This window comes from Cyprinus carpio, unplaced genomic scaffold, assembly GCF_018340385.1.
Source record: "Cyprinus carpio isolate SPL01 unplaced genomic scaffold, ASM1834038v1 S000006744, whole genome shotgun sequence".
Classification (NCBI taxonomy): domain Eukaryota; kingdom Metazoa; phylum Chordata; class Actinopteri; order Cypriniformes; family Cyprinidae; genus Cyprinus; species Cyprinus carpio.
In genome coordinates this window covers 299,528-366,577 of record NW_024879343.1, presented here as the reverse complement: position 1 = coordinate 366,577, position 67,050 = coordinate 299,528, and the positions used below count along the sequence as shown (strand labels likewise).

The window sequence follows — 67,050 nt, the reverse complement described above, 5'->3', positions numbered from 1 at the left end:
GTGCATTTAGGAAGACGGCACTTTGTTGCTTGCACGCTGGTATAGCTTTGGTGATTAGTGGCCTTGGCTTAGTCTGGTGGTGGTTCTGCTATGCGCGGTGTTCTGGGTTGATTGTGCATTTGGTTTTGTCATTCCTTGCTTATAGGGGTATCCTGGGGGTCTTTCCAGGCGTACAGGGTGCTGCGTTTGAGAAGGTATGGGTGTTTGCTTAGGGAAGGTTCAGACGGTGCAGTTGCATAAAAACGTGATTTAATGTCAGGATGAAGTATGTCAATACGCGTGGTACTTGGCTAAGAGTTGTTATAACGGTTTGCTTGCTTGGCGCGTTTGCCACATGCATTTGTTTCGATATGATTGGATGCTTTTGCTATAGTTTTGATGTGTTCATTTGTTGTTTAGGTAGAAGCAATGGGAAGAATGCCATTGAACTCACCACAGTGACAACCAGAGACGCAAACACACCACACCCAGTTCCACCAAACCACACACCGAGCACCGCACGGAAATGAACCAAACACACGAAATGAGCAACGCAACATCTACACAATTAGTCAGATGTAGAAATAAACGGATTTTGCTTATAGCAAACGAGTTCTGTTGTCTTTGAATTAGCCTAAAACGTAAATAGAAAATGAACATTCAGAGGATTTAAAGCGAAGAGTCCCATAAGTTCCCGAATGGTATGGAATGGCCAGAAGGGTCAAAACACGGAGAAACTTTTAAACGACCGTAAACAAATGCCGAGTCGGGATAAACACACATCGTAAATTACGTATGTCTCACGTGTAAACAACACATATTTTAACGTGTTAAATACGTTTCGTTTATGACAGTGAGAAATCAGGCATGAATTAAATACGTGTTGAACCGTGATAAATACGTGTGAGAGTGACACGTGAAGTCAGTGTTAAATACGTATGAAAGTAAGCGTTTAAAAAATCGTTTGAATCGGAGTCAGTGTTCATTGGCACTGAGAACTTGGCTTCAGACTACCTCTGTGAGCTTAGCGGGGGGTACATTCATAGACAGGCTACCAACATGAAAAGAATGCTATAGATCAGCTATTCAGCCTTTATTTGTCCTTTTTGTGGTTTGTGTATTACCCTATAGAAAACAATATATGAAATTGCAGTTTATAAAAAATTTGGTATCTTAGGAAATAAAATTGCTTGTTTTTCTCCCGTATGCTGTTTTGGTAAGTAAAACTTATTAGTGGACATTATAGTTTGAACAAGATCAAACGTAAGTTAGCATCACAAAAAGCTATTTACATTTATGTGCGGTGTAAATCAGTTACCGCACATCCAATGAGGGTCTTAGGACAGGCCAGCAATCAATATTTCTTGGAAAACAATGTGAGTTTTACTTAGTGCTTACATTTACAGCTATCACCAGCAGGCGGTGGTTATTAGGCATTCAGACAAACTGCAGGTGATCAGTTAAGCGACCTCTTTGTAGACTTGATGATATTTTTTACAAGACCGTAAAGTATTTTCAAATGGGTATTATTAGAATGTATATAAAGTTATTGTGTTAAGACTTTCAGGTCCAGGGTAAAGAACGATTTGGCTCCTGACAGCAGAACTATTCTACTTACTAAAGTCCTAAGGCCACCATGACAACAATTGGATTTAAAAGCAATTTACGTGAAATGATTGATTTGTTAAAACCAACTTCAAACATTTAAGTAACTTTAAAACATAAAAATACTAAGTGGGGGCGCTTTTCTTTTTTTTTGTAGATTTTAGAAACCACAAACATATAGATAAGTGGTTCCCAAAGTGGGGGTCCGCGACCACCTGGCGCAGGGGTGACGATGATGATTTCTGAAAAAACAGTTATATCTATATATATAGTTATATATAAAAAGTTGAAGTTTTTTGTTGCAATTAATTTAACGCCCTTTCCGCACAGACGATTACACGGTGTGATCAGTCTAGGCTGGTCCCTTGGAGTGTGACGATGATCACACCGGTTCAGCTGAATGATGATGTAAAGTCAAATGTGCATTCCGCGGTTGGATGGTGCTGAGCCAGAGGACAGCGCGCTCAGAGCTGTGTCACACAACTTTCAGTGTTTTCAACACATACTGTTTATTTTAGGTTTCAGACATATAAGGTACTAAAAAAACAATACATTTAGCGTTTGTAAGATACACCACTGATGTCAAGGGAAGAGGGCCAAATTAAATCCTTTCCACGATAATTAGACACGTTTATTCATATAGATACCATTGTGTAAGTAGCTTTAAAACTTTACTCTTTATTCTCCCAGTTAACCAGCCACTTACTTTTATGTATGCGGGAAAGTGATGAATTCACGGTGTTGTAAAATCCAATAGATCCGCTTCTCTGAACTGCGTCTGGTTTTTACGGCACCAAACTGAGATGGACGGCGCCCATCATGCATTACAGCTCAACTTACCGGCGATCGTTTAAAGGTGTTTAACACATTTCCACTTGCATATATTGTGACAATCGGAATGTCAGCTATGTCCTGCATGCATATGCTAAACAAAATTTGTAATATTTTGAATAAAAAGAAAACCATGACCATAAAAGTGCTATCATTCATTCACTTCAGCTCTGTTGTTGCGGTGATATGTCACATGACAAGCAATGACACGTCACCATGGAAAACCATAAAGATGACACATCTAAAAGAAAAAAAAAACGGTCTGTACAGTCGCCTGGGGAAAAAACTCACGCATCGGCGGGGCAGTGTCACGCCGCAGAATGTTGTTTTAACTTTGCTACGTGTGGAAAGGAGTTAAAGAAAGTTCATATAATTGTTAAGTATGGTAGTTTGCAGAGGAAAAGTCTGATACAAATAAACAACATTTATATTATGTTTATATTTATTGTAGTGGTATCAAATTTGACACAAACACACCGTAGCCTTCAAGATATTGTGACATTATGACATTAAATGTTTGTGTCCAATGAAGGGGCCTCATTTTAGTGTTGTAAAACATGAACTCATGTTGACTATTAAGTGACAGTTATAGTGGTGACGCTGCAGAGACAATGAGGAAGAATTATTCAGCGATGACACAGAAAATTGCTTTACAGAGTAATTAGTGTTTCTGACATGCTGACCGTCGGCTTAGCATGAGCGTGTGTTGTTGTGAGCTGCTCAGACTACTATCGACTGGTCCTGATGGCACAGGCATAAGAACAGAGTTCAACCCCACACCTAGCTGCACAGTACTTTCCGCGCGAGAACAGGTGATATCGAGCGGCTCCCTGGCCGATGGTGTAACAACTGGAGTTTTGCCACATAGAACAATAAAATATACCTTTGATGTTGCTTGAGTGACTGGGCATAAAATTGATGTTTGCTGTACATTCAACACGACACGGCAGGGGGTTGTTGAAGTTGGGTGGGGGAGGTGGTGCGGGTGGCGGGGGCAGCACATTTATCATGCAGGGTCGGGGCTAAAAGTTGGGAACCCTTGATATAGATTATCCTGCAAGTTAATCTTGATTGTTAATGTACATTACCCAACCAATTGCAATTAAGACTTGGTTGATGCCGTGAAGCAGAACTCATGAAACTTCTCTCGTCACTTTGATTCTTGTAAAGCTACACGGTCTACCAACACCCGAAACCACAACACGAAACGCACAACCAACTCTGCGTTTCACTTGGCAGCGGACCCGTATGAGATGGGATTACATTATGATTGCACAAAAGTTTCGTGAAGTTGATACAAGACATTTCAGATAATGCACTTGTTTTGAATCTTCATTTGGGCCGCGCGTCCACCGAGCACTATCTGCGCACCCTCACCCCCACAAGCATTTACTCTGTACCTACTGTATACCGTGACCCTACTACGTGCATAGTTTCCCTAGGCTAACCGTGCTGGTGTTGAGATATCTTCTGATAGGCTACTCATCGAATTCAATTTAAGCTGTTTCGTTTAACTTCCCCGCGACGTCCGTCGCGGTGGTAAAACGTGTGGTCCCCCCTCATACGCCAGGTGGGCCGCCAAAGGCCCCCGTTGGCAATACTGACCGGAACATTAGTCACCTTTGTTTTGTAAACTGGAAGATCAATAATGAACGAAAATAACAATATAACCTTATAATACTACCATTATAACTCTCTTCCCCCACTCTGGAAAAATTTATTTAAAATTTACCCATTTTAGAACAGTTATTTCCAGAAGCGTTTTGTTTGTGAATAGTCGTAGGCTGCAGCCTAACGCATCCCAAAAGTGTGCCCTGCCAATTGGTTTTATTAAACAGTCATTATGAAAAACCCCATTAACACTACACAATTTCCTTATGTTGTATTCAGGGTACTGTCCCTTTCAATCTAAGTTTTTGAATGAAAAACATCTGCCTTGGTCATTGGTTCCTCTGGTAGAACGGATGCACGTTCATGACACTCTCTTCTTTGCAATTACTCTGGACTCAACAGCATCCCCCCCACGAAGAAAAGGAATTCAGGTGTGAGAAATCAAGGATTAATCTGGCCTAAAAACTGCTACATGCCCGCCTAGCCACTATTATGTCCAAGACTAAAGGGATACTACACCACAAACGAAATTGTGTCCTTCCTCACCTTTACCACCCATGTCATTCCAACCCCTGAAAGCATCAGTTTGTCTTCGGCATACTCCTTTAAGATATTTCGGATATGAATGAAACTCGGATTGAGGCTAGTGACTGACTGTAAATAACAGTGGCCGACGTGACGAAGGAGTCAACAAAAACGGTATGAAAGTTCGTCGGCAGAATTACTCCATCTGCCAATCAGCCGAGGGTGCAAATCGGGGTTATATAGAATGTGGACCCGGAAACACGTTTTGTGTAAGCTGAAGGAGGAACAAAAAATGAACAACTTTAATATCAAGCGAATTCCTTTTGTCACAGGCCCCTCTGTCTCTCTTATCCGCAGCCAGTCTGTCTGACGGGCTGCTCTTCTGTGTATCATCCGCGCGCCACAAGGGATGCCCGTTTTCTTTGGTTAAATCCACAGGGTCAAATACAGTGAGAGAAGAAACAGTGCAATCCCTTGTGACAACATTTGGTTATTTACTTGGCAGTCTGTGTAAGAATGGGATAGAAGTCACAGGCTCCGGGCAGGTTTCCATCCAAAATATCTTCCCCAGGTGTTCAAAGAAGAAGAACACCAAAGAGCATATTAATTACGGTTTGGATCCGCGAGACGAAGCTACGCTGAGGAGGCGAGGTAGGGACGTGCTGTAATGGACAAAATATTTCAATAGTTTTTGGGGTGGCAGTATCCCCTTTAAGATAAATGATCACATTTTTATCGTTCCTTGTAGACTATAATTAAGAACAGGTGTTTAAGTAATAATATTAAGAAAAGATCCCTAAATAGATAATTCAATGTGTAATACTGCGGTTTAGCATACAGGATTTTGGCGTGTGGCGAAGAGATTGGGGAATCTCGTAAAATGTAAGAATAATAATAATACTTACATGAGACAACAAAATCCAACTTAAGAAGTTCAACATTAAATTAGAACGCAACTCCCTTTCGATCCACGAACACCAATTACAAAAAAGACCACATCCCAAATCGCCCTAACTCTGGTATAGACCTGCACAGGCCTCCAAACCTAGGCCCTCTAGGAGCCCTTGGCTGAACGACTTCCCCAGTATCCCCGACCCGAGTCCTGAATGGAGACGCCTTGTCTTTTTTCTCTCTGTTTGCTTCCTATAATGTCTGCAGCCATTAAAATAGGTCCAGTTTTCGTTTAATTGCACCAAGTTGTATTTCTTAATGTTTCCTAATTATTAATTGGAAAAAAATGTTGGGAACATTGTTGTTTGTTAAAATTCCCGTTTTTTTTTTTTTTTTTTTTTTTTCACGTGAGTCACGACCAAGCGGCTAGCAGCAGACAGTTGATGTTGATCATCAATTTGATTCCTTTAGCAATCTCAAAAATCATCACGATTCGCTTAATGTATAATGCCCTTAGCAAATTTGTTATTCTTTATGTTAGCTGTTCCGAGTTTATAATTTTTATTCATCATGTGTATATCTGTTTCGAATTTCATGTTCTTATTGTTGTTTAGTATCTTTTACATCATGCACTTTTCGGGTTTCTATAGAAAACACACCCACACTAAAGCCTACGACTACACAAACTAAAAGACTATATTGCGAGTCTGTGTTCATAACTCCGTAACCTGAGTGTAACTGTGGTGACAAGACTAAACAGGTTAATCCCCACAATTTCCACACATCTTTTCCCCAAGTCTCTTACGCAATAAACCCCTGTGGGAGGGTTTCTAACTCAACCAGCAGTTTTCAACCATAGATGAGATCTGTGCTATTAAAGCCCTCAGCTTTTTCAGTTCCTCCCTCTTACTTTATCTTCCTCAAGCACTGACAGAACACAGACCTTGACCGGAGCCTAGGACCAGATGATCATCACATCTCTGTGATCATCCCTTCATACAAATCATCTGCATGACTGAACCTGGTACAGTACACTCTTAAAATATAAAGGTGCTTCAGAAGGTTCTTCAAGCGATGCCATAGAAGAACCATTTTTGGTTCCACAAAGAACCATTCAGTCAAAGGTTCTTTAAAGAACCAATCTCTTTCTTACATTTTTGTAATCTGAAGATGTTAAAGCTACTTTATGTAAACCATTTAGACAAAAAGGTTTTCTATGGCATCGTGAAGCACCTTTATTTTTAAAGAGAGTAGGTCAATGTGTTAACATATTCATTACTATTTTTAAATCAGAACTAATGTCATTGAGAAGCTCAAATGTACAGTAGACCTACAGTACAACTAGACTTTCTATACACAAAAACCAGACTCATGTTGTTTTAGAGCTGTTAAATGATTGCAGGTATGTGCAGTCTCTTGCTCTTGTGACTCTATAGGGCTCAGGGCAGGGGTGTCAAACTCATCCGTTCCTGGAGGGCCACTGTCCTGAAGATTTTCGATTAGCTGGATCAATGTGTGTTGGAGCTGGTTGGATTGAAACTCCTGCAGGACCGTGGCCCTGCAGGAAATGTGCTGTGAACTTGTGCTATAGGGAATGCTTTAAACTTATTGTTGACCGGATTAGTAGTTTTCTAAGTGAAACCTGCTTATATATTAAGAAAGTGTAAAGTGTTAAAGGCTTAAGCAATTTAAAAGGGAATCAATGCAGTGTCCTTTCCAAGACTTTCTTAGCTATTTTATTAAAGCCTTCTTTGATGGACACAGATAAATGTACTGAAACTGTGAATGTATGTCTGTGAACCGCACACAAGGTATGTCACTGAAAATAAATAAATAAACTGCAAAACTATACATTCCCATTGCTGTACAGTAAAGGGCACCTAAAAGAATGCAAGTATTTTCATGCAAGTATCAGGAAAAGCCCACAAATTTGATCTAAATCTCTAAAATTATCAAAATTTTATTTTAACTGTAGAACCATTTTTGTAGTAAAACCCCTAGAAACCACAAATTGATGATGTCCTTGCAGATAGTAGACCACAGTAACTATTATATTAACATTGTTTGAATTGAACCTAACAGTGCACCTTCCATGCACTCCACACCGCCTCAATAATCTGCACTATGACTGTGTTAGGGCTGCTGTATACCTCATGTGCTGCTCATTCCAGACATGTTGATCATTTTATCTGGTACTCCTGAATCCAAACATTCCATTTGCACTAATGTAGCCTACCACTACTACATATGTGTCAGTTAAATATATTAACTACTTTTCTAATAGTAAGTAAGAGTTAAGCCTGCATTTCAGGCTGGCCTGACTTTTTTACACCTCTAGGGCCAGGCTTCGGGCATATTTTCACATCATAGTTCAGGACGCAGTCTGGGCCTCAGGCCTGTTTTAGGCTTTTCCTTATTTGTATATTTTAGACATCCATCAATTAGTGATGAAAAAAATTGCAGCGCTGGTGGAAACAACACAAGACCGTGCTACTGTGACTGTCAAGAGCGGCTCGAATGCACGCAATAGGCTAAAGCTTGCCGCAAAGCCCCAGCAAAAGTAATTGCCATGAATGTGTCAGGGGGAAATAGTAAGGAGATTTTAATTATTAACCAATAAACTAGTGTTTTCTGAGTCGTGACTTTAAAAAACAAAAACCTATATTTAACAACAATAAATGCTCCAAACGTTTTTTTTTCTAAATTAACTTAATAAAAAAACAAAACGAAATACAATCACTTTGCCATTACATACAAAACTGAACTATTTTAATGGTTAAAACAGTATTATAAGCTGTTTTGGGAGAAGGGAAAAAAAACGGGATAATACTATACAGTTTTTGATAAATACTATATTGTTTCTTTGAGGAATTAATCATTCACGTAGTTTCATTTGTAAATGAAAACACAACAGCTCATTTATCATTTATCTGACAATTATGGCAATAAAGTTTTGACTATATGATTGTATTTATGCCCATGTGTGTGATGATAAATGAGCTGTTGTGTTTTCATTTACAAATGAAACTACATGAATGATTAATTCTTCAACGAAACACTATAGTAGCCTATTTATAATTATGGTCTATTAATTAGCATAAATAAAATGAAATATATGTTAAATTTAAACTGCATTCCAGCAAAAATTCCAGTCAGCATAATCAAAGCTTGATTTGCATGTCGAGCATTTAAAGTATGCTATTATTTACAAAAGTATTCAGAACATTAAGTGAAGAGATCGAAATGAAGAGAAAAGATTAATATAAACAAATATAAATATATAACCAATAATAAGAGGATAATAATATAATAATAATAATAATAATAATAATAATAATAATAATAATATACAAATATTACAGGAAAAAGACGATCAGTTAATGCACTTACAAGACTGTAGGATGGATAAAAATGTTTTCTTGTAGGCCTATTTTATATTATGCTCTTTTTGTAACATTTATTCATGATAAACTTAATTTGAATCAGTGCTGACAATGGCATGTAATACAGTCCAGTAGCCAAGGCCTATGGTAAATATAATATTTTAATAATGAAATATTTTGTATAATAAATAATATTATAATTTCTTAATTCAAAATAAAGTATTAATTCATAAATCTCTCATAATCCCGGGTTGCTATGGTCACGCAGGTTTGTTTACTAATGTGCAAAAAAGGGGCAATCTTATCCTGAATCTTGATAAAAGTATTTTTAAATAAAACTGCAATCTAGATATTTTCTTTGGACTACACAAGAAAAGGAAAAAAAACTACAAAAGAAGAAAAGAAAAGAAAAGAAAAGAAAAGTAAATAGGAGGATCTTAAATGGTGGAAGTGGTAGAATACTTCTGCTGTCAGGAAAGCCAAATCAAGTTCTTATATCTGACCTGAAAGTCTTAAATATACATTATATACATATATACATTCTAAAATACCACATTGAAATACTTCCCTTCACTGTAACTGATTTACCCACATAAATGTAAAAGCTTTGATGCTAACTTAAGTTTGATCACTGTTAAAACTATAATGTCCACTAATAAGTTTGTTTACTAAAAAAAAAAGCGTACATGGAGAAAAACAAGGCAATTTTATTTCTAATATAATATCAAATTTTTCATAAAACTGCAATTTAAATATATTATTTCTATAGGCTATACAATAGGCTATAAAAGAAAAAAAGGACAAAATAAAAAGGCTGAATAAGCTGATCTATAGCATGTTAACTGGTTGTATCCTAGTCTATGAATGGTACACCCCCCTAAGCTCACAGAAGTAGTTTGACCCAAGTCCTCAGCAGCTAATGACACTGACCCGTTCAAACTGATTTTTAACGCATACTTCACGTGTATTTAACATGTACTTCACGTGTACTTCACGTGTATTTAACACGTTAAATACATGTATTTAATGCGCTGATTTTCACGTGTAAACTACACATATTCAACGCGTTAAATACGTGTTGTTTACGCGTGAAATACGCGTATTTAACATGTTGTTTACGCGTTAAAATTCACTTTCATTGAATAAAATTCATTTTTTGTTAGCCCCCATACTGAAGTAACTGTTAATGTAGCCTAATTTTATGATGTATATAAATATTATAACATTTATAATGTATACTGAAAATCCAAAAAAAACCCAAAAAAATAAATTTAAAAATTTATTAATTTTCTTTCTTAGTCACATATAATCTTTCCCAGAGAATCGTATCGATTGTAAATGAATATGCTATTCCCATTTGCTTGCTAGCATTAACAAATTAAAACATTAACTGAAAGAATAGCAAAACTGTTTAGAGAACTATTATGGTGCGTTCACACCAGATGGGAATGAAGCGTTAAGCGCGAGTGATTTACATGTTAAGTCAATGATTGGCGGCGGTTGCGATGGGTTGGGATCATTTTTATATGCAGGTCTAGTAAAATTTAACCAATCTTTTGATCATTTTTGTCATGATTCCATAACATTAATGTTAAACGATTCTGGGCTAACTTAGCAAAGTAACGCCATGTTGGTTATTGCTTACTTCTAGCTAGAAAGCTTAGCAGCTTCTACAAGGCTCGAAATTGCCAACATTTTTGTCACATATGCTCCTGAAATTTAATCTGTGTGACCTAAAAATATATTTGGGAGTAATGTTATATGTGCGGAGCATATGAGCATATCTGTCCACTAATGACACGTCCGATTTGCGAACTAATGACTTATGACTCATTTGAACCGATTCACTTTAATGAATGCTTAAAACTGATCTGGGTCAAGTTTCCCGATAACGATGTATCTTAGCTCTGAAGAGCGCTCTCTACGTGCAAGGTTACAAACGCTCGCCGCAATTCCACGCGCTTTTCCCAAAAAGTTTACTTTACATGAACGCGTGCTACTTAAGAGTCGCTGTCCATTCGTGAAATTCGTGCTGAAATATAACCTATGGAATCATATTCTGAACGTTCAACCTCATAGTCGTCATCTGTTGTGGATTAGCAATCATAGAAGTCTATAATAAAGTACATACCTACAGGCGGAGCCACTGAACAAAAGGCTGAACAAAAACACAAGAAAAGATACCTTTAAAAAATAATAGAGGGAAATAAAGATGTTATTTTTTAATAGATGTAATGACACCATAGAAATAAGGAAAAACAAAACATCTGGGAGGACAAGAAATGCCCAATAAATGGCTAGTTTTTGTGCACGTCAGCAGCAAGTCATTGACAGATTTGTGGAATTCATCCCTATTTTGCCCAGTCTTTGAAGCATATTTCCCACATTACTCCTTTTATGATTTTTTTTTTTGTTCAATAATTTAATTTAGATGTGTATTTCTATGTTTCTTCCCTTTTTAATTATTTAATTTATAAATTAATTTAAACAAAAAACAAGTACAATAAAGTACAATCAAAACATTATATTATACTCACATTGCAAATAAAAGTGTAATCTGCCAGTTGTCCTGCAGGTGACCTCATAAATCATAATTCGGCGTGTCATGGTAAGTGCACCCAGGGGTGTTGCACAAGATCCCGGGCCCTATGCATAGGCAGTCCTGATGGGCCCATCCCTAACAGCAAGCAGTTTCGGCCCAGATCCGGCCCACATCTGGCCCGCATGGATTTCACACGGGCCAGATGTGGGCCAGATCTGGGCCAACACTATGTTGCTGTCAGGGATACTATTTTAGTTTAAAATAAAATATAATCCAGACTTTTCAAGGGCCCTCTCTTCCTTTTGGGCCCTGGTAATCAGTACTGGTTTTACCCCCAGTCCAACACCCCTGAGTGCACCGTATAGTTTCCTGCTTTTTTGTCCTTTGCCAATCACAACTATGATTATATAAAATCTACTTTTGGGTAAGTACATTTTGTATTATTTGATTAACGTGCTTGAGTTTTACTTGTTTGACACGAAGGAACCGAGAGAAATGATGCCCACACTGTCAACTGAAATTCACTGAGTATGGCTAAAATTAGCTAACGTTAGTAGGCTAAAAGTTACTTTGAATTTATACATGGTATACCATAGTATAAAGTATGTTTAAAGTGATACAGTCTAAGTTATTACTGTAAGTTATTAATGTAGCCTTGTTCCTTGTATATTGATGTAATTTTTATTGATACGCTTCATCTATTCAGGGGACATCACAGCTCACCTGTCTTTATCAGAAATGTCCTGTTCACTTTCACACAGTTACACACCTAGTTAAGGGTCTTTCTCAAGGGCACCACAGTGGTATTGAAGAGGGATGGGACAAATGCTGTTTTCCCCCAACTGATCTAACACCCATTTAAAGCACAACAGCTTTTATACAATAAAATAAAATTTAATGCATGTTGATTACCTTTTTCTAATGTTTCATTCATGATTCATTCATCTTGTTCCAAGTTTTTTTTAATATTAGCTGTAGATCATAAAGATATTTTGAAAATAAGTGCATGTCATTTACCTGAAATTTTCCATTTTATTTATTTAAAAAAGAATAAATATTCTCTTCTCTCAGATGCTGTGAAGAGGTGGAGACTCTGAAATTGATGCAGCAATGGCAGAAGACCTGAAGTATGCTCCAGGAAGAGCTGGGGGAGGTGGTGGTTACAAGAAATGAACCAAACAACTGTAATGTGTATAGGGGATAGTTCACCCAAAAATGAAAATAATCATAATTTTTCTCATCCTCATGTTTCAAACCTGCATACCTTTCTATGATTTGTTGAACACAAAGATATTTGGAAGAATGTTTGTAACCAAGCAGATCTCGCCTCCCATTAAATCATAATCACTTTTCCTACAATGGTAGTTAATGGGTTGTGAGATCTGCTTGGTTACAAACATTCTTCCAAAAATCTTTGTGTTTATTAGACAACTGTGTAAGTCAATGACAAGATTAATAAAGACATGATAAAAAGAAACCATCTTTTAACATTCTAGTAGAAAACACATGAACGCATTCTCAGAAATGTAATATTTGAATTCATGTTGGTTCTATACAGTTTAAAATCGTTTATACCACTTTGTACCATTTTATAAATAGCAATGACTTCAAACACATTTTATGATGAGGGTCTTCTATGTTTTATGATTTTCTTGTCACATGACGACAATGGCTCCTGCAAGGTGGTTATGCCACATGTTCAAATATTAATAATATTCTTAATAATTAATATTATTTTTAAATAAATATGATTAAAGTATTTAAAAATAAATGTAATTAAATAATATTGATTTATATTATTATATTAAAAACATTAAAAATAAAAAAATGTGAAAATAGACATTTTTGACAAGAATAATAGAGTTCAATATTGAGTATTTCAGCACTTTTTATTCAGTGGATACAAAGATTACATTGAAAAACTAATTTTTTAAATAGAATTTTATCATCTTGAATATTCTTGTTCGTCATTGACCCAGTAAAGCAAACGTGAAAACAGTATCGTGAGAACATTGAAAGGTATACAGGTTTGAAATATGAGGGTGAGTAAATGACATAATTTTCATTTTTGGGTGAACTATCCCTTTATATAATAATTCAGTATTTTGTAATTGGTATTTTAGTTTGGTTAACAGATGCTAAACTGTTCAAATACAATAAAAAATGCTAAATCAGAACATGCTTCTTTTTTGCTTATGTCCACAAATAATGTGTTCTTGTTTGTGATGTACACATTATTAAAACGTTTTATGGACGTCCAGGTCTGACTGGACCGATTTTGAACCTTTGTCAAGATGTGTTAAACCTCAAGACATAATTGATTGCCTTTCACGATGTTACACAATGGGTGTGTGATTATTTTATATGCAGCAACACATTTACACATCCAGAAAACGACGCATTTAGACGTCCAGGGACGTGCAGAAAAGATGTGGAATTCACGACCAGATGACGTCAAAGACGTCCGTTCAACTTTAATTTTGGAACTATTTTTCAACCATGACGGGACGTGTCGGAGGGATGTCTTTTCAACGGTCATTAAACGTCCAAATGTTTGCTGGGCAAAGTCATCGTCGCTGTATGTGGATACCTGGAGCTGTAGAATACTACTTCTACTGAAACAGGAATAAAAAGGATCTTGCTTGGAAGAAATAGATTAATTCAATAAAGACCAAATATTACCTGTTAGATTTACCCAAAACAAATTATATTTTAGGTTTAACCACTAAAGAGACATCAGAGCCAGCGGCAAATGTCAGAAGGACTAGCCGAGGTGAGACTGCTCTAGGCAGATACATGAGCACTGAGCTCCCGCTGATCTCGTGAAGCTGACTGTGTTCGAAATCAGCGAAACTGTCTTTATAAATAAACTGCATATTTGAGTTTTAAACAACTACATTCTCGATTTATTTGCGCAAGTCGCGTCTGGTGTGAACGCACAGTTAGGCTACTTAACGTTAATGAAATGTCTTATATAGCCATTAGCATAATGTTGTTCACTATAGAAATCATTTTAAGTTTAATCAACATTTCTTTTTAAGTTTAATCAATAAAAAATTTCCCAATCACACTAAATTTCTTTTTTTAATGGGAATTCACAATATATTTGATACAAAATAAAGCAGTAGGCTATTATTTGAATGTTAATGAAAAGTTTTTAAAATGGGAAAGATGAGAAATAACTGTGTGCAATCAATGTTTTTCTGCCAACACAGAAAATTCTGACCGTGACTTTGCAGCATTCACAAGTGCTGTTGCCACGCTCCTTTGTAGAAGGTAGGCTAATTATGCTTATGCTTTTTTTACGTTACGTTTTTGATCAATTTTATTGTATTGTATCGTAATAAACTGCATCAACTACATTTTATAATTGTATTTCTTGTTTTATTCACAATTTAACATGTAACAGAAACAATAAAATGAAAAATAAAAAAGGCATTTTTCTGAATATTAACATTATTAAATTAATATGGGGGCATTCTACAAAATTGGTGCAAACTGCTGTCCCACAACCATAAAACACATTTAAAATCATTTAATATTCAAATCAGGTTTACAAAGATCATATAACTGCCAACGAAAATGTGCAGTCACAACCAAAAGTCAAAAATAAATAAGTATATTGAACTATCAAAGATGTTATTATAGTGTTTGGTTCAATCTTCAAAGTAATGAATCATTAAAATCTCATAAATTACACCTGGAATGTTGTTAGAATTGTAATTGTTATTGATTTACTTGTCAAAACTTTTTGAAAATAAAACAGCAATATATATATATATATATATATATATATATATATATATATATATATATATATATATATACTAAAACACACACACACACACACACACACACACACACACAGGTGCTTCTCAATAAATTAGAATGTCGTGAAAAAGGTTATTTATTTCAGTAAATTAACTCAAATTGTGAAACTTATGTATTAAATAAATTCAGTGCACACACACTGACGTAGTTTAAGTCTTTGGTTCTTTTAATTGTGGTGTTTTTGGCTCACGCTTAACAAAAACCCACAAATTCTCAACAAATTAGAATACTTCATAAGACCAATAAAAAAAAGAAAAAAAAAAGAAAAAAAAACCTTTTTAGTGAACTGTTGGCCTTCTGGAAAGTATGTTCATTTACTGTACATGTAGTCAGTACTTGGTAGGGGCTACTTTTGGCTTTAATTACTGCCTCAATTCGGCGTGGCATGGAGGTGATCAGTTTGTGGCAGTGCTGAGGTGGTATGGAAACCCAGGTTTCTTTGACAGTGGCCTTCAGCTCATCTGCATTGTTTGGTCTCTTGTTTCTCATTTTCCTCTTGACAATACCCCATAGATTCTCTATGGGGTACAGGTCTGATGAGTTTGCTGGCCAGTCAAGCACACCAACAGCATGGTCATTTAAACAACTTTTGGTGCTTTTGGCAGTGTGCGCAGGTGCCAAATCCTGCTGGAAAAAGAAATCAGCCTCTTAATATGCATAAATATGTGTGTGTGTGTGTGTGTATTTATGTACATTTAAATACACATACATACAGTATATATTTTGAAACTATTTACGTGTATTTACATGTCTATATTTATATTCATGTAATTTATATTATAAATAAATATATTTAATATATAAAAATAACATTTTTGTGAAATATATTCATGCATGTGTTTATATATACACATAATAAATATACACAACACATACATATATTATGGAAATAAAAAAAAATTTTGGATGCAATTAATCACAATTAATCCTTTGGCAGCACTTGACTTGCATAGCATGGTACAAAACAACCTAGCGTAGCGGTCAAAAAACTGTGTTCACCTTCCCTCCCAGCAACACCTGTTACCTGAAGGAAGGTTCCCTCCTATATATTGTGAACAATCAAGCAAGGGTGACCCCTACTGGACATACCTGTACATAGGATCAAAATCGCTCTTACATACCGGCCCCTAATTGGGATTAATCAACATATCAATTCCCAAACACATAACAAATTGTAAGCGAACAGAGCACACCAGCCCTTTCTTGTCAGGGAATGTTTCCAAAACTCTTCAGAGTGGCCAGGATCCTCGAGGTGCCGTTGGATCCATAATGGCCACAATGTCTCCAGATTTGAGACTATTTTTAATCTTGTTCCATTTCTGCCTCTCCTGGCAGCAACGGTAGGTATTCCCTCACCCATCTCTTCCAATAGAGGTCTGAAATGTACTGAACCTGTTTCCACCTTCTTTTTATGTATAAGTCATGAACATCGAACAATCCAGGAGATAAGGATGGTTTTCCCTTTAGCAACAAAATATAAACTCCACTTAATGCCCTTCTGACATAACACTCGTTGAATCTTAGCCTGATTCAATGATAAAAGTGCCTCCCGAAGTTCCCTCTCTGCTCCTATAAAATTTGTGCCATTATCTGAAAGAAGATGCTCCACTTGCCCTCTTCTACTGATAAAATCGGAGCAGAGCATTAATGCAGGCATCTGTGTCAAGAGAATTGGCAAGTTCAAGATGAACAGCTCTACTGGCCAAGCAGGTGAAGATGACACCATAGCGTTTCACTGTACCTCTTGCCTTCTTCACCTCTATTGGTCCAAAATAGTCAACGCCTGTGTTGGTAAATGGCGGATGGTCTGGCATTATCCTCTCCTTAGGCAGATCAGCCATCTTCTGTCCCATCATCCTCCCATTATATTTTTTACAGAAGCAGCATTCTGCTACCACCTTCCTCACAGCTGAGGTTGCACCTGTGATCCAATACCTTCTTCTTAAAGCAGACAACATGTGATTACGCCCCACTATGGCCAAGCTGTTGATGTAAATCTTTCAGTATGAGGGTAGCCACATGCTGATCTTTAGAGAGGGAGTAGCGGATGATTTTGTGTCTTCTGGCAATGAACCCCCGTGTCAGCCCGCCCTACAACTCTCAGAAGGTCCATTATCCAACCATGGATCCAACTTATAAATGGGCACTCTGTTTGCTCACTGTATCCTTTCCAGAAGACAAAGCAGCAGATTTCCTCAGGGAATCTTTGCTGTTGGCAATACCAAATTATAGCCGTCTCGGCTTCCATAAGATACTCTGCCGACAAGGTTTGTCCTCCTGTTGTACCTTTAGCTATTTGATTCCCTTGCTCCAGGACATTCTGTTTGATGGCTTCAGCAGTATCTGATTCTCTCCTCTTGCAAATCCTTCTCAACAACATCCTCTTCAACTTAAGCAACCAGGCAACTGATACTCTAAGTCTCCTCCAATCTGAAAAGTAAGCCATCAACCTATTTGTACCCTTCAGTAAGCCTTGAGTATTTACCACACTGACAAAGGCTTCCTTCTTGACCTCAAGGTCCTCAACCACTACTGCAATGTCCACCATATTAACAGGCCAATCCTCTTCTGGTTTGTACAGAAACTTGGGTCCTTCTATCCATCCTATCCTATCCATTGTTCTTGATAAAATCTCCAGCCCTCCTTCCTCTGGATGCATCGTCAGCTGGATTCTTCTTTGTGCCAACATATCGCCACTGTGATGTCTCTGTGGCTTCCCTGATGATGGAGACTCTGTTGGCAACAAAAGTATGAAACAGCTTGTCCTCATTCATGACATACTTGAGTACAGATGTGCTGTCTGTCCAGAAGACTGATTCTTGCAACTGGAGCCTCAGCTCTTTCTTTAGCATCAGATCAACACGGACAGCAAGAACAGCTGCAGTTAGCTCCAAGCGGGAAACAGTGATAGCTTTTAAAGGTGTTACTCGGGCCTTGCCCATGAGGAAGGAGACATGGATGTCACTGTTGCTATTCTGGATTCTAATGTAAGTGACTGTGCCATATCCCTGTTCGCTTGCATCTGAAAAATGATGAAGCTGCGCATGTATGTAGAAACCCCTACTCATGGGCTTAACGCATCTCTCAACCTTGAATTCAGAGAGTGCATTAAGTTCCTTCAACCAGTGTGTCCAGCCACGCAATATGTCATAGGGCACAGTCTCATCCCATCCAAAGTTCCTCCGGCATAGCTCCTGTAGCATGATCTTAGCAGGTAACACTACTGGTGCCAAAATCCCAAGTGGATCGTATACTGAACTGGACACTGACAACATTCCACGTCTTGTGCAAGACTTCTTCTGAATCTCCAGTTTGAACTTAAATGAGTCAGTTTCCGCACACCACAACAAACCAAGAGCTCTCTCAACAGGCAAGCTGTCCTTGTCCAGATCCAGCTCTTTCCACTACTTGGCTTGACACTACTCGGGAAGGGTTTGCAGGACAGTGCGCTTGTTGCTAATCCATTTTGTCAGAGTAAAATCTCCTTGCTGACAGAGATTCGAAAGCTCTTGAACTAAAGAAACTGCTTCCTCTTCAGATGCCACACTCTTAAGGCAATCATCTACATAAAAAATCTCTTTGAGAGTTTGAACAACCTCCTCATGGAATTCACATTGATAATCAATGTGCTGTTTTTCGCAATGCAAAGGCAGCGCAACTTGGAGAGGAGACAGACCCAAAAAGATGGACAGTCATGCGAAACACTGACACTTCTTTTGTAAAATCTCCGTTCTGCCCCCACAAGAAATCCCGGTCCTCTTCTGCCACCCTAACCTGATGAAACATTGCCTGTATGTCTCCCATGACAGCTACCGACTCCTGCCTAAACCTTAGGAGAACACCAAGCAATGTACTTATAAAATTGGGACCTTGCAGAAGGACTTGATTTAATGATGTTCCTTTGAATCCTGCACCACAGTCAAAAACCACCCCCAGGTTCCTCTTCCTGGGATGACGTACACCATGGTAAGGAATATGCCACACCATGTCACTGTCTCCTTACAGCTGCTGAGTGGGCAATTGCTCTGCATATCCTTTGTTAATCATTTCTTTGACAAATGCTACATACTCCTCATAAAACTGCCCATCTCTCTGAAATCTCCTCTTCAATCCAAGTATCCGCTGTTTTGCCAAAGAGAAGTTGTTAGGACGATACACAATTATACCTTTTAAATGGCAACTTCAAGGTATAATGATTGTCCTCAAGCTTGTTATGATTGAAGTCATGGTTGTATTGTTTAAGCAATATATATATATATATATATATATATATATATATATATATATATATATCTGTGTATCTCTCTGTGTGTGCATGATGTATGATTTCCCCTGTAGACTGCTCAAAAGATCCTGCTTCCAAGAATTGTTGGGGGTAACACACCAGATCTAGGAAACAACTTTATACTCTGGGTAATGTCTGCAAAAAAACTGGTTATAGTGCTGTAACACTGTCTTGATATGCTGATTGTAACTGTTCAGAGGATCATTTTGCAGGTTTTTGACGCCCTTGCAAAACAAGTGCGTATTTATGATTCAATGAGGATCTACAATTCTATAAAAAGGAATGACATGGAGATTCTAAGGTAATAAATTTCTCATGTTTACCAAGTGTTTTATAAAAAACATTAATTATTCTAAAAACATTATATTAATAATAATATAATGTATAATAATATAATGTATATAATAATATAATAGAAAAAGTGAAAGATGCATGACGTGTGAGCTCTATTTTAATATAAAATCTGTAAAGAGAGGCTTTCCAAAAACATGGGTTACTGGATGGCTGGACTCTTTGCAATCCAGAACAGTGGATGCAGCAAGACTGTGTGAACTATGGGGTATTTGTGTGCACTGTAAGGTTTATTTCTCACTTCACTATAAAAATGTTTTCAATGGAAAAGTGTTGTCTTGGGATGTGAACAACAATGTCTTTTTTATTTTTTTATAAAGACAGCAGAAATGGAAGCAAAAAACATAAAAATGTCATCTGAAGTGCTTCAAACATTTCAGCTAGTACACCTACATGTTTAAGATTTGAAAGATGTGACAATTGAAGTAAGAGAAATAGGAATTAAGAGTTTCAAATCACATTTAACAAAAAGAGAATATTACAATTCATATGTACTGCGGACAGGACTTTCCGCCTGCAATTGGTGAAACAGAGGAAAGTGAAATAGAGACCAACATCTGCATGGCCCAGGACATAAAAGCCTGCATTTATCAAAACACAGAAGATAAGTCATATGGTATGTGCAAGTTTTGGTGTAAATTAATTTTGCTGCTGTTAAAATTACAATTGTAACTGTTCAGAGGATCATTTTGCAGGTTTTTGACGCCCTTGCAAAACAAGTGCGTATTTATGATTCAATGAGGATCTACAATTCTATAAAAAGGAATGACATGGAGATTCTAAGGTAATAAATTTCTCATGTTTACCAAGTGTTTTATAAAAAACATTAATTATTCTAAAAACATTACATTAATAATAATATAATGTATAATAATATAATGTATATAATAATATAATAGAAAAAGTGAAAGATGCATGACGTGTGAGCTCTATTTTAATATAAAATCTGTAAAGAGAGGCTTTCCAAAAACATGGGTTACTGGATGGCTGGACTCTTTGCAATCCAGAACAGTGGATGCAGCAAGACTGTGTGAACTATGGGGTATTTGTGTGCACTGTAAGGTTTATTTCTCACTTCACTATAAAAAAATGTTTTCAATGGAAAAGTGTTGTCTTGGGATGTGAACAACAATGTCTTTTTTATTTTTTTATAAAGACAGCAGAAATGGAAGCAAAAAACATAAAAATGTCATCTGAAGTGCTTCAAACATTTCAGCTAGTACACCTACATGTTTAAGATTTGAAAGATGTGACAATTGAAGTAAGAGAAATAGGAATTAAGAGTTTCAAATCACATTTAACAAAAAGAGAATATTACAATTCATATGTACTGCTGGACAGGACTTTCCGCCTGCAATTGGTGAAACAGAGGAAAGTGAAATAGAGACCAACATCTGCATGGCCCAGGACATAAAAGCCTGCATTTATCAAAACACAGAAGATAAGTCATATGGTATGTGCAAGTTTTGGTGTAAATTAATTTTGCTGCTGTTAAAATTACAATAATGTTTGTTTTTAGAACACACATCAAACGTACGAAGTGGGTTCAGTGTGACCTGTGCAACAAATGATTACAGTCAGATTGCTCTGGCATAGACCCTAAAACAATTACTAAAGACACACCCTTCAGCTGTGGATGTGATGAAGAACAGCCATATTCTTTTCAAAGGTTAGCAACAGAACTATTGTCAGACACAAGATGGGAACACAGAGGTAGGTGAACGTGACACAGGTGAAGCACAGGTTTCAGACACAGGTGAAGCAACAGGAATAGTCTTGACAGGAAGAAGGTTGGAACTTAGCTCTGGTTGTGATGGAAGTAGATGACAGAATCGGAAGGCGGCACAGAGGAACTGACGAGGAAGGAACAACGGGTATCCAGGGGAACAACAATGGTAGCGAGGGTTCAGGTAAGTACATGTGGGTCAATGCTAGATCAGACGAGGAGTGAGGGAAAGTGATAGTCCTTATATAAGAGCCTGGTGATGATGGACAGGTGCTCAGAATTCTGGTGATTGTGAACGAGTAGGCTTGGAATGTGGAGAGGGTGTAGGCTGTGACTTCGTGACAGTACCCCCTCCTCCACGGGCAACTCCCGACGGCCGGACGGGATGTTGACGACGGGGTCTGCCACAACCCCGAGGAGCTGGACGATCTGGGTGTTCCTGATGTAATTGGGTATGTACAGTAGGGTCCAGGATGTCGTTGCGGTTCACCCAGCATCGTTCCTCAGGGCCGTAGTCTTCCCAGTCCACGAGGTATTCCAGCTGTGGACCCCGTCATCTGGAGTCAAGGATGGCCCGTGCCCGGTAGATGTTTTGAGTTTCATCGATGGCAGGAGGAGGAGGTACCGCATCATCACCAGACTCTGTGGAGGGAGGAGATAAAGGGTCAGTGTGAGAGGTTTCAGTAACGAGACATGGAATGAAGGTGAGATACAGTAGTGAGCAGGGAGGTTGAGTCTGTAGGTTACTTCGTTCAGCTGCCTCTCGATGGTAAATGGACCAATATACCGGGGTCTCAGCTTACGGCAAGGCAGCCGGAGACGGATGTCCCGAGTGGATAGCCAAACCTTCTGGCCAGGTTGGTATTGCGGAGTGGGACCTCTTCGGGCGTCGGCTTGTTCCTTGTGTCTCCGGACTTCCTGTTGGAGATGCACGTGAGCCGAGTCCCAGACCCTCTCTCTTTGCTGGAACCAGTGGTTGACAGCTGGAACCTCGGAGGGCTCACCTGACCAGGGGAAGAGGGGTGGCTGATAGCCCAGAACACATTGAAACGGGGTGAGCCCAGTGGTGGTTTGACGGAGTGAATTTTGTGCGTATTCAGCCCAGGGTAGGTATTGGCTCCAGCTGTCCTGATTCTGGTGGCAATACAGTCTCAGGAATCTCCCGACTTCCTGGATCTTACGCTCAGTCTGGCCGTTGGTTTGAGGATGGTATCCAGAGGAGAGACTGATGGACACCCCTAGGAGATGGAAGAAGGCGTTCCAGACGCGTGAGATGAATTGGGGACCTCTATCCGAGACAATGTCCTCTGGGAGTCCGAAGTGGCGGAAAACTTGATGGAAGAGTGCTTCCGCCATCTGTAGAGCAGTAGGTAGACCCTTGAGGGGAATGAGTTTGCAAGATTTAGAGAATCGATCAACCACGACCAGGACGTTTGTGTAACCTTGGGATGGAGGAAGATCGGTCATAAAGTCTACTCCAGGGTCACTCGGGGATGGGCAGAGGCACGAGTTTCCCTTCTGGTAGCTTCCTAGGGGTGTCAGCAACGGCACAGACTGAGCATCCTTGCACATATCGAGAGATGTCCCGAGACATGGAGGGCCACCAGTAGCGTTGTTTCAGTAGCGAGAGGGTCCTTCTCCTGCCTGGGTGTCCAGAGCCCGGGGATGTATGAGTTAAGTCCAAGAGGGGCTGGCGATGGGTTGGGGGAATGTAGAGACGCCCCTCTGGACCTCCCGGCGGAGCTGGGTTTTGTAGAATCTCATTAGTAATCTGTTGGTTGATGGTCCACTGAATCGGGTTAACAAGCACGGCTGGAGGGAGAATGGGTTCAGGAACGGATGGTTCAGGATCGGCTTGGTAAAGGCGAGAAAGGGCATCCACTCTACAGTTCTTGTCATCTGATCTATAGGTGACCTGGAAATTAAATCGGGTGAAGAAGAGAGCCCATCGGGCCTGGCGATGATTCAAGCGTTTAGCTTCTCTGAGGTACTCAAGATTGCGATGATCTGTAATGACTTGGAACGGTTGCTTGGCTCCCTCCAGCCAGTGTCTCCATTCCTCGAGAGCTGATTTTATGGCTAGGAGCTCCCGGTTACCCATGTCATGATTCTGCTCTGCCGGGGATAACTTTTTTGAACAGAAGGCACATGGATGGAGCCGTGGGGGGTCACCCTGCCGCTGAGAGAGGACCGCTCCGATCCCGGTTGCTGAGGCGTCAACCTCCACTATGAAGGGCAGATCTGGATTGGGGTGAACCAGGACCGGAGCCGATAGGAAGGCCTGTTGCAGTAGGGAGAAGGATTCTCAGGCAGGTGTGTGTCCATGAGAGAGACTTGGGCCGGTTCTTTAGCATAGAAGTGAGAGGAGCACTAAGCATACTGTACTGGTTAATGAAGCGTCGGTAGAAATTGGCAAATCCCAAGAAGCATTGAAGTTCTTTCACGGTGTTGGGTAAATGGCCACTGCTGGATGGTTTCCACCTTCCTCTGGTCCATCTTGATACCATGTTGGTTGGTGATGTAGCCTAAGAATTGGACAGTGGAGGTATGGAACACACTTCTATAATTTTAGAAACAGTTGATGTTCTCGTTGTTTTTGAAGGATTTGGAGTACATGCTTCTCATGTTCTTTCATGTCACTGGAGTATATCAGGATATCATCTATATAGATGACAAAGCGATTCAGGTACTCACGGAAGATCTCATTCATATAGTTCTGGAAGACGGATGGGGAGTTGGACAGGCCATACGGCTTAACCCGGTATTCGTAGTGTCCTGACGGGGTTATGAAGGCATTCTTCCATTCATCGCCTCTTCTAATACGGATGAGATTGTAGGCGCTTCGGAGATCGAGCTTAGAGAAGATACGGGCACCTCGTAGCTGTTCCAGAACTGCTGGGACCAGAGGAAGGGGATAACTGAATTTCACTGTTTGGGAGTTCAGGTGATGGTAGTCTATGCACAGCCTCAAGCCTCCATCCTTTTTGGCCACGAAGAAAAAACTCGAAGCGGCAGGGGACGTATATGGGTGAATGAATCCCTGACACAGGGCCTCCTGAGCGTACTCCTCCATGGCCTTCTGTTCCGGGATGGACAGTGGGTAGATCCGACCCTTTGGGAGGGTCGCTCCAGGCAGGAGGTCGATGGCACAGTCCCATGGCCGATGAGGTGGTAAACGTGTAGCCAACCACTTGCTGAATACATCCTGGAACGCCCGGTACGCTGGTGGGATTTCCACTATCACATTAGTCGCTGGGCTCTCCACAGAGATGGACAGGACAGGAAGATGATCAGGAGTTGCGGGAGATTTTGGTTGGGGCTTTCTTGGGCGATTAATACACTTCTCAAAACATTCATCACTCCATTTGAGAATCTCACCGGTTGCCCATTTGATGTGCGGCTGGTGGGCGTTTAACCAGGGGCGTCCCAGGATGATGTCCGCGGTTGAGTCCTCCAGCACCATGAACGTGATTTCCTCCATATGCAGGCTGCCAACATGGAGGAATAGTGTGGGGGAGTAATGGCGGACACGACCTCTACCCAGCGGCTTTCCTTGGATGGTGAGTATTCTCAGGTCGACTGGGCATTTCTTCTGATGAACATTTAATTCTTGGAGGATTTGGGTGCTAATGAAGTTCCCAGCCAACCCAGAGTCGATGAGGGCTTGCGCTGAAACACAGGAATGAGAATTACCGACATGGACCAGAGTCTTAATGAGTTGAAAGGTTTGAGGTGGAAATTGGAGTGTACTCACCGCTGGGTGTGGAGGTAGGACCGGGCAGTTGGAAATCACATGTCCGTCTCCCCCACAATAAAAACACAGGCGATTATTCAGCCATCGAAGACGCTCCGCGTTGGTCAGATGGTTTGAATCAACCTGCATTGGTTCAGGTGCTGGGGCAGCAACAGATGTTGAAGCAGGCAGAGGATTGACAGCGGGAGTATTCATGTGGGAGAAGTATAAACGTTGTGACACTCTGATAGTCTTCTGAATAAGATTCTCAAGTCCCATGGTGTCGTCATAGACGACTATTAGCTGCTGAACCTCCCTTCGCAGACCATGACGAAAAGCAGTTATCAAAGCAGTTTCGTTCCAACCACTCGTTGAAGCCAGAGTGCGAAATCGGAGAGCATATATGCTGACGGACTCCTCTCCTTGATGACTATGATATAACTGATCATGGACAGACAGTTCAGCGGTATGATGAACAAAAACATCTTTCATGTGAGCAAAGAAGGTGGATAGTGAAGTCGTTACCGGAGTATTTGTTTCCCAAAGGGGTTGAGCCCATTGTAGCGCTCGTCCAGAGAGAAGCGAGATGACGAATGCAACGCGACCGCGTTCATTCTGGAACAGGTGAGTGTTGGCCTCGATGTAGAGCGAGCACTGAAGCAAAAGCCCGCTGCAATCCTCCGCCGCGCCGCTGTATGTTGCTGGTCGGGCCACGGGACTGGCAGAGGCAGCTGACGAAGTAGTCGTTGTTGCAGGTGGCTGCTGGAGTGCTTGCTGTACGGCCGTGATGATCTCAGGAGAAACATGGGTTAGGCTCTTTGTGGTTTGTGGTAGTGAGGACCGTACAGCGTGAACCAGTGCAGCAAATGGATCCGCGGTGCGGTCCCCGCCTGTGTCCGGAGAGCTCTGCATATGGTCTGATCTTCTGTCAGACACAAGACGGGAACACAGAGGTAGGTGAACGTGTAGCAGTATTTATTGTGACAGAGGTTTCAGACACAGGTGAAGCAACAGGAATAGTCTTGACACAGTTGTGAATAATGAAGAAATTGTGGAATAACAGTTTAATGTGCAACAAGCTATACACACACACACACACACATATATATATATATATACAGAGCAGTAGTAATTTTGTTTTGTGTTTTTATCATTTCTTTTATTTTTATATTTTATTTGAAAATAGTTTTTCTTGTTTTTATTTGTAAAAACTCTTTATCTTTGTAAAATACTGATACAGTCTGTGCTCCGTGATTTTACAATTTTAAGTTGTCTTTCCTTATTGAATTATTAAAAAGCATTGCAGTTTGTCCTGTTGTCACTGAAATTACTGGTAACACTTTATAATAACTGCACGCTATTAATCATTAGTTAAGCATTAGGAAACAGTTAATTCATAATTTATAAAGCATTAATAGACATTAATAAGCAGTTTATAAATACAGATATAAATGCTTTATACTTGATTTAAAAGCATATCTATTATGTATTTAATAAGTGTTTTTTCATACTTTATTAATGATCAATTTATCATTTCTAAATGAAGTATAGCATTATTTACACACCAGTTATTAAGGAGTTGTCAGTGGTTCATAAGATAACTTAGAAATTGTAAGTAAATGATTAATAAACTATTTAAATGTGCATTCATACATCTTATTTTTCAGACATATAGTAATAGTTACTTAGAGTGTTAATAAATGGTTTATTAACATGTATTTCTACTGTAATTCAGGGTTAATTCAGGTAGTTATAAAAACATATGTAGTTGTTAGTTAACTATTATTGTGAGCTCATCTAAAGTGAGGACTATTTATGCCTTGTAAAGCTTTTACAAATGAGATTTAAAGGCTGTTAATATTTCTATGTTCTGTACCACTGTGTTGTATTTGTTTCATTTTCCTGTTTAGAAGATAACTGAGCCTTTAAATATCATTTATAAATGCTTTACAAGGCATAACTAGTCCTCACTTTAGATGAGCTCACATACATAGTTAACTGACCACTACTAAATGCTTTATAAATACCTGAATTTACTACATTTACTTACAATTTCTTGTGATCTTATGAATCACTGGCAACTCCTAAGTAACTGGTTTGTAAATAATGCTATACTTCATTGAGAAATGATAACTTGATCATGAATAAAGTATGACAATAAAATTATTAAACACATTATAGATATGCTTTTAAATCAAGAATAAAACATTTATATCTCTATTTATAAACTGCTTATTAATGTCTATTAATGCTTTATAAATTATGAATTATATTTATACTAAAGCTTAATTAATCATTAATACCTAAAAAATATCATAAACTTGTGGGGAATTACTTTATGATAAATATTAACGTTATTGGAATAATTCACTTTTTAATTTTTTTTTTTTATGTTTTACATTATTGCATAATAAATGTTATTACAAAACATAAATCACAACTACTGTCACTATCCATACACATCAGAATGAGTTCCTTGGAATGAAAGCCAGCAGCGGCTGGCTGGTCGACCGTCCAACGAAGCGTCAGTAAGCAACCAGCCGTGATCATGTTCATTTGACTGCTTTAATTGTGGAAAAAAACCTAAACCTGCCAGCCAGGTAAAAATTGATCCCCAACTCAATATTTGTGAAAAAATGCACTGTCTGCCTCATTCGGGCAGTAAATGGAGACTAATGCTAACCTGTCATTATGTACTTTACAGCGTATAAATACAAATCTACCCTCATCTTCATTCCTGGTATGTTCAATAGTTAAATGTAACCTATCGACTAAGATAAGCACCTCCTTTGTTTTATTACGAGCACAAGTGAAGGCTGCCAGTTTGCAATGCTTGATTTGAAAATGTCCCACATTGCATTGTTTTAAGTCTGGGACACCAAGTCGATTTCATAGAACTAGCGGCGATGAATGTTGAATGAATGAACCACAATGCAGATGAATGCTGCACTGGAACACACCGCACAGACTACAGCCGATGGCAAACTAACACGTGCATTCTGCGCATGCGTGAGAGGAACAAGCTATTCATATCAGCAGCTATTAAAAGTATATATTCATCATTCAAAAGGAGAAACCAAAACAAAGATATACGAGATAAATGCAGATATACGAAATGTAAACAAAGCAGCGCTTGCTTACCATTTTGAATATCAGTAACATTGATAACTTTAATCATTTTAAGCGGCTCATGTTGTCATGAAAACATTTGCTTATTAGAATGATTGGTAAAGATCACGTAACATTTAAACAGCCTTCTGTCTGTACCGCCTTCATTCACATGCTTGTTTTCATCACTTTTGCTTTAATTCTCGGCACTGACTCCTTTGCTAAACTGAACATCCAATCAGAGCTCTCACTCTCGCCAACAGCCCCGACGCCAATTCAACATGTTGAATCGAGCAAACTGCCGGCAATGTGAGCCCGACGAGAGCCGATGAGTGGAACACACCAAACAAACTAGCCCAACCGTCGCTCGCTGTCGGCCCGACGATGGCAAATGGCCGATCGTCGGCTTGGTGTGTCCCGGGCTTTAATTTAGGCTATATGTTGTTTTGTACTTTTTTCAGTTTAGCACTGTTTTAATTGTATGTGGCAATGCTGCAGTCGTTTTGGCAATATAAATGTAAAAATATAGTGCAGTAATGAGAAACTGTCCCTAGACATCATGTACGCCTAATCATTCTTAGTTTTATTATTGGGCAATTCCAGCGTTAAGGATGTGACATTCGCAATCAAAGCCTGAAATATAAATTCTCACAGAATGTATTTGTTCCCAATATATTGATCTATCTCTTTATGTTTTTCTAAATCCCAAACAGAGTCCAGACATCAGAAAAGTATCCGTCTATAAACTTGTTTTATTACAGACTTGGAATTTTTTTTTTTAAAAAAGACCTGAGTTTTTGGGAGACAATATATTTTGTAGACTTTGTGATTTACAATGGACAAACCAGAATGGCGAAGGGTTGACCATTCACAAAACATAAAATATAAATTTTATTTCAATTTTCATGTTTGTGTTTCAGAGGAAAAAGCAATGTTAAGGATGTGATCTCTCAGTTACGGATCGCTCTGAAAGCAGAACTGTATAAATAAAACGTGTATAAATGCTTTAAAAACTTTAACAGTGACGTCTAGTAGCCTTTTGGATGTGCATTTAGAGAGAAATGCAACCTTCATTCAAATTATATAATCAGGGAGTATTTGCTTTCATTTTGAATTGGTTCCTTTAAAAGAAAACATTTTTCTCATGTATGTGAGGTGCCCCAGTTTTTCGTTATTTCATTATCACAAAATGAAATGTGGGTGCTTCCCTGTCATGCATGTACATTAATAATTTTCCGCACAAACACTTAAATATGAATAGTAATAGAGCACATTTATTTTAGGTTAACGCTACAGTATGGCATCCGCAATAAAATAAATCTTCACAAGTCTACATCAGAGACAGGTGCAGTTATAACCTGTAAATTGAAGGCTATTAGACATTTTAAAATGATCTGCCGCTCCTATTCGTTGATCATTAGTGTTCTTGTCACAGTCATAAACGTTTTAATTACTCTCATATTGTTTTTTTTTAATAAATCACTTATGGAATAAATAATGAAGATACAAAGCAAGTTAAGTTCAATTGTCCAAATAATTATAAAATGCTATAGACTGCGAAGACGATTTCAGTTTCAAATTTGCATATGCATAGCAAAGTGATTTTTTTTTTTTTTACATGCTATAATACAAAATAAAAACAAACAAGATTTGTAATGAAGAAAAAAATGCCTCAGCACATATCTTGAGCATTGCACTGTGCAGCATGTGCGCCGAACAACCAAATCTTGCACTCTCAGAGCAGATAACGAGACAAATTATGTGAAATACATGAAAATTTTAAATACGATAATAGTGACAATTAACATTATATGACATTTAAATTAGTTTGGCTGATTTGTTCTTCAGTCTGCCTGTGCATTTCTGACCCACACTGGGCTGAATCTCTGCAATGTTCATAGTTGAAAATGCAATTTCTAAAATGTTATTAGAATAAATTCATTTCTAAAATGTTATGATACAGAAAGCCTGAAACAGATCACAGCAGTATACAGACCTACACAGTAGGCTATCAGTCATCAGCATGATTATAATATGAGAACTTGAGTTTAAACAGAGGACGTTTTATTAATCTGTTCCTTCTTTTCAATTTCAATGATTGAAACATGCCAAGTTTAATTTATCTATTTCATGTTTTAGTTAGGCCTAAATAATGTGAGCGAAATTATACAGTGCCTCACGTTGTACTAAAATAAAGGAAAGATTTCATAAAATATGCAACAATTTCTTCATTAGTGAACAGATATCTTTTCCCCACGTAGTTCTTTGTCAAAATAAAGGACATTTAATTAAAAAAAAAGTATTATAATAAACAAAAATGCATACTGTTTTATTAAAAGATTTTTAATGTATAAATTCAAAATGGATTTGTGACAAATATTATGTAAGACTATTGGCATTTAGAATCCATGTATGTAGCCTAGCCTGAAATAGGCTACCGCTTTTAATGCTCCGATGCAAACTAAACCACCATTTCTTTAAGGTAATATAACACATGATTTATATTATATACAGTAAATAATGCCGCAAACCTGTTAAATGTTAGAAACTATATATGGTGTATTACTTAGCTTAGTGTAATTATAAGCACAGGTTCATAGACTTAACATTTTCCTGCTTGAATTTGTTCTAAATGAGAAATGCACATAACATCATAAGTACTAAATTTGCATCGGTGAATATGAAATATTTTATCTAGGCCTACAGTGTTTTTCTTTCATTTTCCGCCGACTGAGCATCAAATGTAACATCAGCAAGGCAAATCTGATGGCTATTTATGAAAATGCACTTTGAATCATTCGCTTGATAACTTGTGGTTAAAGCGCCACTCAGCGTCAAGAGCTGCAAATGCATTTTGCAGACACGGCAGCGGCGCCCACGGACTGATGAAATTGGGATCCCTACCAACACGCCACAGGTGCTGCCCCTTCCAGTTCCCTGTTTAGGCCTCCTGATCCTTTCTATAAGGCAGACGATAGGACCGGGCTCTACACTGAGAAGGTCGACTACAGTTGTTCCTCGGAGCCCAACGGTAGGACTTGGATAACACTGGGAAGCGTGCCCTTCCATTTGGAAGAGGACACACTGCGGAGTCACCTCCTCCCAGAGGGGGTTAAGTGACATTTTCTCACGTGGAGTAACCCTGAGGGGCCCTACTGCACATGGAAGTCTCTGAGATGGCTCATGGCTGTATCATTTAGAGACGGCAGAATGTGGTCTGCCAGGGCAAACACGGCCTTAGTAGATGTACCATGGAAATACACATGTGGGATCCCAACCGGGTCACTCGTATGGGCACTAGCCTCCCACCAGATTTAAGGAATTCATTGGCGGAAAGGCCTGAGTGCTGGAGGACTCAACAGGGTCTGCCCGGTTAGGGGACTCTCTGGAGAACTAGGCGTCTAGGACACCACAAGCTGACTCTGAACAGGGCCTCTCAGTGCCACTACCCATTTGAGGTGAGAAAAAGGAGAAAACTTTTGCGTTGGCATGAGTTTGCTCTTTTACCAACTGACCTGAAGACCCAATGGGCTGAGGTGGCTGAACACCAGGTCCCTGTGTGCACACAACTGATCGCGAGACTGTGCGAGTATTGAGAATGTGCACCCCCGTTCTCTCAATGGAACAAGGGCTGCCTCTACGACCTTTGTGAAGATGCGAGGCGACAGGGACTACACGAAGGGCAGGACCATGTACTGATATGCCTGACCATTGAACGCCAAATGCAGGAATGGCCTGTGCCGCTGGAGGATCGAGACATGAAAGTACATATCCTTCAGGTCGATGGCTGCAAACCAATCTTGAGGACGGATGTGCAGATTTATGTTTAAACGCTTCAGTCTGCTTCTGTGCCACTGAAAACTGCTGGGCGAAGCTCTCGACAGCATAGCCAAAAAGGCCGTTCTAGGACACAGGAGCATTCAGGAACTGGCATGGAGGGCAGAAGCTGCCTCCCCACAAGCTCTGTAAGCACTGCCCGTTAAGCCTGACAAATACTTACAGACTCGTGAGGGGAGACATGGGTCACCCCGCAGAGTGGCAGCAGCCATCGGACACAGTTGCATGGCCACTGACCGCTCCACTGAGGGAATGCCCGTGTACCCCCAAATGGCTCCACCATTGAGGGAGGTGAGAGGGGAGGATCTACAAGATTTGTTTTGGCCAGTAAAAGGTGCCTTCCACAATCTTGTTAGTTCCTCATGCACCTCTGGGAAGAATGGCACCAGAGGGGGCTCTGAGGACCAGTGCGACCTCCACCTAGGAACCACTCATCCAGCCTCGAAGGATCGGGATGTGGTGGAGGATTCCAGTCGAGCCCGACATTCTTGGCGGCCCGGGAAAGCATAGCCGTCATCTCTGGGTCTGGCTCGGACAACGCTACCACACCTCCGATGTAGCGTTTGACATCTGGTCTTGAGGGGGCAAACTGATGGAAACGGCCAGCCCTCTCCACTCTGTAGAGGGGCCAGACTGTCCCTCCGGCTGCTCCACTGGCTACGGAGTGCTTGAGGGGTGACGAACTCCCTCTGGGAAAGCCGTCACTGTGATCCTCAAATCACCCCTGACTCCACCGGACACAGCGCCGCCCCGATTGCCAAAACAAATACTGGATCGGATAGGGACCCCGCTAGTTTGACGTAATGGAGCCTTTCATGCAGCTCCTGTGGAAGATTTTTTATTGGTCAAAATGTGAATTGTTCCAGTATAATCAATGTGAATCTACACTGTAAAAAATTGCTGTAGTTTCAACAGCAAAATTTTACAGAATATTACTGTTTAAAAATATTACAAGATGCAGCTGTAATTCGCAATGCATTATGGGTCAAATAAGGTCCATAAGGTCCCATAATTTCCATGTCAACTGTAATTAATTTACAAGAAGCAGGTGTTGTCACTGTAGCTCCTGCTTTTTACACTAACTTACTGTAGTGTGACATTATGGGATTGCGCGCACATCATTCAAATCTGAAATCCAGCCGACTGGAGCAGCATGAGAACGATTGAAGATTTGAGGCTTTATTCATAATTCCTGGTAAGTTCACTTAATTTTACTTAAGAAATATATCCTTTTATATTTATTTAAGTTAATGTATAAGTGATATCATGTCACAGTAGCCTTCTATCATGACATTTAGACAAGTGGCCTTGGTAACTTAAGTGCAGTAAACTGGAAATTACTATCATAGCATAGTTAGGCCAAATTTTCGATTTTTGGAAGTTTCATTTTCTTATTGAGAGCATTTAAAGTAGTGTTTACCTAACTTTTATCATAAAGCCCAATGCGAACATTTGTCACAGTAACTACTATCTGTCGAAATAACTGACGAACAGCAAAATATGTGAATTTCATTTGTATATGTGTTCAACTGTCCCATATTGACGTGAGGCCTTACTATAATTAGTAACTACATGAACATGAGTAATTGTGTATATTCTGTAGTTATAATCGACATCAAAGCTCATCGGAGCCATTTTTAAGTGAAAAACATCTTTATATGCACGATTGGACAAGTTACCCTGATTAAAATTTGAGAGAAAAAAAAAAAAAAACTAAGGAAGCATCGAAACGCGAGACTGATTCTGATTATATTAACGTTACATTCAACATCAAAACAAGCTTAACGGCACACATAAACTCATGGAAGATACATGAGGTAAAAGTTCAACTGTTGAGTTTATTTATAATATATGATATAAGTAGCATAACAAGTGAGCTGTTTTGCTGAGTAACACGATTGCAAATACATAGTTCAATAAACAATTAGTTAATAAGTTACTTACTTTTTAGACACAATAATGACTGTTGTTCTATTTCACCAACGAAAATAGTTCCAAACAAAGATCAAAGCAAAGCTATTTTGTTCATCCTCAAATCAAAACTCAGCTGTGTTTTTGCTGAATGATTCAGCTTTTTGAACGGATTGGTACAATGAATGACTCAATTGACTCACTCATTAAGTTATTTGCTGCCACCTAATGGCAGTTTAGTTTCACGTTTAAAAAGTATCATTAGATTTTTCCAACATTTATTAATTGTATTTTCAAAAATTGATGTAAAACATTAATGTCATAACACAGTTGTAATTTTGCACTGTAAATTATTTAATTTGATTGGTGGTACAGTTCTACAATGTAATATTATAATTCAATTTTTTGATAAAATGTAAGGTTTGTTTATTTTAAAATATATGCCTTTTTGGGTGCTCATTTAGGTCTCATTTATGTAAATGCTTTAAAGAAATCACAAGATTATTTTCTTTATTTCTTGTAGGTGCGATGAATAGCAGCTGATGTGGAGAAATGTATGATACTTCAAGACTATGAAGCTGATTATATTAGGTAATGTATTAATTCTTTAAATCATTTGATTAACTTGTAATTTAGACTACATTTTATATTGAAATACTGCATTGTAGGTTACATTATTGCTTATATTTATTCATTTCAGGTCCACCCAGTGGCTTTTGACTACTTGAGGGTCAGATGGTTGTGAATTCATGCCTCAACTTTGTGGCCGGATTTGCAGTCTTATTACAACTTCAGTCTTTTGTCCCGGGAGCAGGCATCTTTTGCACACTTGAATTTTTTCAAAGGTAACATGTTTTACTTGAGTAATTTAATTTGCGAAAAAGGTTACTTATTTAGTTTAAAGGGTTACTCCACCCCATAATGAAAATTTAGTCATTAATCACTTACCCCCATGTCGTTCCAAACCCGCTAAAAGCTTTGTTTGTCTTCAGAACACAATTTAAGATATTTTGGATGAGAACTGGGAGGTTTGTGACTGTCCCACTGACTGCCAAACAATTAACAATGTCGATGCTGTTTTCATTCAAATCAAAGCGTAAATAAACATAGAAAGCGTATCAGTGTGACCCAGCTGACACAGAACAACATATGCAGTTTGTGTCCAGCGGATGCTCTCCAAAATGGCGCTACGCTGATGCAGAGGAGACGAATTGTTGAATAAAGTTGTTATTTTTGTTTTCTTTGCATTCAAAAAATATTGTCGTCGCTTCATAACGTTACGGTTGAACCACTGATGGACTATTCTGATGATGTCTTTCATACTTTTCTGGGCTCGGACACTGTTATTTATTTGGCAGTCAATGGGACAGTCTCAAACCTCCCAGTTGCATCCAAAATATCTTAAATTGTGTTCCGAAGATGAACGAAGCTTTTATGGGTTTGGAATGACATGGGGGTAAGTAATTAATGGCAAGATTTTCATTTTGGGGTGGAGTAACCCTTTAAGTTGATTGTATTGTATAAGTGGCATTTTGACATTTATTTTATTGAGTTAGTTTCATTCAATACTTAACTTTACCCTGAAGCTTCTGCTTGTTTTTATGTGCAGAAGTTCTTGGTTCTTGGAATCACAACACTCACTGGATACAAGACGGAAACATAGAGGCAAAACAAGTGGAAAGGTCTCAGAGGGACAACCCTCGTGTGTGTGCTCATCTCAGAAAGTTGATGGACTTTCAGTATGTATTTATTAACATAAGCTCAAACAACAGAATTTGTGATTTAATGTTGATTCCAGCATTTTATTTAAATCCTTTTCTTTAAAACATTTTTTACCAAAATTATACAAATTCTGTTGATTGACCTTCATTTTTATAGAAAGTTAATGTTCTACTCGAATATGGCTTATTTTTTTAACAGGTATTTGTAGTTACTGTATTTTGTGATGCTATGTTATTTTTATAATAAGATTTTAACTGTTGAAAGACTGAAAATTGTATTTTACCAGTAAAAGCCTTGCAATGTCTTTCTACCAGTTTTAATAAATACTTATTTGCAACATCATTGACTTGGTTTTTATTAATTTGTAAATGTATTAAGATAGAGCTCATGATAATGCATTTATATCAGTATCTTAAAGTTTACTGTTAAAATTATTCTTTACAGCAATTTCATTGTTAAATTATTACATCATCATATTGGATTTAGGGATATTTACAGGATTTTATTGGCAACTTTAGTTGCCAGTTAAATACTGTAATTCAATAAAATTACAAAATATTGCTGTAAAATAAACTACAAGTTTAATTCAATGTTACTGTAAAAAATACTACAAATTACTGTATTTCACATACAGCAATTAACTGTAATTTGCTTTGCAGTAATATACTGTAATCCATTTTACAGCAATTAACATAATTTTTACAGGATTTTATTGGCAACTTTTTTGCCAGTAAAATCCTGTAAATTCTACAGTACATTTTTCACAGTGTAGCCATTTATGTATCAAATTATTCTGCTATAATTATTATAATCATGTATCTGTGTGTGTAGAAGCCTACATGAGAATGGAATGTGTAGACAGTGCAGGGGTACAGTATATGGTGGAGCTGCACACTCTATTTGCACATTAGACAAAATATATGATGAGGCCTCCTTGGTGCAGACATTACAAAAGTACAGTACAGGTGCATCTCCATGTCATGGAAAAGTTCATTTATTTCAGTAATTCAACTCAAATTGTGAAACTTGTGTATTAATTAAATCCAATGCACACAGACTGAAGTAGTTTAAGTCTTTTGTTCTTTTAATTGTGATGATTTTGGCTCATATTTAACAAAAACCCACCAATTCACTATCACAATCAACTAATCAACTCAAAACACCTGCAAAGGTTTCCTGAGCCTTTAAAATGGTCCCTCAGTTTGGTTCACTAGGCTACACAAACATGGGGAAGACTGCTGATTTGACAGTTGTCCAGAAGACAATCATTGACACCCTTCACAAGGAGGGTAAGCCACAAACATTCATTGCCAAAGAAGCTGGCTGTTCACAGAATGCTGTATCCAAGCATGTAAACAGAAAGTTGAGTGGAAGGCAAAAGTGTGGAAGAAAAAGATAAACAACCAACTGAGAGAACCACAGCCTTATGAGGATTGTCAAGCCAAATCGATTCAAGAATTTGAGTGAACTTCACAAGGAATGGACTGAGGCTAAGGCATCAAGAGCCACCACACACAGACATGTCAAGGAATTTGGCTACAGTTGTCGTATTACCCTTCTTAAGCCACTCCTGAACCACAGACAATGTCTGCCACAGAGGCGTCTTACCTGGGCTAAGGAGAAGAAGAACTGGACTGTTGCCCAGTGGTCCAAAGTCCTCTTTTCAGATGAGAGCAAGTTTTGTATTTCATTTGGAAACCAAGGTCCTAGAGTCTGGTGGAGGAATGGAGAAGCTCATAGCCCAAGTTGCTTGAAGTCCAATGTTAAGTTTCCACAGTCTGTGATGATTTGTGGTGCAATGTCATCTGCTGGTGTTGGTCCATTGTGTTTTTTGAAAAACCCGTTTACCAAGAAATTTTGGAGCACTTCATTCTTCCTTCTGCTGACTAGCTTTTTGAAGATGCTGATTTCATTTTCCAGCAGGATTTGGCACCTGCCCACACCGCCAAAAGCACCAAAAGTGGGTTAAATGACCATAGTGTTGGTGTGCTTGACTGGCCAGCAAACTCATCAAACGTGAACCCCATAGAGAATCTATGGGGTACTGTCAAGAGGAAAATGAGAAACAAGAGACCAAAAAATGCAGATGAGCTGAAGGCCACTGTCAAAGAAACCTGGGCTTCCATACCACCTCAGCAGTGCCACAAACTGATCACCTCCATGCCACGCCGAATTGAGGCAATAATTAAAGCAAAAGGAGCCCTTACCATGTATTGAGTACATGTACAGCAAATGAACATATTTCCCAGAAGGCCAACAAATCACTAAAAAGGTGTTTTTTTTTTTTTTTTAAATTGGTCTTATGAAGTATTCTAATTTGTTGAGATAGTGAATTGGTGGGTTTTTGTAAAATATGAGCCAAAATGATCACAATTAAAAGAACCAAAGACTTAAACTACTTCAGTCTGTGTGCACTGAATTTATTTAATACACGAGTTTCACAATTTGAGTTGAATTACTGAAACAAATGAACTTTTCCATGACATTCTAATTTATTGAGATGCACCTGTATATAGTAAGGCTGCATGTCCTGTTTTTACATAAGACAAAATATATGATGGGATACTTTCACAGAACATAAAAGGCTTCCTGTCTGGTTCTTGGTAGCAGACTGGAGACAGCCAAAAAAGGTAAATAATAAACATATGTATAGAATGTATTGAACACGCCTTCAGGAAAAACTGTATAAAAGACTTTGCAGATCATCTATTTGCAGAAAAGTCTTTTTTTTTCTGGCATCAAACCCCCAAGACTTCAAGAGTGATTCTTTGTAGGAACAGCAAGAGCCACCACAATTGGCGCCCAACATGGGGCTGAAAAGGAGCAGGGGTGGAAGACCACTTTGGGCTGGCTGGCTTAACGAACAACACAGTGGCCACTGAACCTTAAGGTAAACAGATTTTGCTTATATAATTAGTAAGTGTTGTTTGCCCGGTCTGCCCTCAGTGGTAAGGAAACTCAAAATTTGCTCCTCCAAATTTTAAGAACAAAAAGAAAGAAGGGTTTTTGAGTCCAGAATTACTAATTGTATGCAATGGTCTGTGTTTATTGATTAGGGGGCCTTGATGGAAATCAAATAGACGTTAAGCAGATAACATATAAGAAAGCGTGCAAAGTCCTAGAGATAGGCAAAAAAAATCCTGAAGGGTACTGCTTTTTATTGTGTTGAGGAAGTGTTTCAGTGAAAAAGCTAGTAGAACTGACAGGTCACTCAGGACCAGTGTAGTGTAGTCTGTTTTAATGTATGTTTTTATGTATGTATCTGTGTCTGTGTGAATGAAAAAAATTATGACAAACTGGCCAAAGGAAGGGACATTTGATGTAGCAGTGTGTGAGGAAATAGAAACTCTGATTAAAAAAAAAAAATCATAAAACTAAAGGCAATAGTAAAAAGAGAGAAAAGAGAGAAGCAAAAAGGGAAAAAGAGAAAGAAGTGTTAGCCTTGTTCAAAAGGGAAGGAAAAGACTCATTGAAAAGTATAAAACAGGCAAGAAAAGAGGCAGAAAAAGAAAAAAGAATAGTTGTTTTCTGAACCAACCCCATATCTGCCCCCAGAGGGACAGTTCCCAATACTTAAAGGTACAGTAGAAGTGTCTGGAGAAATGCAAATGGAAGGACAAGTAGAATTGGAAGAAAAACAAAAAGAACCAGATGCAAGACCAAAGAGGTGAGAGAATAAAAAGCTTGAGGGATATTTACCTTTAGATTGTTATAATCAGGCACACATAGCTTTAGAAATGATGAACGCAAACTATGAAAGAAAAACAGGAAATGAGGAAACGTTAGAGCAGATGAGGAAAGAAGATAAGGAGATTGAAACACAGTCAGAGACTATGGAACAGAAATAGGAAGGAAAATTAAAATTACTTTTTGCAATTTGCAAAGACAATAGGATTCTCAGGGCAAATACAGCTAATTCCAGTAACAGCTCCAGTGTGTCTACAAACCAAAAATAAAAGTGTAACCATACCAATTCTTGTATCAAATCAGACTCCTGTTAATTTGTTAGGAAGAGATGCATTATGTAAATTAGGGCTACAAATTTGGTGTTCTCCAGAAGGAGTATATATAGACACAATAGGAATAGAAACTCAAATGATGGTTGTAGAGCCAAAGGCAAATGTTTATTGGATAGGACAGATAGAACAAGATGTGAGACTGACAATTAATAAATGGGGAAAGTTTCCAGAAGCACAGTTACCTAAATCAGAATTTCATTGCACAATGATATATGATTCTGTGCCACATGTTTCTATATGTATGAAAAAATTGGGAAGCAAAATATTTAGGACCAATGATAAAAAAGGCAGAACAAAGCAAATGGGAATCAACAGAACATCCGTTGATTTTTCATTCAGCTGACAAAAATTTCATCAAAATTTTGTGTTACCAGTTTGATGGGGATTCCTCAGGAAGTAGTTATCACTCAAAAGAAACTGACAAAGATGTCTACAATAGCTGAATTGATAAACAATACTGAGACTAAACAACTTAACTAAGTACATAATAAGACACAAACATAATAATGATAAAAAAATCAAACACATATAGAATACAAAAAAATCAGCAAACCCAGTAAGAGTACAACTTAAGCCAAATGCACATCTACCCAGAAAACTGCAATACCCTTTGTGTCCTGAGGCTGAAATAGGCATAAAAAAACACTGTTGAAGGTTTAGTGAAGACAGGAGTATTAATAGAAACAACTAGTTATTGTAACACTCCAATTATGCCTGTAATCAAAGCAGACAAAAACAGATGCTGTCTTGTGCATGACTTACAAGCAATCAATGACATAGTAGAGGATTCTCCAGCTGAGGTACCAAATCCACACACACTACTGACAAATGTCCCTCCTGATGCTAAATACTTTATAGTAATTGATCTCTGTTCGGCCTACTTTAGTGTTCCACTAGCAGAGGAGAGTAGATATTTATTTGCATTTACATATGCTGATAAAAAGTATACCTACACCAGAATGCCTCAAAGGTTTAAACATTCACATGAACTTAATAAAATACTTAAAGCTGATTTAGAGGATCTTATGATAGACAGTACTCTGTTACAATATGTAGATGATTTAATTATTTTTTTCTACATCACTAGAACAATGTCATAGAGATTCAATTAAGGTCTTAACGAAATTAGCACAAGGAGGTCATGAAGTATCTAAAACCAAAATGCAGTATTGCCAGCCTCAAGTGGAATACTTAGGAAGATTGATTGCATTTGGCACACAAGCTATAGCTCCAGCACAATTGGAAGGCATAAGTAAAACACCACAGCCTCAAACAGTAGGATAGATGATGACTTTTCTAGGGATGACCGGCTTTATTGCTGATTTGATAAAAGACTATGCAGCAAAAACAGCTCCATTGAGAGAAATCATGAAACATGCAATAACTACAACAGGCCCTTGCCTTGGGAAACCCTGAATACTCTAAACAATTTAATCTGTATGTCGCAAACAGAGCTGATGGTTATGCATCAGCTGTATTGATGCAAGAGACTATAGCTTACTACAGTACAAAGTTGGACAATGTAGCACAAGGTCATCCACCATGTTACCAACAAGGTCTTGCAGCAGTATACTACGCATATGAGAAAGCATCAACATAACCATGGGGTATCCAGTAACTATTAATACTCATCACAAAATTGTAGAGTTAATAGAACATGGAAAATTTGTTCTGACTCAAGCCCGAATTCTAGTTTATTCATCGCTACTCACGTATCCAGATGTTACAATTAAGCGAAGCCATACAGTTAATCCAGCTGAACTACTTCCTTTGGCTTTTGAAGGAAAGCCCCATGATTGTGTGAGTGTGACTGATTCAGTGGCATTTACTAGATTACGGCCAGATCTCCAGTCTAAACCAATCCCTGAAGCAGAAGTCTCTTACTTCGTAGATGATTCTAGCTTTAGAGATCATGTCATGTCAAGTCAAGTCATCTTTATTTATATAGCGCTTTAAACAAAAAAGATTGCGTCAAAGCAACTGAACAACATTAATTAGGAAAACAGTGTCAATAATGCAAAATTACAGTTAAAGGCAGTTCATCATTGAATTCAGTGATGTCATCATGCAGCTCAGTTCAGTTTAAATAGTATCTGTGCAATAACTTGCAATCAAGTCAACGATATCGCTGTAAATGAAGTGTCCCCAACTAAGCAAGCCAGAGGAGACAGCGGCAAGGAACCAAAACTCCATCAGTGACAGAATGGAGAAAAAAACCTTGGGAGAAACCAGGCTCAGTCGGGGGGCCAGTTCTCCTCTGACCAGACGAAACCAGCAGTTCAATTCCAGGCTGCAGCAAAGTCAGATTGTGCAGAAGAATCATCTGTTTCCTGTGGTCTTGTCCGGTGGTCGTCTGAGACAAGGTCTTTTACAGGGGATCTGTATCTGGGGCTCTAGTCCTGGTCTCCGCTGTCATTCAGGGCTGTAGAGGTCCTTTCTAGGTGCTGATCCACCATCTGGGCTGGATACATACTGGATCCGGGTGACTGCAGTGACCCTCTGACTTGGATACAGACTGGATCTGGTGGCTACGGTGACCTCGGAATAAGAGAGAAACAGACTAATATGAGCGTAGATGCCATTCTTCTAACGATGTAGCAAGTACATCGGGTGTTATGGGAAGTGTTCCCGGTTCCGGTTTACCTAATTAATGCAGCCTAAAAATCCTTTAACGGATTTGGGTATTAGAAGTGTATTAGTATGTTATGTGTAAGCCAGGTTAAAGAGATGGGTCTTTAATCTAGATTTAAACTGCAAGAGTGTGTCTGCCTCCCGAACAATGTTAGGTAGGTTATTCCAGAGTTTGGGCGCTAAATAGGAGAAGGATCTGCCGCCCGCAGTTGACTTTAATATTCTAGGTATTATCAAATTGCCAGAGTTTTGAGAACGGAGCGGACGTGGAAGAGTATAATGTAACAAGAGCTCGTTCAAATACTGAGGTGCTAAACCATTCAGGGCTTTATAAGTAATAAGCAAGATTTTAAAATCTATACGATGTTTGATAGGGAGCCAGTGCAGTGTTGACAGGACCGGGCTAATATGATCATACTTCCTGGTTCTAGTAAGAACTCTAGCTGCTGCATTTTGGACTAACTGGAGTTTGTTTACTAAGCGTGCAGAACAACCACCCAATAGAGCATTACAATAGTATAACCTTGAGGTAATAAACGCATGGATTAACATTTCTGCATTTGACATTGAGAGCATAGGCCGTAATTTAGATATATTTTTGAGATGGAAAAATGCAGTTTTACAAATGCTAGAAATGTAGCTTTCTAAGTAAAGGTTGCTATCAAATAGCACACCTAGGTTCCTAACTGATGACGAAGAATTGACAGAGCAGCCATCAAGGCTTAGACAGCGTTCTATGTCATTACATGCAGAGCTTTTAGGCCCTATAATTAACACCTCTGTTTTTTCAGAATTTAGCAGTAAGAAATTACTTGTCATCCAGTTTTTTATATCGACTATGCATTCCGTTAGTTTTTCAAATTGGTATGTTTCGCCGGGCCTCGAAGAAATATAGAGCTGAGTATCATCAGCATAACAGTGAAAGCTAACACCGTGTTTCCTGATGATATCTCCCAAGGGTAACATGTAAAGCGTGAAGAGTAACGGCCCTAGTACTGAGCCTTGCGGTACTCCATAATGAAAGTGAAAGTGACGTGACATACAACCAAGTATGGTAACCCATACTCGGAATTCGTGCTCTGCTTTTAACCCATCCAAAGTGCACACACACAGCAGTGAACACACACACACACCGTGGACACACACCCGGAGCAGTGGGCAGCCATTTATGCTGCGGCGCCCGTGGAGCAGTTGGGGGTTCGGTGCCTTGCTCAAGGGCACCTCAGTCGTGGTATTGAGGGTGGAGAGAGTGCTGTACATTCACTCCCCCACCTACAATTCCTGCTGGCCCAAGACTCGAACTCACAACCCTTGGATTGCAAGTCCAACTCTCTAACCATTAGGCCACGACTTCCCCAAAAAATTCACTTGTGATCGATATGATACCTCTTCATTCACTGCTACGAATTGATGGCGGTCATATAAGTACGATTTAAACCATGCTAATGCACTTCCATTAATGCCAACAAAGTGTTCTAGTCTATGCAAAAGAATAGTGTGGTCAATAGTGTCGAACGCAGCACTAAGATCCAATAGCACTAATAGAGAGATACAACCACGATCAGATGATAAGAGCAGGTCATTTGTAACTCTAAGGAGAGCAGTCTCAGTACTACGATACGGTCTAAATCCTGACTGGAAATCCTCACAGATGCCATTTTTCTCTAAGAAGGAATATAATTGTGAGGATACTACCTTTTCTAGTATCTTGGAAAGAAAAGGGAGATTCGAGATCGGTCTATAACTAACTAGTTCTTTGGGGTCAAGTTGTGGTTTTTTGATGAGAGGCTTAATAACAGCCAGTTTGAAGGTTTTGGGGACATACCTTAATAACAATGAGGAATTAACAATAGTCAGAAGAGGATCTATGACTTCTGGAAGCACCTCTTTTAGGAGCTTAGATGGAATAGGGTCTAACATACATGTTGTTGGTTTAGATGATTTAATATGTTTATACAATTCTTCCTCTCCTATAGTAGAGAATGAGTGGAACTGTTCCTCAGAGGATCTATAGTGCACTGTCTGATGTGATACTGTAGCTGATGGCTGCATGGTTACAATTTTATCTCTAATAGTATCGACTTTAGAAGTAAAGTAGTTCATAAAGTCATTACTGCTGTGATGTTGAGAAATGTCAACACTTGTTGATGCTTTATTTTTCGTTACTTTAGCCACTGTATTGAATAAATACCTGGGGTTATGTTTGTTTTCTTCTAAAAGAGACGAAAAGTAATCAGATTTAGCAGTTTTTAATGCTTTTCTGTAAGATAGGTTACTTTCCCTCCAAGCAATACGAAATACTTCTAGTTTTGTTTTCCTCCAGCTGCGCTCCATTTTCCGGGCTGCTCTCTTTAGGGTGCGAGTGTGCTCATTACACCACGGTGTCAGACTGTTTTCCTTAACCTTCCTTAAGCGTAAAGGAGCAACTGTATTTAAAATGCAAGAAAAGAGAGAGTCCATAGTTTCTGTTACATCGTGAAGTTGTTCTGAGGTATTGGAGATGTTAAGGAATTGGGATACATCAGGAAGATTACTTACAAAGCAGTCTTTTGTGGTAGAAGTGATGGTTCTACCATACTTGTAACAAGAAGTGGAATTTACAGTTTTAGCTATATGAAGTTTGCACAAAACTAAATAATGATCTGAGATATCATCACTTGGCTGCATAATTTCAACACCATCAACATCAATTCCATGTGACAGTATTAAATCTAGAGTATGATTTCGACAATGAGTAGGTCCTGAGACGTGTTGTCTAACCCCAATAGAGTTCAGAATGTCTATAAATGCTGATCCCAATGCATCTTTTTCATTATCAACATGGATATTAAAATCACCAACAATTAAAACTTTATCTGCAGCCAGCACTAACTCGGATGTAAAATCAGCAAACTCTTTAATAAAGTCTGTATGGTGATCTGGTGGTCTGTATACAGTAGCCAGTACAAACATCACAGGGGATTTATCATTAACATTTGTTTCTCTGGATAATGTTATATTAAGCACCAATACTTCAAACGAGTTATACTTGAAGCCTGCCCTCTGAGAAATCCTGAAAACATTGTTATAAATTGAAGCAACACCTCCCCCTGTACCTTTTGGACGTGGCTCATGTTTATAACAGTAATCTTGGGGTGTAGACTCATTATGTACTCAAATAATGTAATCATCAGGTTTTAGCCAGGTTTCTGTCAAACAGAGTGCATCTAGATTATGATCAGTGATCATATTATTTACAAAAAGTGCTTTCGTAGAAAGGGACCTGATATTCAATAAGCCAAGCTTTATCATTTGTTTATTCATATTGCATCTGTTTTTTATTTGTTGAACCTCAATTAAATTGTTGCTCTTAAATTGGTTTGGACGTTTTTTGTATTTTCTAGCCCGGGGAACAGAGACAGTCTCTATAGTGTGATATCTAGGTGAAAGAGTCTCTATGTGCTGAGAATTAACTGACTTCTGTGACTGGAGGCGGCTAGCAGACGGTCGGTTTAGCCAGTCTGTCTGCTTCCTGACCTGGGCCCCAGTTAGTCAAGTACAAACTCTAAGACTATGTGCCATATTTCTAGAAAGAAGAGCGGCACCACCCCAGGAGGGATGAAGACCATCTCTTTTCAACAGGTCAGGTCTGCCCCAAAAGCTTGTCCAATTGTCTATGAAACCTATGTTATTCTGCGGGCACCACTTAGACATCCAGCCATTGAGTGATAACAATCTGCTATGCATCTCATCACCACGGTAAGCAGGGAGGGGACCAGAGCATATTACAGTGTCTGGCATCATGCTTGCAAGTTCACACACCTCTTTAATGTTATTTTTAGTGATCTCCGACTGGCGAAGTCGAACATCATTAGCACCGGTGTGAATAACAATGTAGGAAATCATACTTGATATTCAGTAGTAAAGAAGAACAAGGAAAAATTTGTGCCTGTGATATCACAACATTGTGTACAGCCTTGCTCTGCTCAATTATCAGAATTAAAAGCTCTCACAGCTGCATGTCAGTTAACAAACAGCCAATATTTACACTGATTCAGCATATGCACATGGTGTATATCATTTGTTTGGAGCAGTATGGAAGCAGAGAGGTTTCAAAAAAGTGATGGGACTCCCATCCAACATGCTGAACAAATAGGTCAATTGATTTCTGCTATGATGCTACCAAAACGATAAGCAATAATCAAGTGTCAGGCTCATAAAAAAGGAAATGATTTTGTCATTAAGGGAAACCATGCAGCAGATTTGGAAGCTAAGAAAGCCTCAGGGTGTCAGGTAGCAGTACTAGCACCTGTAGTACTTAAAGAACCTCAACTGGATGATATTATTCGAATTCAACTAAAAGTAGGCCCTTATGAACATTCTATGTCGCACCAAAGGGGAGCCAAAAAAGACACGCAAGATATTTGGCGTACACATAAAGGACAAATTGTTGCCCCAACTTCATTTTTGAATATTCTCATATCAGATGGTTTTGACCATTGTGCAAGGGGGGAAGTGATAAGGAAAATTAAACAGCAAGGTAATTGGTCTCCTTATTTACATGCAATGGTGGATGATTTTTTGTCCTCATGTGACGTTTGTGCCAAAAACAACGTGAGAAAAGGAATAACAACACCAATATGCCATATACCAGTGCCAGAAGGTCCATTTAAGCATCTCGTAATGGACTATGTGGATATGATAAAGAGAGTACAAGGCAAAAGGTACATGCTGGTGATCATAGATAGATTTAGCAGATGGGTAGAGGCAGTACTATCAGCAGATGAGGGAGCAGGAAAAGTAATTAAATTTCTAACAAGAGAAGTAATTCCTAGATTTGGAATACCATCAGAAATAAGTTCAGATAATGGATCGGCAACAAGTACTGCAAAAATTGAGAATAAAGCAGAGACTAGGGTGTGTCTACCATCCACAATCCCAAAGGATGGTAGAGAAATTGAATTGAACCCTCAAGGCCAAACTAAACAAAATATGTGAATGTACTAAGCTTAACTGGATTGATACTTTTCCTCTTGCACTAATGAGTTATCACATGCAGACTAACAGAAACACGCATTTAACATCGCATGAAATGCTTACGGGTCTACCCATGTCTGTACCATATTGTAGAGGTCCCTACAAAGGACCTCCTCTAGAGCAATTGCAAATGGAACTTCGATCTTATATGAAGAAATTAACTGCAATACATAAAGCTATCTAGGATTTCTGGTGGCGCGCACTGCAAGATGGCTGCACAACACTAGGCTCCCGAATATTAACCTCCTATTTTTAGTTATTCATTTCATACAGAGGAGAATATTGTTTCTTTTGACAACTAGACACTTATAATACAAGAATGGCTACCAGCAAAAAATCGGTTTCTCCCCAAAAGCCTGCTACGAGCAGCAACAAACATTTCTCTGTTTGTTTAAATCATAGGGGTTAATAAGGTGAATAGTGTTCTAGACATTGCCTCGCGATCGCCACAGATGTTTGCTAAAAGGGTTATTTGGGAGAGGGAGGGGGCGCTTAGGCGCCTAAAGCACCCAGGACCGATAATGATTTTGTTACTGCATATGGATATGAAAATCTTGGTTATATGTACAACAACCTGTTTTTTACTTAATGCGTTATTCTGTGTGAATCCAGCAATTGTAGATTATGGTTAATATAAATATATTGTCTCTCAATGTTAGTGGGTTGAATTCTCCTATTAAACGTACACGGGTTTTAGATCTTTTGCACAGAAAGAAAATCGATGTAGCGTTTCTTCAAGAAACACATCTTACTAAAATAGACACCCAAAGAATGCAAAACAGGCGTTATATTCCCATAATATCATCAAATTGTAATTCTAAAAAGCAAGGGGTGACAATTCTTTTTAAATGTAATTCTAATTTTATTATTGAACACAAAGGCTCCGATGACGATGGCCGAGTCGCTTATTGCTGTGCCTTAATTGAAGGAAATAGGTATGCATTTGTTTATATATGCCCCAAACTCATATGACGTTTCCTTTTTTCCACAAGTTTTGAAAAAACTTTTATCTCTTCATGGTTATTCAATCGTCATTGGATCTGACTTGAATGCTGTGTTTGACACAGTTTTGGATCACTCCAATCCTTTAGTTTCAGTAACACAGTCTCAGTCTTCTGCAGCACTGAGATTGTTTATCAAAGACCTAGACCTATGTGATGCTTGGCATTTACATAATCCTACAGCTAAGGAATACACCTATTTTTCCCCAAGTCACAAATCATTCTCAAAAATTGATTATATTTTACTTTCGTCTACGCTACTTTCAGATCTAATACACATTGAATTCCTACCACAAAGTGTTTCTGACCATAATGCTGTATTAGCACAGCTCCAGATCAAGACATCCTGTAAACCGTCCCGATGGAGATTTAACACTCTGCTTCTACAAAATGAGGACTTCCTATCTCAACTGAGAGCAGAACTGACTGAATTTATTAGATTAAATCAAAACTCAGTCTCCAATTATGATATGCTATGGGCATCTATCAAAGGCTTTTTAAGGAACAAAGCCATTTCCTTTTCTGCTAGACTTAAAAATAAATATTTTGAACAAATATCAATATTAGAAAAACGATGTGGGGACTTAGAAAGGGAATTAGGCTACAATTTTTCCAGTATTAAACTATGTGAGTTAAATGTTGAAAGGGCTGCACTCAATGATTTGCTACGCAGAAGAGCAGACTATCTAATGCATATTACAAAACATAAATACTATATAGATGGAAGCAGACCAAGCCGACTCCTTGCACTTACTCTGAAAAAACATGAGCAACGTTTTAATATACGGGCGATTAAAAATGCAAAAAATGTTCTCAATTCACATCTCAAAGATATTAACAAAATATTCACGTCATTCTTTGAAAAATTATATACTTCAGAAACGCAACCCAGTACCGGTCAGTTAAAAGAATTTTTTGACCAATTGAATTTAAATAAACTTTCAAAAGAGGAAATGGACAACCTTGACTCTGATATAACTTTAGAAGACCTACATAATGCAGTAATCTGTTCAAATAAAGGAAAGTCTCCCGGCCTTCCAACAGAGTTATACCTGGTGCTATAGGATTTATTAGGTCATATTTGGTTATGCACTATAAATGAGGCCATATCCAAAGGCCATTTTCACCGAGACCTCAATACAGCTTTAATCTCTGTTCTACCTAAACCCGGCAAAGATCACTCAGACTGTTCTAACTATAGGCCCATCTCCTTGATTAATGAGGATGTCAAAATCTATGCTAAAGTTATTGCCAGACGCCTACAAGTAGTAATACATAAACTAATTGATCCAGATCAATCAGGTTTCATTCCTGGTCGCCTAGCTTCTGACAATGTCCGCCGTGTGTTACATGTCATCGCAGAATCAGCGAAATTGAAATCGCCTAGTGGCCTTCTATTTATTGATGCTGAAAAAGCCTTTGATCGGCTTGAATGGGGCTATCTGTGGTATACTTTAAAGAAGTTCAATTTTGGTGATCGGTTGATTAGAATGATACAAACTCTATACACTAATCCCATGGCCAGGGTATCTACTGGTGGACTCATCTCAGACAGGTTTAATATTCATAGAGGTACAAGGCAGGGTTGTCCACTTTCCCCCCTTTTGTTCAACTTATCAATAGAACCCCTGGCACAGTATGTTAGACAGTGCAGTCTCATTACACCAATTCGGTTAGGCGCATCAAGCCACTCTGTTTCCTTATATGCAGATGACACTTTATTATTTCTATCTGACTTGCAGCGCTCGCTTCCTAACGCCCTCAAAATTATAGATGAATTTGGCATACTATCGGGATTTAAAATTAATCTTTCAAAAACTATTTTGATGCCTCTGAATTCCGGTGGTCTAATTTTTTCTATTCCAAACAATATCTTATTATCAACACAAGTTAAATATTTAGGGATCGAACTCAGACCTACTTTACCCCTAATCTCAAAAATAAACTATATGTCAATCTATGGGAAAATTGAGTCTGATATTCAACGATGGATGTATCTGCCCTCATCACCTTCAGCCCGAATGTCAGTAATAAAAAATAAAAATATGCCTCGCATCAATTTTATTAGTTCCATGCTTCCTCTCCCCCCACCTACAAATTATTGGAAAAAACTAGATTCTTTACTAATAAAATATATTTGGAACGGAAAACGTCCCCGCGTTAAGTGGTCTACACTTCAAAGAATTAAAATGAAAGGCGGATGGGGTTGCCCAAATTTTAAATTGTATCATTGGTCTTTTACTCTGCTCTCGGTTAAGAAATGGTTTGATCCTTGTTCACGGTCCTCGTGGAAAGTAATAGAGCAAGAACTTATTTCACCAATTCGATTGCAAGATTTTTTATTTTCTGGTCTTACATATAGGAAGTGCTCATTACATTATGGACCTATACTTTCCTATACTCTCCAAATATTTAAAAAGATTGAATCCCTTTTTCCTTCTAAAACTATATGGCATACCCATACTCCCGTATGGCACAATCGGAATCTGCTTTCTGGCGGACAACCATTTGTACAGCCATCTTGGGCTACAAAAGGTATTCTAACACTAAAAGATATAAATGGAGAGAAATCAATTTTAAATTTTCAAGACTTAATTGAAAGATTTAACATTTCCCGTAACACTTTATTTGTATTTTTTCAACTCCGTTCTGCTTTAAAATATCATAAGGTTCCTTGGGGTAATATCTTCAAATTCACCCAGTAGTGCAATGGATTCAAAATGCGCCAAACATAGGAATTGTCTCTTATTTTTACTCTTGCTTTTCAAACCTTAATTCTGATAATTTCCCTAAAGCTAGAGCGTGGTTATCAGATTTGACTCCCTATATTAGAAGCATTGATTGGGACACAGTGTGGGTTAATACATTCCATGCGTCCTCAACGCTGGAAACCCCCTCATGATCTTTCTGCTCAACACTTGATTCATTCCTTATTGGAAATACTATACCTGGAACTGTCTTCTGCACGGACTAACCACGCAAAGCCTGCTACTCTATCTATGTGGAAGAACTGGATTTCCATAATATCAAAGATTTTGGTTATTTAGTCTAAAATTTCATTCTGTTGTTAATATGATTACCAATTCTGTTTGTATATTATTTTATTTTTATTTTATTTTATTTATTTATTTATTTTTTTGTATATTTATTTGATCATATATTATCTTACTTTTGTATTTATTTGGGTCTTGGGGTGCGATGGGATAGGTGTGGGTTGGGGTTCTGGGAGGGCAGTGGTTTAACTTGGTTTTCCTTTCTTTGTTGTGATGTGTTTTTGTGTGTTCTATTAAAATAAAAACAGTGAATTACAAAAAAAATAAAGCTATCTATTTACAGGAAACAGAGACAAACTGTCCAATTGCTCCAGGTGACCAAGTATATCTGAGGATATTCCAGAGAAAGTGGAATGAGCCCAGGAGAGAGGGACCCTACAAAGTCGTTAGAGTTAATCCAACAGCGGTCCAAGTGGAGGGAAGTACAACCTGGTATTATCTAAACCACTGTACAAGAGTTCCCAAAGTAAGGACAGAAAGAGAAGGAAACAGACAAGCAGATAACTCAGGAGAAGGTGACGAGGAAAGACCAGTGACACAAGATGAAGTGCAAACTGATGAAAGCTCAAAAAAAAAGATCCACAAGGAGCTCACATTCTCTTGTCAGACAAACAGGAGAGGAGAAAGAATAAGTCTGACAACATATCTGATGATCATCACACGCCTAATGAATCTAATAATGCAAGTCCAAGTGCAACCAACGGATAACAGCCCGACTTTCCTTCAATTAACTTTTTAGCCCTTAAACAAAACTGATAATAATACCAACTCAACAGTACAAAAGATGCCTAAATATCATAGAAACATTGACTATGAAAGTGAAAGTCGTGACATTTGCCAAGTATGGTAACCCATACTCAGAATTGGTGCTCTGCATTTAACCCATCAAGTCCACACACACAGCAGTGAGAAGTGAACACACCGTGAACACACCGTGAACACACACCTGGAGCAGTGGGCAGCTATATATCCAGCGCCCGGAGAGCAGCGAGAATATGAGTGCATCCATAAACCAAAAGGAACACATGATTTGGGCAAATTCAAAGGGAAATGCGCTGTTATTTGGTATATAGACAAAAAACTTTTGGAAATCAGAAACTCCTTCCAGAGCTCCGGATCTTTTAGCACATGGAAAAAACTAAGGAATTAAAGTGGCGCCTGAAAAATGTCAAAAACAAACTATTGCTTTACCTTCTATAGAAATTTATGAAGACCAATCATTAATAATAGCCGATTATTTTTGGATTTGTGGAAATGAACAGTTATTGCCTTCTTTATCTATTGGGTGGAAAGGAATATGCGTAAGAGTACGATTACTCCAAGAAATTACCATGGAAAAATGGAGAACAGAACAAAATACAAATTTAGAAAACAAGAGAATTAGAAAAATTTATATACCAGACCCTAACACGTATATAGATTCAATTGGACAACCTAGAGGAATTCCACACGAGTTTAAGGCAAGAGATGAAATTAAATATGGTATTGAATCAATATTTATTTGGATTTCACATAACAAAAATACAGAACGGATTAATTATATTTATTATAATCAACAAAGCTTCATTAATTATACTGATGATGCATTAACATTGCTAGCAGACCAAGTGCATGCAACCAGTAGAATGACATGGCAAAATACACAGGCTGTCAATTTGCTTTTGGCAGACAAAGGAGGAGTTTGTGTTATGTTCTGAGATCAGTGTTGTACTTATATACCAAATAATACTGCACTTGGAGGAGCATTTAGTGAAGTCATGATTAAAATAAAATAAAAATAAAAAATTAATAGCTGAAGTTTAAGCAAATGCTGGAATAGACAATCAAATTGTGGGATTGGTTTGATCTAAAGTTGGGAGTATGGGGAGCATGGTTAGCAAAATTAGGAATGCTTTTAGGAGTTGCAGTATTAATAGGAGGATTAATGTTTTGCGGTGTGCTTCCTGTACTGAGGTCACTAGTTATCCAAGCCACAGCTAGGCAGAAGGAAATTCTAAGATGTCAAGATAATGAGAAATTGATTTTGAAGAGTACCCAAAATGTACATTACCAGGACTGGGCTCATACACCCAACTGGGATTCACAAACATGGACAAATGATGGACACTCTAGTACCTCAACTGAGGATGAAGAAGAGGTATAAAGATGAACTATACATGCTAGCCTAACCTCTGCCCAAGGGTGGCCCTTTACGATGCGCAAAATGTCCGGGCTGAAGATCAACTATGCTATTTTTTGTGATGTTACATGTTTTATATTTTGAAATTGTATTTCCGTTGTATACTACATGACTGTGACAACCACAGGCAAGTGTGGAGGGAGAGGTTTGGTTCTGATACTCCCCCAGAATGCCGTTTCATAATCTAGTCATTAGTGATAGAACTGTGTGACTTAATTCAGTCACTAGGTAGTGATAACTGATGAGACTTAATTATGAAGCTGCACTCTGGGTAAATAAAAATAAAGGTGAGACTTAGTAAGTCTCAAAAGGGGGAATATGTGGAAGATTTTTTATTGGTCAAAATGTGAATTGTTCCAGCATAATCAATGTGAATCTAGCCATTTATGTATCAAATTATTATGCTATTATAATCATGTATCTGCCTGTGTGTGTAGAGGCCTGCATGAGAATGGAATGTGCAGACAGTGCAGGGGTACAGTATATCCCTTACAAAAAATTACTGCAGTTTTTTTTTTAAAAAGTAATACTGCGGTTTTTGTTATATGTAAAAAAAAAAAAAAAAAAGCCTTTTTTTTTGGACACGAAAAACTGCATTAATGCCGTTTACTACAATACATCTGAAGTACTATTGAAATACAACTGCAGTTGAGCTGTAGTATTACTAACAAACAGCTGCAATAGAACCTCATTATTACTGTAATACAGCTGTACTACAATTATACTGCAATAAAACTGCAGTAGTACTGCAATATATAATACAACTGAAGTACAATTCAATACAAGCGAAGTGCAATACTAATAAAATGCTGTACAGTAACACTGAAATGCAACCAGAATATTCAGAATAACAACTTTTATTTGCATACAACTGCAATATAATGAAAAACAGTGAATGTCTCAAACAGCAATGCAACAATAAATTATTTAACTTTTCTTTAAACTTAAAATAACAGGCTGAGAGTTAAACTAAATGTGCTTTGTGTTTATTTACAAATCACACAATAATTCACATTTTTTCCCTCATTATTCAGGCAGGTTTAATTTTTTGAAAAACTTATCCTCACCGTTTCGCTTGGTTCTTATGACTGCCTTTATCTCAGATGTGGATACACTATTTTGAATGTACAAAAACTATCAGAAATTCTCAAGTTTTAGTTACACTTTTCACTACAGGCATAAATCTTAGATTAGATTTTAAAATAAATCTTGAATTGTGATGACCAAGTGTTTCTGAAAGTATTCATACTTCTCAGAGTTTATTTCTTATGGCTCACTGGTCAGCATTAACAATGTCTTTGAACACTTCACGTAAAAGTTAACAGGCTGGTTCACCCCCAAAAAATTAAAATTCTGTCATCAATTACTCACCCTCATGTCATTCCAAACCCACAAGTCTTTCGTTCATTTTCAGAATACAAATGAAGATCTTTATAATGAAATATCAGAGCTTTCTGTCCATCCACTGATAGTCCATGCCACTACACCTTGGACAATAACATGCATTTCTTGAAAAAAGAGACCAAATCATGTTTAAATACTGTACAGAGTGCTCCACAATTATTTGCCCTCTTTATCATTTTGGTTTTTGTTCAAAATTCTAACCTTAAATAATAATAAAAAATATATAATAATTGAAAAATATATATAATTCACAAATATATATATTAGAATACAGTATATTGAATATATGCGTTCCACAGTTATTGTGCCCCCTTCATTTAAAAGGTTAGTTCACCCCCAAAAATTTTAATTAGGCTGTTTTACTCACCCCAGAGGCATCCTAGGTTTATATGACTTTCTTCTTTCAGACAAATCCAGTCAGTTTTATAAAAAAAAATAAAAAAAAATTGTCCTGGCTATTCCAAGCTCTATCATAGCAGTTAGCGGGTGTTCCAGTGGTTCAGTCCAAAAAAAGTGAAATAAAAACTGGACATCCATAAAAAAAAATAAAAAAAAAGTGTCTCACATGGCTTTGGGGGGTGAACAAAGGCCTCCTGTAGTGAATCGATGCATTTTTGTAAGAACAATATCCATATTCAAAATGTAATAATCACTTTAATGTAGCTTGTGCCAACAGTTGTACACAGAAACAGCTCCAGGAGGATGACGTATGATGTCGGCTTTGTGCATGCGCTGGTGAGTTTCGTGAAAACAAACGTTTGTTTACAGGATCAAAAGAAGCAAAATTTCCTTACCTTAGCAAAGGAGAACCAGTCTCCTCTTGGCTTATATCATTTTTCTTTAGAAATCCTTATTTTGTACTTCTAATTAGTGACCGTTGTTTTGTTTTGATCTCTCCGCTGCGTTTCCACGTGCGTTACTTTGTTCTTTACTATACATTGTGTGTTCTGCCACCCCAGTGCGCCTTGCAAATGTTGACAGACAGATAACTCCTCTTCCAATCACCACGCTGAAGCAAATAAACGGTTTACTTCGTTTAATGGATGACTGGGAGTAGGGTAAAACTGAAAAGAGAACAGGAGACATAAATGTATGAATTTAAATATACAAAGAAGGAATTCAGCATGCATTGCCAGTGTACAATAGGCACATATGAAATTACAGTGCTTACATTAAAGTGAAATAAACCGATGTCTCAACTACATACTGATCACTTAAATTAAATCAAAGGATTAACAATAATAACTTGCAATATGACAAAATGTGTGTACATGGTAGTTCACGCACGGTAAATGTACAATACACATACCAGAATGACGATTTGAATTAAATCTTGCACTAAATACAAAATACAATCAAATATTGTTAAACGATATCTTAACATAAATCTACATACCAACGATGACTCCCGAAAGACAAGAAATGTAGCAGATGGCTTGGGATGCAGCCACAGTAAAGAACAGCTATCTACCATGCAACAGACTGTGGCTGGTCTCACACTGATGACATCATCAAGTTGCAGCTGCTCTTAAAGGAGCCAGCACATATTTATTCTAACATCACATATGACAACACACTCCCCGTCTGGTATCACAAGATACCAAACCTAACATTAATAACAAAGGAAGAAATAAATCAGTCTCTGAATTAATCTGAGGGAACGAGCATCACTATTTCTGCTATAGGTCTGATGAACAATCTTGATCTCCACCTTTCAAACTCTTTCATCTTTGCTTGGGAAGACTCTAGTGATGCGCCCTAAAGGCCACTGGTTACGTTTGTACTGACTGTCTCTCATGAGAACTATACTGCCCTCTGTGACATCCTGCCTCTTTGATTGCCACTTCTTTCTAGGTTGCAATGTGGAGAGATATTGCTTCTGCCACCTGTCCCAGAAAGTAGCCACTTTCTACAAATCACACATGCAAAGATAAGGGAACAAATGCATCTTTTGGCTCCCACGATCCAAAAGCCAGCCATACGAATAGCGCCTTCGGTGAAATGTCTCCCATGATGTTGAGATTGCTCGTGATAATGTCTTATTATCAAGGTTGCAATGTGATGCCATTGTGGAATAATGATGGGATCGCTCTCACTGAATCCAAAGTTCCCTTGAGACGCGCGTCCCTCATCTCTCATAAGTCCATTCTCATCAATGAGGGGATTCAGTGCAAAGAGAGGACTGTTCTTCATGATATTCCTGTTATCTTCGATGCATCGGAACTCCTCAGCGAAACCTTCTTGTTGCACAGCACGAATTATGATATTTTTGGCTTGACTCAATTCACTCACACTATATGGTTTAGAACAGTAATGCCATCCTTTACAATTTGCTGCATCTTTGGTCAGTTCTCTTTTGTAAGTCTTTACGATGTGTATTAGACGTAAGATAGCCCGGAGAAGTATCTTCCAATTGGAGAAACGCTTGAAACGTTCTGAGCCCAGCTGACTGTGCTTCATAGTGGTAATGAATGCAGCTACCTCGGGACGGACTTCGACGTCTGCAGAAGGATCGACAAGGTCAAACAGGCCTGAGGTGAAGTATGTCTGGTTCGGACCGGACAAAAATGGTGGACCAGTAAGCCATGTTGTATCTTTCAAACAGGTTGCAGGTACGGATCTGGTGGCATGGTCTGCTGGATTCAGATCGCTTGGTACATAATGCCATTGCTGCGGGTGCATGGTTCTTCTTATTCTTAGAACTCGATTGTTCACAAAGACGTGGAACCTGCTGTCTGAAAAGAAGTTCACACTGTCAAACTCGATATCCACCTCAGACATTATAAGTTCAGCCATCTGCACGGCCAAAACTGCACTACAAAGCTCGAGGCGTGGGATGGTCAACTCTGGACGGGGCGGTAACTTGGCTTTCCCCAAGACAAAGCTCATCTTGCAGCTCCCATCAATACTCACACTTCTGAGATAAGCTACAGCGACTATAGCTACAACAGAGGCATCTGCAAAAATGCAAACTCTCTTTGAGAAACTTCTGAAAAGAAATCTTCAGAATAATGGCTAGATATCTGCAGATGTTGAAGCTCTTGAAGGGAGTCCTTCCATTGTTGCCAAGGTCCCAATCTCTCTAGAGGCAAAGGCGCATCCCAGTCGTGTGACTCAGTTGTGAGTTCTCTTATCAGAGCTTTGCCTCAGATGATGACTGGGGCTGCGAGCCCAAAGGGGTCATATAAACCATTCACGGTAGAATGAACTCCACGTCGTGTTAATTGTTTTGTGTCGCTTGACAGCTGAAACGTAAACGTATCAGTTACGAGATTCCAGCTAACTCCAAGGGTACGCTGTATAGATACTTCAACCTTGCCATGTTCCATGTCTCTTAGATTACTGGCCCTCTCATCTAAAGGAAACGCATCCATGACCTCCTTGCTGTTAGAAACAATTTTGTGCAGCTTCAAATTGGAACGTGCCAAGGCTGCTTGGGTCCTCTTGAGAAGGTCAATAGCAGCTGCCCCAGACGGTAGAGATTTTAAACCGTCATCAACGTAGAAATTCCTTTCTACAAACTTTACAACATCTGCTCTGAAGTCTGCCTCAGCCTCTTTCGCTGCTTGTCTGAGGCCATGAATTGCTACGGCAGGAGAAGTACTGTTTCCGAAGATATGAACCTTCATCCTGTACTCGATGATGTTCTTCTCTGGGTCATTATCTTCATACCAGAAGAATCTGAGAAGGTTCCTGTCCGCTGGCTTGACTAAGAAACAATGAAACATCTGTTGTATATCCGTGGTGACAGGTACTGCTTCCTTTCTAAAGTGCAAGAGCACACCCAGGAGCCCATTGTTGATATCTGGACCTTTCAAAAGTACGTCGTTTAGTGAGACACCATCATACTGACAGCTTGAATCAAAGACCACTCTGATCTCTCCCGGCTTCTTTGGGTGATAAACTCCAAAAAGAGGCAGATACCAACACTCGTCTTGATGGTTAAGTGGCGGGGCTATCTCTGCGTGACCTTTCGCCAGTATCTTCTCCATGAATACGAAGAAATGTTCCTTCATGATAGGTTTCTTGGAAAAAGACCGCTGTAGAGATCTGAAGGGATCTACAGCTTGTGTCTTATTGTTTGGGAGACATCGCCTCTGAGGTTTGAATGGCAGAGGGGCAACCCAGCTATTCTTTTCATCTTTGTAGAATCCCTCCTTCATTATGCGGAGAAAGGTCAAATCTTCAACAGACAGAGCTATCTTCTCATCATCCTTCATCCTCTTGAAAACATCCGATTCCTCATGATATCCATTTTCTTCCCATACGGATCTCTTCACAACACCTGTAACTTGAAGACCTGGATGATCATCACAAACATGCTCCTTGATGTAATAGGCATTAGGACATGGCTTGAAAAGTGATTGACGACCACTACCCAAGGTGTTGGTGAAGAGAACGTTGACTCTATCTGGCTTGTGCACCTTGCCTAAGCAGACATTGCCCACTATGACCCAACCAAGGTCTAACTTCAGTGCATATGAGGCTTCGCGGGGTCCATTGATGTACTTCATAACTTTATGTACCTTTATGATGTCTCTTCCCAACAGCATCATGATTGGAGCTTCCGGGTCAATTTAGTGAATTTGTCATACGATACTCTTTAGATGTGGATGGTGAAGAGCAACTTGTGGGGTGGGTATCTCTGAGCGATCATCTGGAGGTTATCACACTTGATTAAGGTGGGTAGAGAATGAATGACTCGACCATCTATGGAGGCGATCTGAAATCTGTGTGCTCTCCTCCCACTCATCTGGGAGACTCCGGGACAGGTCTTGAGGTAGTAGGAAGAACTGTCACCATGTACATCAAAAAACATCAAAGAATTTCGACCTCACCAATGATCGGTTACTTTGATCATCAATGATAGCGTACACTCTAATGGCTTTCTCCTGCTGGCCACTTGGAAACACTGAGACGAGACAAATCTTGGAGCACGTTTTGTCACCCAGATTGCTACCGCATACTTCTGTGCATTTGGTAGACACATCGTCCTCTGAAGAATCCTTTCCCTCCCCGCCATGATCTTTAGTGGTTGGTTGCCCTTTAGCAGCCCTATCAACAGTATTTGGGTGCAAGACAGAATGGTGTGTTTCACTGCCACATTCGATACATTTGACGAGCTTCTCACAGTTCCTTGCAAAGTGTGATGTTGATGCTACACATTTAAAGCAAATCCCATTCTGTTTCAAAAAGGCCTTCCGATCTTCGATGGATTTTTCTCTAAAACCACAACACTTGTTGAAGGGATGTGGTTTCTTATGTATAGGACAGAATTTTGTTAAATCCATCTTAGTTTCTTGAGCCTCTCCAACTGTAGACCTCTCATGAGGGATGTCCGTTTTGTGTTTCTGGAATGTTTTGTTTGAAGGGGAAGGGCAAAGCTAGGATCATTGTGCATTCTGGCTTGTTCTACAACAAAATTAACAAGTACAGAAAAGGGGGGAAAGGGAACTCTGTGTTGTTTGAATGTATAGCCCAGCATCATCCACTTCTCTTGTAAGCTGAATGGTAGCTTTTGCACTATGCTGGCTATGCCACGTGCAGTGTCCAAGTAAGTGAGACCTAGAAGCAATGTTCCCTCTAAGCTGCGCGCGTGCGCGGCCACGCACTTCTTCCACCGCTGCCGCGCAGAAGAAATAATGTGCCGCGCACACGCATAAATGAGTTGGGAAAGCTATTTGCGAAAGCGAATGAATTGCAATGCTCGGGTAAACCGCTATAGAGTTGATATCACGATAGAGTTAGAACCGGTGAATGCGGTTTACAGTTTCATAGAAAGGGAATGATGTGCGCCAAATGAGTCGCTGTTGAAACCGAATATTTTAATGGTTGCGTAGCCTACGAAATAGCTCAACTCGAGAGCCGACGCAAACGCAATGACATGTGAAATAAAACATCATCATGAATTAAAGAAGTGTGGCTTGATTAAGTGCTGGAAATAGCAGATGATGGGCACAGAACGGTAACAAAACTCAGAGACACTTACAGTCACACAGGTGTAGTGTGCAAACTGTACATCATAGGGATGTTTAGATAGCTATAGAAGAATTGACGTTCACGTTTTTTTTAATATATTTAACTTACAGATCTCAGTTTAAATGCTTCAGTTTCTATTCCATTCTATTCTAATCTATTCTATTCTATTCTATTCTATCAGTTTAAATGCTTCAGTTTGTTTTGATATTATATTATGTTAGGCCTATATTATAAACATAATAAATAAATGACCTTGTTTTTAATGGAGTCTCTGCTCATCAAGGATGTATTTATTTTATCGAAAATACAGAAGAAAAAACAGTAATATTGTGAAACATTATTGCAATTTCTAATATTGGTTTCCTGTTTTAATATACTTTAAAATATAATTTATTCCCGTGGAGCAAAGCTGAATTTTCAGCATCATTACTCCAGCATTCAGTGTCATATTATCCTTCAGAAATCATTCTAATATGCTGATTTATTATCAGTGATGAATCTGTTGTGCTGCTTAATATTTTTACTTTTTTTTTTGTTTAAATTTTTTTTTGGAACGTTTTACTTTTTTCTTTGATTCTTAGATTAATAAAAAAGTTAAAAAGAACAGCATTTATTCAAAATAGAAATCTTTTCTAAAAATATGTCTTTATTATCACTTTTTATCCATTTAACATATTCTTGCTGAATAAAAGTATTAATTTCTTTAAAAAAAAAAAAAAAAACTTGGAATATTGACCACAAACATTTTAGTAGTGTATATTGTAACACAAAATTTCTATTTTGAATAAACACTGTCCTTTTTAACTTTTTATTTATCAAAGAATCCCGAAAAAAATATAAGTCAAGTCCCAAAAAAAATATTATGCAGCACAACTGTTTCCAACACATTGATTATAAATCAGCATATTAGAATGATTTGTGAAGGATCATGTGACACCGAAGACTGGAGAAATGATGCTGAAAATTGCTTTGCTTCATAGGAATAAATTATATTTTAAAGTATATTAAAATAGAAAACTTTTATTTTAAATTGCAATAATATTTCACAATATTATTTTGTGAAATAATATTCAATATTTTTATCAAATAGATACAGCCTTGATGAGCATAAGAAACTTATTTAATAAACATTATTGATCCCAAACTTTTGAATGGCAGTGTATTATACTGTATATATATATATAAAGTTTTCTCAGGTAATCTAAAATGTACATCATTTAGTCACAGGTCAAATTAAATACAAATAGCACATTAAAGTTAAAAGTTACACACTTTTTTTGTGCGCGCTGTACATGTCTGGTATAAAGAATGTTTTTGCACAGGTGGCCGAAAAGTCCGCCCAATAGAGAAAAGTTTTGCTCAGCAAGAAAAAAAAATTAGAGGGAACATTGCCTAGAAGCACTCCCTCAGATTTTGCTACTAGAAGCTCCATGAGTAGATCTCCTAATTCTCTGAGTTTCTCCCACTCTTTATTTGAAATCTTTGGGAAAGTTTCTAGCCTTCTGAGTAGTGAGCTTTCGATGATTTCAGGTACCCCAAAACAATCATCTAACCGCTCCCAAATCATCAAACGACCTCTGTCAGGGTTCTCCACATGCACCACTCTGATAAGTGTGTGTTGGTAAATGGCTGAGATCGTCAGGTGGTCTTACACATGCGAAGTAAGAATTCTGTCTGTTCCTGTTGGAGGGAGAAAGCTTTGCTCTCTGTGATTGCTTGGATTCATATCCACCTGGGAAAGGGGCATATCTGATAGCTCCCTCAGATTGCTCTTTTGGGTTATGCGTCTCAGGGTCAACAACATTCATGGAGACTTCATAATTTCTAAAGCCTTTGCTCATTTTAAGAGTTTCAATCCCATATGGCGACGTTTGTGGCATACTCTCTTGAAACAGTTCAGCAGGTGGGGGTGGTGGCCATGAATCTTCTAAGATGGCGGATGGACTGAGCTGGGTGTTAGCTTGCAGTCTAGCTTGATCTTGTACATACTCTTTTGTTCTTTGAGTGGTGACATCAGAATCAGTTCTGTGATGACTGATTTATGGCTTGATGCTTTGTCCCTGCTTAAAGCTGTTGATAAAGCTTCGGCTTTGGCTACCGCCACAGCAACTTCCTGTTCAACATCCAGCACTGCTAATTGTGCTTCTAAACATGCCCTCTCTGCATCCAAACGTGCCCTTTGCATTTTTATCTGCATTTCCTTCTCTGCATATTTAACTTTAGCTTTGGCTTTTTCAGCTTCGGCAAGAGCTAAAGCAACTGCAGGGCTAACACTTGAGGTCTTTGATCTTTTAGAGGATGTTGACTGATTAGACCAAGTCACTAGGGTGCTGTGGGTTGGCAGATTTGGTTCTTCCATGATGCAGAGGAAGCCTATGTTTGAGTAGTTTAATTCTTTGACTTATTCACACCATTAGGGACACTTTGTCCTGCACTGCTGTAGATCTGTCCGCGAGGAAGTCGTTGTTTTACTGTTCTGCCACCCCAATGCGCCTTGCAAATGTTGACAGACAGATAACTCCTCTTCCAATCACCACGCTGAAGCAAATAAACGGTTTACTTCATTTAATGGATGACTGGGAGTAGGGTAAAACTGAAAAGAGAACAGAAGACATAAATGTATGAATTTAAATATACAAAGAAGGAATACAGCACGCATTGCCAGTGTACAATAGGCACATATGAAATTACAGTGCTTACATTAATGTGAAATATACCGATGTCTCAACTACATACTGATCCCTCAAATTAAATCAAAGGATTTACAATAATTACTTGCAATATAGACAAAATGTGTGTACATGGTAGTTCACGCACTGTAAATGTACAATACACATACCAGAATGAAGATTTGAATTAAATCTTGCACTAAATACAAAATACAATCAAATACTGTTAAATGATATCTTAACATAAATCTACATACCTGACTCCCGAAAGACAAGAAATGTAGCAGATGGCTTGGGATGCAGCCACAGTAAAGAACAGCTATCTACCATGCAACAGACTGTGGCTGGTCTCACATTGATGACATCATCAAGTTGCAGCTGCTCTTAAAGGAGCCAGCACATATTTATTCTAACATCACATATGACAATACATTGTGGATGAAGCTATGCTTATGGTACATTATTCAAAAAGGCATTATTTCGTGCATGTAAGGCTACTTGAATTATTAAATTAATGTACAAGAAACACTGAATCGTTGAATTTTGTTGGTAACAGTGGAACTTGCAACCACAGCTAGCTAACAATGCTTTTGGGAAATGCATAGCAACTCCATAGCAACACACTAACAACCACTCAGCACACCTTAGCAATGCCTTGACAACCATCCATAACACCCTGACATCATGGCTGTAAATTTTGTATAGACCACTAACATTTTGTTCAGAAAATGTAAAAATCATACTTCTCTTGAGCATTTATTTCATTGGGGAAATCAAAACGCCTTTAATGTAAACCAGCTGACTGTCATTATGCCAAAATTGAAGAGAAGCTACAATAAATGAGCAGACATCCATCTACAACATCACCATTTCAATGCATGTGTTGATTGTGGAGGATGATGTAAGTGTTAAGCAAGAAATACAAATACTATGTGTACATGCAATAAAGGTGTAATTACACAAATTTTATTTTAATGAACAAAATCGCAAAATTTTGGAAATATTAAAAAATGTACATTTTAAGTGATATTTCATTTTAGATTTGTAATACAGATATTTGATAGTAACATTGATTTAAATAGAAACTGCATAGATGTTGGATGGTAAAACTGTTTTAGAAAGTCTGAGAAACATTAAGAAAATGGTTTCTAGCGGAAACAGTCTGTTTCGTCGCTCTACCAGTGCTTTAAGTGGGCCGGTACGCACCGGTACTCAGTACCACCACTTCCAAATATAGCTCTTGAGCGTACCGCCACCTCTCCGTGCACCCAGAACGTGCTTTTAGCATACCGGTATGCTCATTTGGACATCTGTTTTAATAGAGGTTTTAATCCTTTGCCTGCGCTGCCGCTTTTCAGAGCGCCCTTCACAATGCACGCTTCCTAATTCGTCCCACCGAGAGCAGAGACTACATTACCCATACACCATTGAGTTTTACAAGTGAAAAGCACATGTGTGTAGTCAAGTTTGTGCTCGCGTGGACATGCAGCAAGGGCAGAGAGTGTCGCAGGAGTGGAGTGGGTGCTTAATCTCGTCTTTTGGAAGGGACAAGGCTGCACAACAAAACTCACTACGAAAGAAAATAAAAGAGCACAGAGACTCAGTTTATCACAAGAAAGCAGTTGAAATAAAAGAGAAGGCAACACAAAATACAATGCAAAAACACACTGAAGATATGAGAAGGGCTGAATACGCTTCAACTTGCAATGTGTTTAGAACAGCTTATAAGATTGGCAAGCATGGGCGTCCCTTTACAGACATGCCAATAGATGTCCAGTTGCAAGTCTTAAATGGGGTCAAGATGGGCAGAGTTTTGCACTCTAATAACTCATGTGCAAATATACTGGATCACATTGCAGCTGAAATGAAAAAGAAAGTAGTCAATGACATAGTGATGAATGAAAGAAAATTGTGTGTGCTCATTGATGAATCCACTACAATAAGTGGAAAGGCTGTGCTTGTCGTATGCCTGCGGTCAGCTATTTCTATTGAACAGCCAGACACAATATTTTTTTAACTGATTGAGCTGCAGGGGACCACAGCAAAGGACATCACTGAAACACTGTTAGGATGTCTTCATAACAATGGCTTTGACCCTCACTACCTACAGAAACATTTGTTGGCATTTGCTTGTGATGGAGCCTCAGTGATGCTTGGGAGGAAAGCAGGAGTTGCTGCGCAGCTTTGTTCCAAATTCCCTTACCTGTTTGTCTGGCATTGTTCCAATCACAGACTGGAACTGGCAGTGTGTGATGTTTTGAGGGAGGTAGGAGGAATCAACCACTTTAAAATATTTTTAGATCAGCTTTACTCCCTCTACCACGCATCCCCAAAAAACCAAAGGGAGTTAACCAAGAGTGCTCACAATGTTGGACAGCGTCTCCTTGTGATAGGCCATGTTTTATCAGTGCGTTGGGTTGCTTCAAGTGAAAGAACAGTGAAAGCAGTATGGGAGAACTACCAAGCTCTGCAGGTACACTTTACAAGTGCTGCTGCTGATACCAGCAGGGATTCAAGAGAGAGAGCAAAATACAAAGGACTCAATGATGTTCTCACTACTGTTTCTTTTGTGGTCAATCTTGGCATCATGTATGACGCTCTCACAGAACTCAGTGACCTCTCAAGAATGCTGCAGAGACAGGACATTAGTTTGGATCAAGCCGACAGGCAGCTGGACCGACAAATCCGGGTGTTTGAGTCATTGGTATCCACACCTGGTCCCTACACACAAACTGCCATTGAAGCTGAAAAGAAGAAAATCTTCAGAAATGTATGCCTGCATGAAAATGAGAGGGTTGTAAACATTAACCCTGGGCAATTTTTCCGTAGCCTGGCTGAAAATGTTAACTGCAGGATGACTCCAACAACTTCCTCACATGTCAATAGAACCTCATCTGAAAAGACAGATAGTCACCTCCTCTCAGACATCAAGGTCCTCCAATCTGACTCATGGCCTGCATCTCTAAATATTCAATATGGGGATGCAGCGGTCAGACGTTTATGTCAGAGATTCAGAGTTGGGGAGAGGGAAAGTGTCCTAGGAATTAGGGAGTATAAAGACCTAAAAGCTTCCAAGACACCAGAAGCCCTGAAGCCCCTTCTTAAAGCTGTCCACACCATTGCAGTATCAACAAGTGAATGCGAGCGAGCTTTCAGCTCAATGAATGATACTTTGACAGATAAAAGAAACTCTTTCGACATCAAAAGGCTTTCAAATCTGATCTTCCT

The 67,050-nt window shown here is 38.6% G+C and overlaps 1 protein-coding gene across 1 annotated transcript; it reads right to left on the bottom strand.

The window, feature by feature from the left end:
* Positions 1-46,283: 46,283 nt before the first annotated feature.
* On the bottom strand, positions 46,284-60,862 carry LOC122144631. Its single transcript, XM_042755697.1, has 3 exons — positions 56,571-60,862; positions 55,969-56,238; positions 46,284-55,767 (listed from the first exon to the last, which is right to left on the bottom strand). The coding sequence occupies exon 1, from the start codon at positions 59,728-59,730 to the stop codon at positions 58,321-58,323; it is 1,410 nt and encodes a 469-aa protein (XP_042611631.1). The 5' UTR covers positions 59,731-60,862; the 3' UTR covers positions 46,284-55,767; positions 55,969-56,238; positions 56,571-58,320.
* Positions 60,863-67,050: the final 6,188 nt, after the last annotated feature.

Excerpts from the sequence above, each read along its gene's own strand:
- LOC122144631 (XM_042755697.1), bottom strand. The coding sequence starts at position 59,730 with ATGATGCTGTTGGGAAGAGACATCATAAAGGTACATAAAGTTATGAAG.